Source organism: Lissotriton vulgaris, chromosome 1_1 (assembly GCF_964263255.1).
Source record: "Lissotriton vulgaris chromosome 1_1, aLisVul1.2, whole genome shotgun sequence".
NCBI classification, from domain to species: Eukaryota; Metazoa; Chordata; class Amphibia; order Caudata; family Salamandridae; genus Lissotriton; species Lissotriton vulgaris.
This window is the reverse complement of record NC_141685.1, coordinates 88093659-88165747: the sequence shown is the minus strand read 5'-3', so window position 1 is coordinate 88165747 and position 72089 is coordinate 88093659.

The window sequence follows — 72089 nt, the reverse complement described above, 5'->3', positions numbered from 1 at the left end:
TTTATTTTATTAAATTAATTACTATTTTTTAATTAAATTACATTTATTAAATAGATATTATTTAATAAATAGATATTTAATTAAATTAATTTAATGACAATTTTAAAATGTCTTTTAATTAAATTATTTTAAATAAATTAATTACAATAAACTAAATAACATTTTTAAAAAAAGGTATACTTACCTATACTTACGATGTAATGCCATGCGTTGTAATACCATTTGCGATGTAATGCCATGCATTGTAATGACATGCATTGTAATGGTATTTGCGATGTAATAGCTGCGTTGTAACGGAACGCGTTGTAATACAACGCGTTGTACTGACACCAATCCAAGGCTTGTGCGCCACATCATGTATTCCCCATTCAAGTTCAAGTTCAAATTCCCGTCAGAAAAAGGAAGAGCAAATGATGTTATATGAACAAATAGATGGATTAATGAAGATTGATATATCATGAAGGGTCCGTAGGGGACAAGGAGGGAATGAGGTAATATAAATTTTTATGGTCAATTGTGTCCCCTATCGTAGACCCCAACGGCTCCATGTACATGCTTCTAGTACATGTAAGTTCCCTCCACAACCAGCTATGAAGACGCAAATACATTTGCGTCCAACGTTAACATGTCCTCTTTCAGATGCACCATGAATGGGTCCGATATTCCGTTCCTAAGTGTGCCTTGCCAACGTCTTTATGTGGTGCACTTTCATGATTTCTAGCTCTGGCGAGTTAGGCCTTGTTTTCTGCCATTCAAGCTTTCTCTCCCTTCTGCCTCTGAAAGCCGCAGCCTGCTGCTTCCTGACCCCTGACTTACTCCCTGCGCGGCGAGCTGTGCCAGGCTCGGCCAGCCTTGCCTGCCAAGACTGTATTCAGCCTTCAAGTTATCTGCTCCGCTCCTCGAAAAATACATTCCTGTCTAGTAGTTTAGGTAAACATCCTTCCCAGCTGCAGAGCAAAGGGCCCGGCCTCACTGTCTCCATGCAAGTAATTCATAGCTTCCGTTACCATGGTAGGCCCATGGCCCCTCACATCTCATGTAGACACGTAGTCGCATATGCACGCATTAGCAGTCAGTATAGAATAGCCTCTGCCCGAGAGACCTTTCCTTCTAGATAATACAGTTCCTCAAACACAAGATATTAGATATGATTTGGGATTAGGTTGTTCTGACATCCCAGACTTCTGTCTCCTCATGAAGGGCTAAATGTCAAGTCCCCTTCACCCTCCAGTTGCACGTCAATCATACGTCATGCTGCTGCGCGCGCATCCCTGCCACATGTTTTTGCTGACTCTGCAGGATCCTTCTAGGGATCCACCCACCTATGACACCTTTATGTGACGTTTCTTGCACACACCTCCGTGTACGCCCTAGTGCACGCCTCTTGTTACGTATTTCTGTTCTTATCTCGTTTCTCTCAGCTGTTACGCCTTCTGCATTCAATGCTACTGTATGAAATGACTATATATACGACTTCATGTTAATAAATCATTGTACATGTCCATGATTCCCTTCCTGAACCCTCGTGGTGATGGATCATGCTACCTGGTTAACCAATTCCATTTTATGGAATAAACCCCCTTAAACCTCAGATGCCACGGACTCTGTGTCTCTTATTTTGATTGAGCTATTTTATTGAACTTTACCACATAGAAATTAAGTACCAGGTAATTTTATTTACCACACCACATGCATACATTTCAAACAGACACCATCCCACATGCATACATTTGACACAGCAGACACCATCCCAATGATACATTTAAAACAGCAGACACCATCCCACATGCATACATTTAACACAGCAGACACCATCCTGATGCATACATTTGACAGAGCGGACACCATCCCACATGCATACATTTGACACAGCAGACACCATCCCACATGCATACATTTAACGCAGCAGACACCATCCCACGTGCATACATTTCACACAACATACACCATCCCACATGCATACATTTCACACAACAGACACCATCCCACATGCATACAATTGACAGAGCAGACACCATCCCACATGCATACATTTGACACAGCAGACACCATCCCACATGCATACATTTAACACAGCAGACACCATCCCGATGCATACATTTGACAGAGCAGACACCATCCCACATGCATACATTTCACACAACAGACACCATCCCACATGCATACATTAGACACAGCAGACACCATCCCACATGCATACTTTTGACACAGCAGACACCATCCCACATGCATACATTTAACCCAGCAGACACCATCCCACATGCATACATTTGACACAGCAGACACCATTCCACATGCATACATTTAATGCAGCAGACACCATTCCACATGCATACATTTAACGCAGCAGACACCATCCCACATGCATACATTTGACACAGCAGACACCATCCCACATGCATACATTTAACACAGCAGACACCATCCCGATGCATACATTTGACAGAGCAGACACCATCCCACATGCATACATTTGACACAGCAGACACCATCCCACATGCATACATTTAACACAGCAGACACCATCCCGATGCATACATTTGACAGAGCAGACACCATCCCACATGCATACATTTCACACAACAGACACCATCCCACATGCATACATTTGACAGAGCAGACACCATCCCACATGCATACTTTTGACCCAGCAGACACCACCCCACATGCATACATTTGCACAGCAGACACCACCCCACATGCATACATTTAACCCAGCAGACACTATCTCACATGCATACATTTGACACAGAAGACACCATTCCACATGCATACATTTAACACAGCAGACACCATCCCACATGCATACATTTAACACAGCAGACACCATCCCACATGCATACATTTGACACAGCAGACACCACCCCACATGCATACATTTAAAACAGCAGACACCATCCCACATGCATACATTTAACACAGCAGACACCATCCCGATGCATACATTTGACAGAGCAGACACCATCCCACATGCATACATTTGACACAGCAGACACCATCCCACATGCATACATTTAACGCAGCAGACACCATCCCACATGCATACATTTCACACAACATACACATCCAAAATGCATACATTTCACACAACAGACACCATCCCACATGCATACACTTGACACAGCAGACACCATCCCACATGCATACATTTAACACAGCAGACACCATTCCACATGCATACATTTAACGCAGCAGACACCATCCCACATGCATACATTTGACACAGCAGACACTATCCCACATGCATACATTTAACACAGCAGACACCATCCCCATGCATACATTTGACAGAGCAGACACCATCCCACATGCATACATTTCACACAACAGACACCATCCCACATGCATACATTTGACACAGCAGACACCATCCCAATGCATATATTTAAAACAGCAGACACCATCCCACATGCATACATTTGACAGAGCAGACACCATCCCACATGCATACATTTGACACAGCAGACACCATCCTACATGCATACATTTAACACAGCAGACACCATCCCGATGCATACATTTGACAGAGCAGACACCATCCCACATGCATACATTTCACACAACAGACACCATCCCACATGCATACATTAGACACAGCAGACACCATCCCACATGCACTTTTGACACAGCAGACACCATCCCACATGCATACATTTAACCCAGCAGACACCATCCCACATGCATACATTTGACACAGCAGACACCATTCCACATGCATACATTTAATGCAGCAGACACCATCCCACATGCATACATTTGACAGAGCAGACACCATCCCACATACATACATTTAACACAGCAGACACCATCCCGATGCATACATTTGACAGAGCAGACACCATCCCACATGCATACATTCCAAACAGACACCATCCCAAATGCATACATTTGACACAGCAGACACCATCCCAATGCATACATTTAAAACAGCAGACACCATCCCACATGCATACATTTAACACAGCAGACACCATCCGGATGCATACATTTGACAGAGCAGACACCATCCCACATGCATACATTTGACACAGCAGACACCATCCCACATGCATACATTTAACGCAGCAGACACCATCCCACGTGCATACATTTCACACAACATACACCATCCCACATGCATACATTTCACACAACAGACACCATCCCACATGCATACATTTGACACAGCAGACACCATCCCACATGCATACATTTAACACAGCAGACACCATTCCACATGCATACATTTAACGCAGCAGACACCATCCCACATGCATACATTTGACACAGCAGACACCATCCCACATGCATACATTTAACACAGCAGACACCATCCCGATGCATACATTTGACAGAGCAGACACCATCCCACATGCATACATTTGACACAGCAGACACCATCCCACATGCATACATTTAACACAGCAGACAGCATCCCGATGCATACATTTGACAGAGCAGACACCATCCCACATGCATACATTTCACACAACAGACACCATCCCACATGCATACATTTGACAGAGCAGACACCATCCCACATGCATACTTTTGACCCAGCAGACACCACCCCACATGCATACATTTGCACAGCAGACACCACCCCACATGCATACATTTAACCCAGCAGACACTATCCCACATGCATACATTTGACACAGAAGACACCATTCCACATGCATACATTTAACACAGCAGACACCATCCCACATGCATACATTTAACACAGCAGACACCATCCCACATGCATACATTTGACACAGCAGACACCACCCCACATGCATACATTTAAAACAGAAGACACCATCCCAATGCATACATTTGACAGAGCAGACACCATCCCACATGCATACATTTCAAACAGACACCATCCCACATGCATACATTTGACACAGCAGACACCATCCCAATGCATACATTTAAAACAGCAGACACCATCCCACATGCATACATTTAACACAGCAGACACCATCCTGATGCATACATTTGACAGAGCGGACACCATCCCACATGCATACATTTGACACAGCAGACACCATCCCACATGCATACATTTAACGCAGCAGACACCATCCCACGTGCATACATTTCACACAACATACACCATCCCACATGCATACATTTCACACAACAGACACCATCCCACATGCATACAATTGACAGAGCAGACACCATCCCACATGCATACATTTAACACAGCAGACACCATTCCACATGCATACATTTATGCAGCAGACACCATCCCACATGCATACATTTGACACAGCAGACACCATCCCACATGCATACATTTAACACAGCAGACACCATCCCGATGCATACATTTGACAGAGCAGACACCATCCCACATGCATACATTTCACACAACAGACACCATCCCACATGCATACATTTGACACAGCAGACACCATCCCAATGCATACATTTAAAACAGCAGACACCATCCCACATGCATACATTTAACACAGCAGACACCATCCCGATACATACATTTGACAGAGCAGACACCATCCCACATGCATACTTTTGACCCAGCAGACACCACCCCACATGCATACATTTGCCCAGCAGACACCACCCCACATGCATACATTTAACCCAGCAGACACTATCCCACATGCATACATTTGACACAGAAGACACCATTCCACATGCATACATTTAACGCAGCAGACACCATCCCACATGCATACATTTGACACAGCAGACACCATCCCACATGCATACATTTAAAATAGCAGACACCATCCCGATGCATACATTTGACAGAGCAGACACCATCCCACATGCATACATTTCAAACAGACACCATCCCACATGCATACATTTGACACAGCAGACACCATCCCAATGCATACATTTAAAACAGCAGACACCATCCCACATGCATACATTTAACACAGCAGACACCATCCTGATGCATACATTTGACAGAGCAGACACCATCCCACATGCATACATTTGACACAGCAGACACCATCCCACATGCATACATTTAACGCAGCAGACACCATCCCACGTGCATACATTTCACACAACATACACCATCCCACATGCATACATTTCACACAACAGACACCATCCCACATGCATACAATTGACAGAGCAGACACCATCCCACATGCATACATTTAACACAGCAGACACCATTCGACATGCATACATTTAACGCAGCAGACACCATCCCACATGCATACATTTGACACAGCAGACACCATCCCACATGCATACATTTAACACAGCAGACACTATCCCGATGCATACATTTCACAGAGCAGACACCATCCCACATGCATACATTTCACACAACAGACACCATCCCACATGCATACATTTGACACAGCAGACACCAGCCCAATGCATACATTTAAAACAGCAGACACCATCCCACATGCATACATTTAACACAGCAGACACCATCCCGATACATACATTTGACAGAGCAGACACCATCCCACATGCATACATTTGACACAGCAGACACCATCCCACATGCATACATTTAACACAGCAGAAACCATCCCGATGCATACATTTGACAGAGCAGACACCATCCCACATGCATACATTTCACACAACAGACACCATCCCACATGCATACATTTGACACAGCAGACACCATCCCACATGCATACTTTTGACCCAGCAGAAACCACCCCACATGCATACATTTGCACAGCAGACACCACCCCGCATGCATACATTTCACACAACAGACACCATCCCACATGCATACATTTGACACAGCAGACACCATCCCACATGCATACATTTAACACAGCAGACACCATCCCACATGCATACATTTGACACAGCAGACACCATCCCACATGCATACATTTAACACAGCAGACACCATCCCACATGCATACATTTGACACAGCAGACACTATCCCGCATGCATACATTTGACACAGCAGACACCATCCCACATGCATACATTTCACACAACAGACACCATCCCACATGCATACATTTGACACAGCAGACACCATCCCAATGCATACATTTAAAACAGCAGACACCATCCCACATGCATACATTTAACACAGCAGACACCATCCCGATACATACATTTGACAGAGCAGACACCATCCCACATGCATACATTTGACACAGCAGACACCATCCCACATGCATACATTTAACACAGCAGAAACCATCCCGATGCATACATTTGACAGAGCAGACACCATCCCACATGCATACATTTCACACAACAGACACCATCCCACATGCATACATTTGACACAGCAGACACCATCCCACATGCATACTTTTGACCCAGCAGACACCACCCCACATGCATACATTTGCACAGCAGACACCACCCCGCATGCATACATTTCACACAACAGACACCATCCCACATGCATACATTTGACACAGCAGACACCATCCCACATGCATACATTTAACACAGCAGACACCATCCCACATGCATACATTTGACACAGCAGACACCATCCCACATGCATACATTTGACAGAGCAGACACCATCCCACATGCATCCATTTAACACAGCAGACACCATCCCACATGCATACATTTGACACAGCAGACACTATTCCGCATGCATACATTTGACACAGCAGACACCATCCCACATGCATACATTTCACACAACAGACACCACCCCACATGCATACATTTCACACAGCACTTTGTGTTATTTTCTTTGATAATAATGTCATGCATGCCCATAGTGCTGCAGAGGCCAGGGCTTCACAGCGCTTCCATCCATGCTCTTTATCTCCAGTGCATCCTCCAGGTCACACACAGACCCTGCAGGGATCCCTTCAGCTTCCACCGCCCCCAGTGCAGCGCCCCCTGCTGGTGCAGCTGCATTGATGCTCTTTATCTCCAATGCATCCTCCAGGTCACACACAGACCCTACAGGGAATCCCCCTCAGCTTCCACCTCCCCCAGTGCAGCCCCCTCTGCTGGTGCAGCTGTATTGATGCTCTTCATTATATGCAGTGCGCGGGGTCAGAGGCCTCGCCTGATCCTTATATGGAATTGTTTGACTATGGCGATGTCAGTGTCTCTTTTTTTGTTCATAAATAACAAAAAAATATTTAAAAAATAAACATAAAATCCCCCAAAAATATATTTTTTTAAAACACACACACATGGCTGGGCGCTTTGAGGACATCTCACCTCTCCTCGTGCACCGGTCAGTGGGGGCTGCAGGGCCTGGGGGGCACCGGGGGCCCGGTGTGTTATTACCCCTCCCGAGTGACACGAGGCACCATCGAGCGCGAGCAAAACATGGCGTCTCCCGGCTGCGCACGCGTAGGACCGTGCGTCTCAGCTGCGCCTGTGCGGGGCGAAGACACAATTCCTTCTATCGCAGACCAATCACAAGGTGTTGGGACCTCGCACGGAGCGCAGCCTGTGAGCAGCCCTGGACAGAGGACGCGGAGTCTCACTGCGCCTGCGCAGAGGAGAGACACTCCCCTCCGTAAGAGGAGCCGAACCGAGCTTTGCTCTTCAATACGTCTCCGCGCGTGCTGTGGCGCGAGGCGCCTCGTGCTCCTAGGCGGTTGTTGTCTCTCATTCATTGTGCCCCCGCGCGGACAGTGGATTTCATTCTTGTGCTTCTTTGTGTCCCTGCGCGGACCCCGTCCCATCGGTGCTGCGCGCCGTGCTGTCGGGGAAAGGGGGGAATAACCGAAGTCAGTCAGTGGGTCATTATTACGTTTATTTCTACAGCCCCACATGTGAGGCAGAGATCATAATCCTGACAGTTGGGAGTAGATGAGGGATGGAAGGAAGGGCGTAATGTTGGGGGACCAATGAGAGGGGAGAGGAGACAATGGGCACTCTCGCGCACGAGAGCAAGGGGTCACCGTCTCGCGCACAAAGCACGAGAGGGTGAAGTAACACAACAAGGGGCTGAAGTAAATAAAGAGATCTTTCCGTCAATGACTTCAGGAGTTGGATTGTAGTAACAGCGGTGTCTGTCCCCGGCGCATGCGCAGTTCAAAATCCAAAGCTGAACTCGCACGGTTCATCTAAGGCTCCTTTAGCCCGCGCTGTGGGAAGTGTAGCGTTCTAGTGGTCCGAGGGTCTCGGCTGAGCCCCGGAACCACCTGCACACATTGTATCACCTTCAGGTCAGGCATGGCCTGAAGGCTATAAATAAACGGAAGGAAGTCGCTCGGGACTTCCTGTCTAACCGTCCCAGCAATTGTGTCAGTGTCCCTTATTTCCATTGCCCCACAGAGATAACAGGCCCCTACATTTTGGACGACGAGGGTGGGATCGCACATATCCCTACCTGCAGGCGACGCCTATCTGTGGCGAGTCCGGATCCGGAGTGACGCGGGGCCCGTGAAGTTGTCCCTGAGGGCGTCGAAGCTGTTCCCCACCCAAGGCTGTGTGGCGCTCCTCAGCCCACGATAGGAAGAAGACACCCGGAAAAGACACCCCGGTAAGCAGCGTGAGCGAGGGCTGCGTCAGGCACCGGGCGGAGAAAGAAAAAGTGAGATTGAGGCCCAGAAACGCCTCAGGAGCCGCGCAGAACACGCGCATGCGCAGAAGCGGGGTCCGGCGCCCGATTAGGCCTCACACGCTGAAGCTGACAGAAACTGACAGTAACACGAGCGCGGAGCAGCGCTCTCAACAACAAGTAGGGGAAGGCATCGGCGAAGCCGATTTTAAGTGCGAAGAAGGCCCAGCTGCCGAGGGCACACAACAGAAAGGAAAAATTTACAAACAAATATAACAATAAAGCATTGGCAAAACCAACGCAAGAAAAAAAAACAGATAATCGAAGTTGGCAGCTATATCGTGACAAGATAACACAACAGAGAGACACTACGGGGACACCTTAGTGCCAACAAGCATTGGCAAAACCAACGAACAAACCAACAAGCTTCTGGCAAAACCTCGCCAGATCACCTAAGAGGACCATCAGCACCCATAATGTCTGAATTACCAGAGGCAAACGGGGGAGAAGGCCCTTCAGGTACTGCAGCAGTACAGCCTCCACCACAACAACCCGTACCAATCCAACATTCATCACACGCACAGGTGCAAGCACTACCGCCATTCAGTGGACTGGCAGACCCGTCGACGGCGGCACCTAGGTGGGCTACATGGCTTGGGAGGCTAAATAATTATTTCATAGCCACCAGGGAAAAAGATGAAGAAGTAAAACGTTCACTACTGCTTCACTTTGGTGGTGAAGAGATATACAAAGTGTTCGCACACCTCCCGAACACAGGAGAATCAAACAACTACGATGCCGCAGTGCAGGCACTCAATGCGCACTTTGATCCTCAACTGAATCCACACTATGAGAGATTCAAATTTAGGCAGTCAAGGCAAAGGGAAGGTGAAAGCATGGATGCATTCCACGCACGCCTGCGTGAACTTGTCAGCACGTGCACAGAGGATGATTCAAACAAAGAAGTCACAGCCCAGCTTATACAAGGGTGCAGAAACAAACCCCTAAGGACGCTGATTCTCCGCCAACCAAAAATTACTCTAGAAGAAATCCTCTTACTGGCAAGATCGTATGAGTTGTCGGATGTACGCTCATCAGCAATGGAAGCAGTCTTGAACGCCAGCGCGAACAACGGAGTGACAATTAAAACAGAGAGGGTTGATGCAATCAGCAAACCCAGCCGAGGTGGAAGAGGCAGATGGCCAACCAGAACACCGAGACAACCACAATGTGGCTACTGTGGGCGTGAAGCACATGAGGCAGGGAGTTGCCCAGCACGTGGGAAGACCTGCTCGAACTGCGGAATCCCGAATCATTTCTCCAGTGTATGCCGAGGAAGAGGCAGAGGAAGGGGATCGTTCAGGAAGAAGTCAATATCTGGAGCGATCCGCCAGCTAGAAATTGAAGGAGAACAACTACCACGAAGTGGGAAATCAACATACCAAAGGTGTGACAGACTCGATGACTCATCGGAAGATGAAGATGGTGAGTGCTACTTTGTCTCGTTCACCAACGAGCTGAAGCAAAGACGACGACCACAACCCAAGTGCAACATACTAATAGATGGATCCCCGACAACCGGGGTGATTGACACAGGCGCCACAGTGAATGTCATGGGCATCCAGCATTATAAAGCTTTGAATCCTAAACCAAAACTAATTCCATCCAAGGTTCGAATATTCACATACGGCGGGAAAGAGCCACTCCCGCTGCGAGGCAAGATGGTAGTCCAAGTAAAAGCGGAAGAGCATGAAGTCACTGCAACTTTCCACGTGGTGGATAAAGAAGCCGACCTTCTTGTTGGAAGCCACACGGCTGAAGACCTACACCTAATTGCATTCGCAAATGCCGTCAAAAGTATCCAAGTGGAGGAGTTACTGCAGCAGTTTCCATCGCTGTTCGAAGGATTGGGCATGATCAAAAGACCACCAATTAAGTTGCATATCGACAAAACGATACAACCCATCGCTCTCAGACACAGAAGAATACCCTTCCATCTCAGAGCAGCAGTAGAAAAGGAGCTAGAAAACCTAGAAAAACAAGATGTGATAGAAAAAGTCACTGGCCCAACTCCATGGGTTTCACCAATGGTGATCGCCGAAAAACCCCGTCAGCCTGGGAAAATACGCATCTGCATAGACATGCGCATGCCAAACAAGGCAATAAAACGAGAGAGACATATTACACCAACAGTCGATGACATTCTAGCTGACCTCAACGGAGCTAAATGGTTTTCTAAGCTCGATCTCAATGCCGGATATCATCAACTCCGACTAGCGGAGGAAAGCCGCTATATCACAACATTTTCCACGCACTTGGGCCTGCGGCGTTACAAACGCCTGAATTTCGGCATCTCGTCAGCTGCCGAGATTTTCCAGAACACTGTTAAAGAGATCCTATCAGGTTTGCAAGGCGTAATGAACGTGAGCGATGATATCCTCATCCACTCAAAAACAAGTGGGGAACACCACCAGCGACTACGTGCAACACTCAAACGACTATCGGAACATGGAGTCACACTCCATCAAGAAAAGTGCAAGTTTTTCCAGAAATCAGTGGAGTTCTTTGGATACATATTTGACAGCAACGGAGTAAAGGTGGATCCCCGCAAATCACACGCCATAAAAAATGCACCAGCCCCATCTACAGCATCGGAGGTGAGGAGTTTTCTCGGTATGGCGCAATATTGTGCACGATTTATCCCGGGCCTAGCCACCATAGCTGAGCCGCTTCGCAACCTGACAAAGAAAGATGCACCGTGGAAATGGAGTGAGGAAGAGGAGAAAGCATTTACAAAGATCAAAGCAGCTCTGTTAGACACGACAACGCTTGCATATTTTGACACCTCCAGAAAAACAGAGATCCTAGTCGACGCTAGCCCGGTGGGGCTCGGAGCATTATTAACGCAGGAAGCAGAACCAGGTGTGTGGACCCCATTGGCGTTCGCCAGCAAAGCACTAACAGCCACAGAGTCCCGGTACTCACAAATTGAAAGAGAAGCACTGGCAGTAAAATGGGCCTGTAACCATTTCCATTTATACGTAGCAGGATGCCCGTTTCGAATGGTCACTGACCACCAGCCACTGATACCACTGTTCAGAGGAACTGCTCCACATCCACCCCCGAGGATAGAGAGGTGGGCAATTCAAGTACAACAGTACCAAATGGACCTCATTTATAGACCTGGTGAAAAGAACCCAGCTGATTTTCTGTCCCGTCATCCGGCCACGGATGGAATGGTACCTGAGGAACAAGAAACCCTATTTGAAGAAGAAATCAATCTTCTGGCTCAGAGCGCATGCCCGCAGGCTATGTCCATTAAAGCAATAATCGAACATTACCTACAAGACAAGGTGTTACAAAAAGTAGCGAACACCATCCGAACAGGAACATGGAATGGATTCCTAAAGGACAATAATGACTGGTCAGAGGATGACCGTTCTAGGATAGGCCAAATATGGAAAGTTCACAACGAACTAAGCATGGCAGAGAATGGACAGATCCTCAGGGGACGTCGCATAGTATTGCCCCTCAGCTTGCAAGAACAAGCCACCATGTTGGCGCATGCAGGACACCAAGGAACGCGGCGGATGAAGAGCCGAATGAGAGAGAAGGTGTGGTTCCCAGAGATGGAGAGCAGCATCGACACCCTAGTAAAGAATTGCAGACTGTGCCAACTCACCAGCACTCCTGAAAACCCAGCGCCTGTCATCACAGAAGAACATGCCCCTACACCCTGGTCTTGGGTAAGCATGGACTTTGGGAGTTTCCCAGATGGGAGAACAACGGTTGTTCTCATAGACTCATTTTCCAAGTATCCCATCGTGGAGGTAGCTGAATCCACCAGTTTTAGAAATGTTCAGCCGATATTGAGCAAAATATTCGCCATGTTTGGTCGCCCCCAAATCATCAAGACGGACAATGGGCCTCCTTTTCAGGGGAGTGATTTCCGTGATTTTATGAGTACGCTAGGGATCAAACATCACCGCATCACACCACAGTGGCCGCAAGCCAATGGTGAGGCCGAAAGATTTATGCGAACCATCAACAAAGCACTAAGGATAGCAAGTATTGAGGAAGTTGACCCTGAGTCAGCATTGCAACAATTCCTGGGAGAGTATCGGAGCACGCCACACAGCACAACACAGAGAACACCATGGTCGTTAATGTTCGCAGGAACTCGGCAAGACAGTCTCCCGATGACCGAAGGCTGGACACCAGAACATTACATGCCCAGCGAGACCCAGCAGAGGAGAAGAATGAACAATGAACAGATCAACATAAAGAGGAGAGTACAGAGTAGAGAACTGGCACCGGGAGATACAGTGCTACTGCAGACACGAAGACCAGGAGGCAAGTTCAGAACACCATATGAGCCTGAACCATGGATCATCAAAGACACCAAAGGCACGGCAGTCACTGCGCACAGGAATGGAGAAGAGGTGACCCGCAATGTATCCTGGTTTAAACGCATCCCAGCGGGAGTAACAGAAGCTGATGAAAACCTTGAAAACCACAATATCGAACAACCAGCGGGTCAATGTGAAGAAGAACCCAGGGAAACACCACATGAAAGGGAACCGACTCCACCGGCACCAATATCACCAGTGCAATCACCTGTGCGAACAGCAACACCAGCGAGGGGAAGGCAGATGTACCATCTCCGGCCTAACCTAAGCCCAGTCAGAGACTAGCAGAATATATGTGTTACTCATGAACAACATATGAATACGACAAGAAAACAAACAAAGAACTAACTTGGGAAGGGATGCAGCGTTCTAGTGGTCCGAGGGTCTCGGCTGAGCCCCGGAACCACCTGCACACATTGTATCACCTTCAGGTCAGGCATGGCCTGAAGGCTATAAATAAACGGAAGGAAGTCGCTTGGGACTTCCTGTCCAACCGTCCCAGCAATTGTGTCAGTGTCCCTTATTTCCATTGCCCCACAGAGATAACAGGCCCCTACAGGAAGCACTATCTGTCCCCAGCGCATGCGCAGTTCAAAATCCAAAGCTGAACTCGCACAGTTCATCTAAGGCTCCTTTAGCCCGCGCTGTGGGAAGAAGTGTCTGTCCCCAGCGCATGCGCAGTTCAAAATCCAAAGCTGAACTCGCACGGTTCATCTAAGGCTCCTTTAGCCCGCGCTGTGGGAAGCACTATCTGTCCCCAGCGCATGCGCAGTTCAAAATCCAAAGCTGAACTCGCACAGTTCATCTAAGGCTCCTTTAGCCCACGCTGTGGGAAGAAGTGTCTGTCCCCAGCGCATGCGCAGTTCAAAATCCAAAGCTGAACTCGCACAGTTCATCTAAGGCTCCATTAGCCCGCGCTGTGGGAAGCTGTGTCTGTCCCCAGCGCATGCGCATTTCAAAATCCAAAGCTGAACTCGCACAGTTCATCTAAGGCTCCTTTAGCCCGCGCTGTGGGAAGCAGTGTCTGTCCCCAGCGCATGCGCAGTTGAAAATCCACAGGCCCAGCTTTAAACCGACCCCAGCAGGACCCACATGAAACCCCAGGTGAGGCCAAGAGATACAAAGACTGTCTGCTGCTGGAGGGTCTCCAGCCTGCTGTACGGGATTCTTCTGTTGTTGTTGTTGTTTTTGTTGCATCGAACGATGATTATTTTGTTTCAGCAATGCTCATTGCCCCTCACTGCTGGAGTTGGGTAACTCTTTTCAAGGCCTCAGCAAAAGGTGACATTTGTTTCACCAGAAAAGTCTGTGATGAGAAGATCGACTTGAATCCCGTTTGTGGCTTTCACCAGAGTGAAGGGGGGCAGCCCCCTCAATTGAAAGTGAAAGAACGCACTCCCAGGCAGCAGCGACTGCGCCTCATTGTACCTGGGCCTGGGCCTGCACAGCATCATCTGATGAGGATAAAACTCCCCCAAATATGACTCAACCTCACTAGGGCCTCAGTGACCAGCAGCGGTCAGCCAATGCCCATCAGGTAAACAAGCCTTGGCATCGCCAGTAGGTCTCGCCTCTGGGACCTTATGAGTGTTTAGTTATCCAGCACAATATCCTTGGGGCAACAACATCAACTGCTGCATGGCTAAACACTTATAAGGTCCCAAAGGCAAGACCTATTGGCTATGCCAATGCTTGTTTTAATTGGTTCCTGTTTGTGCCTTTTAGAGATGCATGCTTCTGTTTCGTCCTCGTGTCTAACTACTCCCGCATTTTGTTGATCTAGGAGGTCATGGGTACTCACAAACATTTTCTCGGGGCCTCAAAGTTTTGTCTGTGGTGTGACCGAGGGCCGCCCTGATGCCAGCAGGGTGTAAAGTCGGGGTAGGGAAACAAAGCATGTATATCTAGTGGCTGCCTTTAAGAATGAAGGTGGTCCTAAAGTTAAAGGCCTAGTTACTTCATTTTCCTAACTGCAATTAACCTTTAAATAAGTGTTTGCTGTATATGTACGTTTCTTTTTCATGTTAGTTCTGAGTCGAGTAAACAGCAGCCCAATGCTGCTGCTGCCCGGGGGTCCGCATGTAAAGACCTGAAGGGCCTTATGCGGCCCCCGGGCCGTACTTTGAGTATCACTGATCTAGATCCTCCCGGCGACCACCCCAGCTACATGTGTATTTCCATGTTCTTCAAAAAGGGGTCGCAGTTGAGCAGACAGCCTTGTCACGTCTTCAAGGAAATGTGAGTGTGACGAGGCTGGTGTATTTTATTCACCACTTAACTAATCAGTACCCTGTCCCTCCGTCCTCACGTAAGCCACAATTTGTGACACATTTGCTATTTTAAGGATTGTAATAACATCACTTTTGTATATTTAAGTCCATACAGATACTGAAAACAGCAAACCGCAAGTAAAAAATGAAAAGTACAGGGGGCACGAGCCCTAAACAAAACAAAAAATAGGTTTTAGAGGGGCAGGGTTTGCAAATTAGCATAGGCAGTGTGCAGTAATGTCACAGAGAGGGACATTGCATTCTATTATGCCTCTCTTTAATGGTAATGAACCGTCATTCACGTAATATAAGCACACACATGAGCAGCGTATACCCTCATGTACATGAATAAAGAAGTCTTAAATGTATTTTGGTACAACAATGTGGGAGAGTTTTAATGAAACGTGGGGAAACATGTTAACATTGACTTTTATTGGGCAGAGCAAGTTTCCAGTGGGAGAAAGCTAAAATATTGTAATGCATGATATAGAATGAATATAGTGCTCTCTGAATCTGACTTTCATATCTATGTACTTTTTTTTACTGCATTGCACAGATATTCTATGCAGTAGTCTATTATTATTTTCCTTTTGCATGATAGCGTGCATTACAGTTAGCTTATAGATGCCACTTCTTCAGCTATTCACTAATGGTGAGCATTTTTATTTTGGTGCCCGTAAACATTCTCTATCTCAGTGCGACCATGACAGTTGGCAGCCCACTAGCGATTCATTTGATTATTTTTTTTTTTAAACAGTTTTTATTGCAGACTTATGATATACAGAGTACATGTATTTAGGTATCGTTCTCCTGCTGTCAGCGCCCCTCAGCATTTGTTGACTGTTGTACACGGCCTTCAAGCCCACAACCCAGAGGTCGGGCGGCGTCATGCAACGTAACTCTAATCTCAGTGGTGCAGTGACAGTTGCAGCCATTTCGCAGGGAATTCCCTTGTCCGCATTTACTTTTCTCCCCTCTCAAACCCCCCCACATCAATTTAACATTCCAACTCCCCTCCCACCCCTCCCATCCCCCTATTAGTCCCTCCACCTACGCCTGAGCTCGTGGTTAGCCTGCGTTCATGAATGTAGTCGGGAGTCGATATATGTCTAAGTGATAGATGTATCCTGTGTGTTGTCGGGTGCTGTAGTATGTAAGTTGGGAGTGCCCTCTCTGTCTAGGGATGTGCTGTCACGTAAGGCTTGCACAAGCGTTTCCCATGCAGCTGCTGCCTCTAGCGCTTTGTCATCTGCTTTGCGGCGAGCTTGTTGATATCGGAGCGTGCTCTCACAAGCTGCCCATTTCAGGAACTCATTAACCCATCGCCTGTATAAAGGGCCCGTTCTCGATTTCCAGTTTCTCGTTATTTCTCATTTGGCCAAGAGAAGGCCCATATCTATAAATTTACCTGTGATCTTATTTTTTGGCGTGTGAGTAAACCAGTGCAATATACTAATGGCCTTATCATAATGTAACCCTCTGTCTGTTATTTCGTTAAGCGTCTCGCCAATCTCCTGCCAGTATTCTCGCAGGTGAGGACAATCCCATAGCATGTGGCCCAGTTCCACTCGCCCCGCAGTGCATCTGGGGCATGCCGCGTCAGCCACCCCGAAATATTTCCCAATTTTACCAGGTGTTAATTAAGCTCTATGGAGAACATAAAAGTGTATTAGCTGGAAGCGTGCATTTCTTGTGCTCTTTCGCGCTCGCCTCACTATTTGTGTCCAAGTTGTGTCGGGGATCTCCGTGTCGAGGTCCGATTCCCATTTAGCTTTCAATACCATCAGTGGCTGTAAAGTCTCCCGGAGCATCCTAGAGTAGAGGCATGTCACCGCTTTATAAGTGCCTGCTGCCATCATGGTATATTGGCAGGCCATGGATGTCGTGGGTTCCAAGAGCCCTTCCCTCCAGTGTGCCTGCATGGCCCTGGTCACCGCGGCGTGCAGTAAGTATCCCCCCCTCGGCAGGTCGTAACAGTCTTGTAAAGACTGATACGGTAGTAGCACACCATCTTCGTACAGTTCGCCAATCATTTGTAACCCTGCGTCCTCCCAGATATGAAACCGTGACCACTCTCCGCCGTGGTGGAGCGCCGTCACCATTCCCAGCGGTATCTCAGGCGCGTACGGATGACTCACGCCCGCTCGGCGCTGTGAACGGTTCCAGCAAAGCCTGAACGTTTGCTCTTCCAGGGACAAGTCTCTGAGGGAGAGCTTCTGCTGCAGTGTGATATAAGCCAAGATATGGCGTGGGTTGCCTATGTCCCTCTCTTGTTCCGGGCCTCGGAACACCCTCGCTACCTCCTGCGTAAAAATCTGCAATTGTGCAGCTATATAATAAAGCTCGAAGTCAGGGACCGCCAGTCCCCCTTCGTCCTTCGGGCACTAGCGATTCATTTGATGTTTACTAAATACCAGGCAGTTGGGGTATACCTGTTACTTGCTACCAAATGAGTGTTTGGACACACAACAAACTGGAACAAGCATTTGCAATGCAATTGGTCTCACATTTACGCAAGTTTGAGCTATTGGCTTTGTAAATGATAATGCCTTTTATTTATGTTTTGGGTTTCAAAACATAAATAAAATGCTTTGTTATTTACAATCTCAATAGCTTAAACTCGTGTAAATGCGCTACCTGTTGCATTGCAAATGCTTGTTATCTTCAGTCTCATGGTCTTTTTAGTAACATTAGAAAACTTAAATTTGAAGCTTTTGTGTGGGCTCTTATGGCCTAGGGCGCTGTACACACAACCATACATTTCTAATTCGTTGTCAACAAAGTTTGAATTTGAATGATTCTGCCCAGGTTTAACCAAAAGCTGTCAGTTACTGAAACATTTCGCATAGTGTATTTTCCTGTCAACAAATAAACATGTGTGTGGCATAAATTGCCTCAGTGGCCGCTTACTTCCTTGAAGTACTATTTTCCTTACAGTAAAGTCCCCAATTTAATTATATTCAAATGGCATTATATTTATGGAATTCCCCTTTCCCACCCCACAACAGAAGCAATCCTATCGATTACCTAGATACTTGTGTGTGTGGTTTGATTGCCACAGTTGTCCTTGTTCTGGTGTGCATTACTGGGTCAATGGTGAAGATGGACATATACTGTTTGAAGAAGTTATGTCCAGTGGTCCTTTTGGCAGCGGCTATAAACCACTCGCGCCTCTTTGTCCCATGCTCCACTGGCATCCCACTGATTTTTCATGGAAGATTAAATCTGCCCCTGTAAGTGTATCCCGCCCCTGGGAAGCCCGTGGGATCTATTCAAAGCCAATGGCCTGTTACATTAAACCACGCGAGCTACCGGGGCAGAACCCACAGGTGGCCGCCGCGGTGCTTGCATCTGCGGCGCGGCGGCCGTGCTCTCAGGGCTTCTACGCGCTTGGTTTCTTGGCCGCCAGGTGTAAAATTACTGTAGCACCAAGGCCGCAGGCCACAGCTCTCATTCAGTCCATTTTTTCGTAAATGTATTGTTTGGGTGAGGGATTAAGTTTCTCTTAATTTCCAACAGGAAGTGGACTTTTCTGCAGATGCGCCACTGAAAAATCTGTTAACGTTATTCATTGCATAGGAAATCAAGGTGGTGGACCTGGTGGTGGTGGATGCGGTGGTGGTGTACATGGTGGTGATGGTGGATGTGGTGGTGGACATAGTGGTGGTGGTAAACTTGGTGGTGGTGGATATGCTGGTGGTGGGGGTGGTGGTGGACATTGTGGTGGACATGGTGGTGGTAGACGTGGTGGTGGTGGACGTGGTGGTGATTGACGAGGTGGTGATGGACGTGGTGGTGTTGGACACAGTGGTGGTGGACGCGGTGGTGGACGTGGTGGTGGCGTGGTGGTGGTGGATGTGGTGGTGGACATGGTGGTGGACAAGGTGGACGTGGATGTGGTGTTGATGGACGTGGTGGTGGTGGACGTGGTGGTGGTAGACGTGGTGGTGGCCTCGTGGTGAACGTGGTGGTGGACATGGTGGTGGTGGTGGTGGAGGTGGTGGTTGTGGACGTGGTGGTGGTGGGGGTGGATGTGGTGGTGGTGGATGTGGTTGTTGTGGATGTGGTGGTGGTGGATGTTATGGTGGTGGACGTGATGGTGGTGGATGTAGTGGTGGACGTGGTGGTGGACATGGTGTTGTTAGTGGTTGTGGTGGTGGATGTGGTGGACATGGTGGTGGTGGACGTGGTGGTGGTAGATGTGGTGGTGGTGGTGGACGCAGTGGTGGTGGACGCGGTGGTGGTGGACGTAGTGGTGGTGGACATAGTGGTGGTGGACGTAGTGGTGATGGACGTGGTGGTGGACGTGGTGGTGGACGTGGTGGTGGACGTGGTGGTGGTGGACTTGATGGTGGTGGACGTGGTGGTGGTGGACGTGGTGTTAGTGGACATGGTGGTGGTGGACGTGGTAGTGGTGGACGTGGTGGTGGACGTGGTGGTTGTAGTGGATGTGGTGGAGTGAATGTGATGGTGGTGGTGGTGGATGTGGTGGTGGTGGTAGTGGTGGTGGACATGGTGGTGGTGGGTGTGGTGCTGGTTGACGTGGTGGTGGTGGAGGTGGGTGTCGTGGTGGTGGTGGTGGTGGACATGGTGGTGGGGAACGTGGTGGATGTGGTGGTGGTGCACGAGGTGGTGGTGGTGGAAATGGTGGTGGTGGATGTGGTGGTGTTGATGGAGGTGGTGGTGAATGCAGTGGTGGTGGACATGGTGGTGGTGGTGGACGGGGTGGTGGATGTGGTGGTGGTGGATATGGTGGTGGACGTGGCGGTGGTGAACGTGGTGGTGGTCGACATGGTGATGGTGGTAGACATGGTGGTGGTGGACGTGGTGGACATGGTGGTGGTGGACGTGGTGGTGGTGGTAGATGTGGTGGACGTGGTGATGGTGGTGGACATGGTGGTGGTGGACGTGGTGGACATGGTGGTGGTGGTAGTGGTGGTGGTGGACATGGTGGAGGTGGTGGTGATGGACGTGGTGGTGGTGGACATGGTGGGGGCGGATGATGTGGTGGTGATGGATGTGGTGGTGATGGACATGGTGGTGGTTGTGGTGGTTGTGGTGGAGTTGGTGGTGGTGGATGTGGTGGTGGTGGACGTGGTGGTGATGGATGCAGTGGTGTTGAACACGGTGGTGGTGGATGCGGTGGTGGATGTGGGGGTGGACGTGGTGGTGGATGTGGATGTGGTGGTGGTGGATGTGGTGGTGGCCTCGTGGTGGCCATGGTGGTGGTGATGGACATGGTGGTGGTGGACATGGTGGTATTGATGGATGTGGTGGACATTGTGGTGGTGGATGTAGTGGTGGTGGATGTGGTGGTGGACGTGGATGTGGTGGTGGTCTCATGGTGGATGTGGTGCCGTGTTGGTGGTGGTGGACATGGTGGTGGTGGATGTGGTGGACCTGGTGGTAGTGGACGTAGTAGTGGTGGATATGGTGGTGGAGGAGGTGGTGGTTGTGGACGTGGTGGTGGTGGTGGTGGATGTGGTGGATGTGGTGCTGGTCGACATGGTGGTGATGCACGCAGTGGTGGTGGGCGCGGTGGTAGTGGATGTGGGGGTGGACGTCGTGGTGGATGTGGTGGTGGTGGACGTGGTGGTGGTAAATGTGGTGATGGACTCGTGATGGCCGTGGTGGTGGTGGTGGACATGGTGGTGGTGTGATGCACATGGTGGTGGTGGGCGCGGTGGTGGATGTGGTGGACATGGTGGTGATGGACGTAGTGGTGATGGATGTGGTGGTGGTGGTGGAGGTGTTGGTGGTAGTGGATGTGGTGGTGGTGGACGTGGTGGTGGAGGATGTGGTGGTGGACGTGGTGGTGGAGGTGATGTTGTTAGTGGATGTGGTTGTGGTGGACGTGGTGGTGGGCATGGTGGTGGTGGTCATGGTGGTGGTGGATGTGGTGGACCTGGTGGAGGTGGTGGTTGTGAACGTGGTGGTGGTGGTGGGGTTGGTGTTGGATGTGGTGGTGGATGTGGTGGTGGACGTGGTGGTGGAGGTGATGTTGTTAGTGGATGTGGATGTGGTGGTGGTAGTGGACGTGGTGGACACGGTGGTGGTAGACGTGGTGATAGTGGACATGGTGGTGGTGGACGTGGTGGTGGACCTGGTGGTGGTGGATGTGGTGGTGGTATATGTGGTGGTGGTTGACACGGTGGTGGTGGACGTGGTGGACGCGGTGGTGGTGGACGTGGTGGTAATGGACGTGGTGGTGGTGGAGGTGGACATGGTGGTGGACATGATAGTGGTGGACGTGGTGGTGGACGTGGTTGGTGGTAGTAGTGGACGTGGTGGATGTAGTGATGGACGTGGTGGTGGACGTGTTGGTGGTAGTGGACATGGTGATGGTGGACGTGGTGGTGGATGTTGTGGTGGTGGTAGTGGTGTTGGACGTGGTGGTAGTGGGTGTGGGGGTGGTGTACGTGGTGGTGGTGTAGGTGGGTGTTGTGGTGGTGGTGGTGGACATGGTGGTGGTGAATGTGGTGGATGTGGTGGTGGTGGACGTGTTGGTGGTGGTTGTGGATGTGGTGGTGGTGTTGGACATGGTGGTGGTGGTGGACCCGGTGGTGGTGGACATGGTGGTGGTGGACGGGTTGGTGGTGGTGGTGGATGTGGTGGTGGTGGTGGACGTGATGGTGGTGGACGTATTGGACGTGGTGATGGTGGTGGACGTGGTGGTGGTGGATGTGGTGATGGTAGTGGACATGGTGGTGGATGTGGTGGACATGGTGGTGGTGGACGTGGTGGTGGTGGATGTGGTGCTGGTGGTAGATGTGGTGGAGGTGGGTGTGGTGGTGGTGGATGTACGTGGTGGTGGTGGACATGGTGGTGGTGGACATAGTAGTGGTGAATGTGGTGGTGGTGGATCTGGTGGTCACGTGGTGGTGGTGGTAGGTGTGGTGGTGATGGACGTGGTGGTGGTGGACGTGGTGGTTGTGGACATGGTGGTGATGGACGTGGTGGTGATGGACGTGGTGGTGGTAGACGTGATGGTGGACATGGTGGTGGTGGACGTGGTGGTGTATGTGGTAGACATGGTTGTAGTGGATGTGGTGGTGGTGGATATGGTGGTGGAGGTGGGTGTGGTGGTGGACGTGGTGGTGGTGGTGGACGTGGTGGTGGTGGACATGGTGGTGGTGGACGTAGTGGTGGTGGATGTGGTATGATGGACGTGGTGGTGGTGGTGGTGGACATGGTGGTGGGGGATGTGGTGGATGTGGTGGTGGTGGATGTGGTGGTGGTGTTGGATGTGGTGGTGGTAGTGGATGTGGTGGTGTTGGACATGGTAGTGGTGGATGTGGTGGTGGTGGACATGGTAGTGGTGGATGTGGACATGGTGGTGGTGGTGGACGTGGTGATGGTGGTGGACATGGTGGTGGTGGACATGATGGTGGTGGATGTGATTGTGGTGGATGTGGTGGTGGTGATGGACGTGGTGGACATGGTGGGGGTGGACATGTAGCACAGAATTCCCAGGAGCTATAAATACACGCTGAAGTCAAAATCCTTGCTTTATATTGATTTTACGCGTGGACGATCCCGTCCCACGCAGTGCAAACCCTGTGCGCAGCCAGTATTTTGTGTGGGACAGGCCGTTCAGCGTTACTTGCATCTCGGAGTGTGCCAGATGTTTACTACCAGATATAAGTTTTATGGACATCACGAATATTGGCCTTTTCATAGATCAGGTTTTTCCCCAATGTACAACTTGAACACAGCAATCCGCCACAAACAAACAATATTTCCTCGAAAAAGAGCTACTTTCTCGCAAGTTCCCATTAAAAATGCTTTCCTTCCCATTATCAAACCCTGTGCGGGTTAATGATCTTTTCATATCGGAACAAATTAAAAGGTGCAGCATTTAAAATGTTAACATAATAACCCACAAGCAGATATCTTCGCAGACTAGGGTCCTTAAGCGCAGTATTGGCGAAAATTACAGAAAATCTGTGAGGGAACACAGACATTGACATTTTACTCTAGGGCAATCCCCACACACACATGTAAGCACGTACACACGCACCATTCTCTGTTCTTGATCACAGAGCTATCTATGGGACATGTCAAATTAAAGTGGTATTCATCGTGTGCGGCCTGCTGTGTTTTTCTGAGTGATTACACCCCTGTGCGTGTGGATTACCCATACTTTAGAATACTCATGAGCGGCAGGAGTAAACAGCTGCGGAATAACTGCCCCCTGCTGACTCATGGCATGCAATCCTACTCGGAGCCTCGTATACCACACATGTAATAATACAGAACAGTGCACCCTTTCGAGTGGATGACAGGGTAGGCCACATAACTTCCTATCTGGTGACCCCCATGCATGCCTTCACCCTGCACACACTTTTGTTGCAATAACTTCCTAGCCAGTGACCCCCCCATGCATGCACTCATCCTGCACACACTTTCCTTAAAGCGACTTCCTAGCTGGTGACCCGCATGCATGCACTCACCCTGCAAACACTTTCCTTAAAGCGACTTCCTAGCTGGTGACCCCCATGCATGCCTTCACCCTGCACACACTTTTGTTGCAATAACTTCCTAGCCAGTGACCCCCCCATGCACGCACTTACCTTGCACACACTTTCCTTGCGGTGACTTCCTAGCTGGTATTCACCATGCACGCACTCACCCTGCACACACTCTCCCTGCAGTGGCTAGTGGCTACCTAGCTGGTGACCCCCTTTGCACACACTTTTCTTGCAGTGACTTCCTAATCGGCTGTGGTGACTTCCTAGCTGGTGACCCTCATACACGCACTCCCCCTGCACACACTTTGTTGTAATGACTTTCTGCAAGAAGCCTCTCTATGCACAATCTCACTGACACACTCCCTCTGATATAACGTCTGCACAATGGTTCCCGGTGCACACATTTCTTGGAAGACACACGCCTTGCACGCACTTTCCATGAGGGGTGTCACAGCGATATATATACCGCCAGCGCGTTTTCAGGGCATCGGTGATGTATCACGCACTGCTGGCAGACAGTTGTTCTCAGACACTACTTGCACTCACAGTCCTCTCACAATCACGCTGCACACACCTTCAACGAGCAGCCCTTCATCGCTGCACACATTCCTCCAGCAGACAGTCATTACACACACTGTTCACCCTCTCCTTGCTTCCTCACCACCTGCACGGATGCAACTTTCACACTATGATTCCATACACTCACTATCACCCGTACACACATCCACTCTCCCCACAGTGACTTCTTGCAGTGTGCGCCCTATTCACACCTCAACCACACGCGTGCACACACAGTCCCGGTAGACAGGGACTTCCCCTCCCATACAAACTCACTCCTTTCAAGATCTCCCTGTGACGGCTCACTACCAGACGCGCACCTCTGATCACTCCCCGAGTTACACCTTCAACTAGTGACGCGCTGATCGGCCTCCCTCTTTGGGGCATCCAATCTCACACCAGAGGAGCACCCGTTTACACTCTTATCACACTATCTGCTCCATCCTTTTGTTGTTGTTAGCCACTGCCATGGCACTCCTCACTGTAGTAGTGCCCCCAGCCTCCCCTCTTCAATGCCCTCGATGAAGTCTGCAGCGATCCCCTCTCGTACACAGCTCCCAGGCACACGTCAGTGCCCTTCTCCCACCAGCAATGTCCCCTCTCCCCCCTTGCAAGGCATCCCTTGCCCCCTGCAGCCCCCGTCCCTGAACCCTATGTTACCCTTCTAACCCCCGAATTACTGCTTGTCTACTACTGCCCTTTCGCTCCCTCTTCAGCATATCTGTTACCCCCACCAGGCCCTCTCTCGCTCAAGCAGTGCAGCTTTCACACCACCTGGAGTTCTTTCTCACCTCTAGCAGAGCCCCTCTCAACCCCAGCAGCACCCCTCACAGCGTCCTCTCACCACCCCACAGCGCCTCTCACACCCTCGCAGCACCCATCACACCCTCGCAGCGCCCATCACACCCTCGCAGCGCCCATCACACCCTCGCAGCGCCCATCACACCCTCGCAGCACCCATTACACCCTCGCAGCGCCCATCACACCCTCGCAGCGCCCATCACACCCTCGCAGCGCCCATCACACCCTCGCAGCACCCATTACATACTTGCAGCGCCGCTCTCACACCAGCTACAGTTCTCTCACCACTCGCAGCCCCCTCTCACCCTTAGCAGCCCCCCTCAAGCTTTGAAGCCATCGCTGTTGCATATTTATCTTATGCAACTAACAACCATTGACAAAGCCAATAGTCCTGGCTTGTAGTAGATGTAATGTTACTTGTTATATATGGATGGAATGGCGAAGCAGCAAAATACCAGAGGGGGCGACACACTATGCCGAGCATGTATTTTCAGTTTGAGTTTGAGTTTTTAAGCCACGCCCTCATTACATCGACCACATCCCTCTGGGAGCCATCACAAGGTTTTTTATTCCACTTAAAGTCCTTTCTCCGGTATAGTGACTTCCTACTGAACTGGGAGAACAAGTTCACTCAGACTTGGCAGTCACCTCCAGAGAGACTAATCCATGCCCGGGCCCCTCATCCATTGGCACCTTGTGATTCTTACAGCGTTACAGCTCATATCTCATTCCCCCTATTGGATTTTGTCATTTTAGTGTGATTTTATTCAATACATTTTACCTTTTTTTTTCTATTTTGGTTTGGGTTTTTTATTGTTTTGCATTTTGACTTTTACTTTTTTGGTTTCTGCATAAATATTTGACATATTACCTTAAGTTAAGCCTGCCTGTTCCGTGCTTAGGTACCAGGGGGTTGGTCCTAGGTAAATTGAATGGCTTTGAAAGTTCATTCTGACAACGGTTGTGTATGTAGCAGAGGTGAGTCTGTTCACCCAATGTGAGTGGTGAGATCCGCTTTGCTGGTCTGCCTGAAGTTATGATGCTGCTGACAGTGGCCTGTCTGCTAATAGCGATGGCGTGACTGGAGGATCTATGAAGCCAAATAAGAGAAAGTTATCTTCCGACACCACAGTCTTCGTGACTGAGACCAGTAATACTGAAGACTCTGAGACTCACAGCAGTAATTTCTCCTTTCAGAGCGTTATTGCTGCAGATGGAGTGAAGCCCAGAAGTAAGCACATTACTAAGGTAACAACAAAGTTTAATATTGTTCATTTGTATTAACAGTTTCCCTTTTGCAGCTTTTGGAAATGCATTTTCTAGTTTTGTTGCTTTTTGGTTAGTTTTTTATTGTAGGCTGTTATCTTCGGTTTAAAGGGAAAGATGTTGTAGTGTGTGACTGTGGCGTGGGATCAAGAAGAGACCTAAGACCAGTTCGGGGTAGGTAAGGTTTTATTTTGGAAAATGTCTTTTTATGTCAGGTTGTCAAGATGTCTCTCTGAAAAGCTCTGGGGTCTGTGATGGCGTCTGGTTATGGTCTTGTTTCCAGATGGTTAAGAAGCAGGCTTCAGGGGATTTTCCGTTCTTCCTACCTCCTCGTTGGACTCCGCCAGGGAAAAGAAAAAGGTACAGATTGTCAGGATATGTACTCTATCAGGACTCTCCCACAGGGAACCGGGCAAGTGCAGGGGACACCCGTGCTAAGGTGCTAACCACTTTATTAAACGTGCAAAGGTGCAGAGGCGTTATTACTGGTGAGAAGGGGTATATTTACACAGTGAGGACAAAGAAAGGTTGGGCATATATTGTGGCAGACACGCGGCTACGATTTACAAGAACCCCGTCTTCCACGGATCCGGTGGCCTGCTGGCTTACTCCTGTCGTCCTCGGGGTTGCCTCCAAAAGCTCCGTTCTCTGCTCCTCTCTGGCGCTCTCCCACTCTCGATCCTCGGTTAGTGGCATCACACGCCAGGACATCTTCTTCCACGTTTTTACCCATTAGGAATCCCGCGTCATCATCAGGGGCCGGAGCTGCATACTCGTGTGTCTTCCAGTTAAAGGGGCCGTCATCCAATTCGTCGGCTAGTTCCCAGGAACAGGCTTCTCCCCTGTTCCAGTCATGCTGATAATGAAGCAGAGAGGGGAGGACGTCAGTTCACTACGCCACCACTCAACATTATCCGGTTCTTTTCCTCCCGTCCCCTGCCCAGTGTTACATTCCTCCCCCCCTGGTTTCTGCCGATTGGGAAGAATGAATTGTCTGGATAGGAAATCAGCGTTTCCATTCTCAGTGCCCTTTCGATGTTGTATTGAAAAAGAAAAAGGTTGTAGAAAAAGGAACCACCTGAGTACTCTAGGGTTATGGGCTTTGGTCCTGTTCATCCATTGTAGCGGGGCGTGATCTGTATAAAGTACAAAAGGCTTGCCTTCTAGGTAGTACTTTCCCCGCATCTGATTTTCCCATTCCCCCTTGCCTTGTCCGTTTTCCTGTGTTCTTTCCTCTTAGCTTCTTGCGGTTTTCAGCGCGGGGACACTCTGTTCCTGAGTAACCAGGCGCTTTATAAATGGCTTCTATTCTATTCTATATATACTTTAATTTCTCCACCGCCCACCTTATCGCCAGGCATTCTCTTTCGATCGTGGGATATTTGCACTCCCTAGGATTTAGTGTCCGGCTAATGTAGAGGATCTGATGTTCTAATCCGTCCTCTCCTATTTGGGACAATACAGCTCCTAAGCCCATGTCCGAAGCATCCGTGGCTAAAGAGAAAGGTTTACTGAAGCTGGGAGGTATCAAAATTGGGCTTGTAGTGATGGCCACTGTAAGGGTCTTAAAGGCTTGTTTAGCCTCCTCCGAAGTATTTAGAATGGAGGAGGGTTTAATATCCCTTCTTAAAAGGTCTGTGAGCGGAGCTGCTGTCACCGCAAAGTTGTCTATAAATCTCCTGCGAATGGCCTACAAGGCCTAGAAAGGCTTGTATCTCTCTCTTTGTTTTGGGGAAGGGAGTATTCCTGATGGCTTTTACTTTTTCCTCTTGAGGGGCTACAACACCTTCCCCCAACATGTACCCAAGGTATTTAACCTTGGAGTATGCCTGTCTAGATTTTTTTGGGTTAATGTGTAACCCTGCCTTGTGTAGGGCTTCCAGAATAGCTGTTAAGTGTGTTAAGTGGTCTGACCAGGTATTGCTGAAAATTACAATGTCGTCAAGATAGACGGAACAGAAGGAGGAATAGGGGTGTAGGATGGTATTCATCAACCTCTGGGAGGTCGCAGGTGCCCCATGCAGCCCAAAGGGCAAGACGTTGAACTCATATAGGCCCTCCTCTGTTGCAAAGGCTGTCTTTTGTTTATTTTCTTCCCTAAGGGGTACCTGGCAGTACCCCTTAGTGAAGTCTAGCATGGTAATAAACTTGGCTTCGACTATCCTTTCTATTAAATCACCCACCCGGGGAATGGGATAGGCATCAAAGGAGGAGATGTTATTTAAAGCTCTAATGTCCATACAGAACCGGGTCGTCCCGTCCGGTTTAGGAATCATTACAATAGGGGACGACCAGATACTTCTTGATGGACGGATAACTCCCAACTTGAGCATGTCCTGTACTTCCCTTTTTATATCCAGTCGTCATGCTGCCGGCACCCTGTAGGGTTTTTGTTTAACACATTTCCATGGTTCTGTTTCTATTTTGTTCTCTATCAAATGTGTTCATCCTGGCAGGTCCGAAAACATTGGAGAGAAGGGATGTAAGGTGTTTTGGAGCTCAGTTTGTTTTCTGAGCGTATGTAAGTTCTTCATTAACAGGCAGTTGTTCTAAGGTGCTCTGCTCTGACCCAGTAGGGATTCCGAATTGAGCTACCTTGGGTATCGGACCTATCCATTTTTTCAATAGCTTGATGTGAAAGGTCTGCCTCCTCGAAGGGGAGATCTGGACCCTGTAAGTGGTTCTCCCTATGGTGTCTACTATGGGATAGGGACCCAGCCATTCACTCCTGAATTTATTAGTGGAGGAGGGTAACAACACTAAAACCCAGTCTCCCTTTTCTAGGGTTCTCCATTTCTTGCCTTTGTCATAATATTTCTTTTGCCTGTTCTGGCTATTTTCTAAGGAAGAGTATGCCAAATCTCTCAGTTTGCTGAGCTAGTACTACAGCTGTTGAGTATACTCTAGTAGGGTTTTCTGTTTGTGGTGTTTCTCTTGTTCCCAAGTGTCCTTCGTTATTTCCAAGATGGACCGAGGTTGTCGGCCGTACAGCAGTTCAAAGGCTGAGCAACCTAAACTACTTTGTACCTGGGCCCTCAGTACATATAGTGCTAACGGTAGGACTTGGTCCCGGTCTGTGTGTTCAATGGAGAGCATTTTTTTAGGGTTGTTTTCAAGGTCCTGTTGTACCTTTCTACCAACCCATCTATTTGGGGATGGTAGGCTGAGGTTTTTATGTGAGACAAATCTAGCAATTTACAGACTTCCTTCATCAGTCTGGAGACGAACGGGGTCCCCTGGTCTGTTAAGATTTCCTTTGGAAATCCCACCCTCGAGAATAATTCTATCAGTTCAGTTCAACTTTATTTCGGCTAAAATAGCCATAAAATCAAGAGTACAGAGACAAGAAAAAAACATTTACAGACATAAAAAACATTTACAGACAATTATTTGCAGCGCCCTCATCAACAATTTATCACATACACAGATGGCAGTTGGTAAAAATGGGACTAGGTAACAATTAATTCAAAACGGGTAAATTCACAATACTACGTTAAAAATCTAAATAATTTAAGTAAAAAAGGTTTTCTCCACGATTAAAAAGCCAGACTAAAAACCAAAATTTAAAACCTTTAAAACCACTAGAACCACACGTCTTGCAAGGGATGAACTCAGTGCATTCTGCATTGGCTAATACTGGGTGGCTATGTACGCCATTGTTACATTACAGCTTGTATCCAAGCCGTTTCCTGATGAGATACACATTAAACAGAAACCTACTTATGCAAAAGACAACCAGTTGTGAGGTATTAGACTTAATGATGCGCTCTGCCTCTTTGTATGATCTGACACCCATGTTTTTACAAAGGGGTCTAATCCAGCGGTACCTAGGTGATTTATATGCTGGACAAAAAAGCAGTAAATGGACATCATCTTCATTCGCCTTTAATGAGCAAAGGGAACAGAGGCCATTATCGTTGTTACCTCCCCAATTGCATGTTTTAGCATTTATCTGTAATACCCCATATCTAAATTGCAAATATAAGGTTTTTGCTATTGGTGGTCCTATTTCATCTATAAATGGTTCGAATGCAGCATTATCTTTTATAATCATAAATTCCTGGGTCAATATGCCAGTAGATGGGCTATGAAATAGCTCATCATTGACGTTGGACCAGTAAGTTGACTTAAGGAGCTTTTTACACACCGGTGTCATATTCTGGGGTTCGTTCCAAAAATGGGACAGCCCTAACCTGGTACACCAAAGGGAAACATGTTTTAGCCAGGCGATTTTCCTGTATTCATCAATCTGAATAATTTCTATCAGACTTTCTATCACTTTTATAGTTACACAACTCCGGGGTTGTCCACAATCTTATCCAGTACAGCAAAGGTCTAAGAGCTGCTTGATAATCCGTCCTTTTAAGATCCAAATCTAAAAGCATTGGAACTAAGGGAGTTCTAGTTGGTAGTTTAAGTAATCTACGCAAAAAATGGTTCTCTTCCTTTTCAAAATTGCGTTTACAATGATGTCCCCAAACCTCGGCACCGTAAAGTGCTGCTGATTGGGCCTTTGCCTTAAATACTTCAAGTGCCGGTGTAAAGGCTTTAGAATAACTAGCTCCGTGCACTTTTAGGATGGGCATCGAATTCTGCTTAAAAGATAGCTCCCTCTTTGCTAGATGTCCCTTCCATGAGAGATTACTATCCAACATAATGCCTAAGTAATTAAAGCTCCCCACATATTCCAATTTTTGGTTATTTAGAACCAAATTCTTTCTAAAGGACTTTTGCGGATTTATGGACATATATTTTGTTTTAGATGAGTTTATTTCTAACCCCTTCTTTACACAGTAACCATAAAATGAATTCTCCAGGTTTTGAAGACCCCTCGGAGTCTGTGGATGAGGATTGTATCATCGGCAAAAAGTAATGCCGTAATCACCTCATCTCCTAGCTTCGGGGAGTCATGATCACAGTCCCTTAGGTAAACAGGTATATCATTAACATATAGTGAGAAGAGCGTGGGCGCCAGCACACAGCCTTGACGCACGCCACGACTCACCGGAATGGGCTTTGAAAGTTCACCTCCCGTCCCCCATCTATCTTTGGCATAATTCCCTGTCCCGGGCTTCTCCCGGCGCTCCGCGACGCGGGAAGGCTCTCGGTCTTTTCAGCGCGTTGTGGGCGTGTCCTCGGTCGGCTTCCTGGAGCCGAGGATCCTGGGTATTGTGGTTCTCCCCCTGCTCGACGGTCGCGCTGAGGTTTTGAAGACTGCGGCGGCGAGGGGAACCCAAGAAGAAAGCTATGGGGCGAAGTGGCAGCAAGAGTTCCAGGTAGGTGCCCCTGTATCACTTGAAACGCTCCCCTTATCAATTTCTCGGCTATGTTCTTAGCATTGGGGATTCTTAATGGAAAGGCCTCCGGAAACCTAGTTGTGTAGTCCACTAGGACCAGGGCATAGGAATGTCCTTTTGCAGTGAGCTGTTGGGGTAGCACTAGTTTCTTTTAGATCACGGACTGCCTGCATCCTGAATCCAACAGTGCCCTTATTTGTCGTTGATTGACCGTTACCCTTACATAGATGGTCCCATCTCAGCGGTGTCCATCACGGCCTTAGGTATGTACCCCACCTCCATTGGTTCTTCAGGGGCCTTTCTTCTGGGACACAGTCTAGCGATTTGGCCCCATTCGCCGCACTCGAAGCACTGGGGGACCTTTGAAAACTGGTTCCTTTCTTATGGGTTTCACTTTTGGCTGCTCTGGGCCGACTTTGAACTTCCTCTCGGGTTTTGGTACTGCGGACATCTTTGTAGTTTTTTCTTGGTCCCAAGGGAGAGACCTAGGCTGCGCTCTGGAACAATTGGTGGCCATCTCTATGGCTTGTTGGGCAGTAAGGCCAGAATGTTGCTTAAGACAACGTTGGCTTCCGTATGGTAACGCTTCCAGAAACTGTTCCAAGTATATACTAGTCATTATCTCTTCTTTGGACCTGCTCTCGGGTTTCAGCCACTTATCGGCTGTCATTTTTAACCAGAGATATAGAGTATTGGGGTTTTCACCAGGAATTCCTTTTTCTTTCCTGAACCATACACGATAGGCCTCTGAATCTAATCCTAAGTGGTCCAGGATTATTTCTTTGATCTCTTGATATGGCGTATTCCCTCTGGCATTGGCCACCTGGTATGCAGCCTGAGCTTCCCCGGTTAACAATGGGGCCAGAAAGAAGGGCCATTTTTCTTCTGCCCAACCACAGGCCCGGGCTGCTCTTTCAAAGTTAGTCAGAAAGGCATCTGGATCCTCCCCTGCGTTTTATTTTTGTATTGATACTCCCGAGGGATGCATCGGGGTGGCTCTTCGTTTCCCACCGGGTAAAGCACTGCGTTGTTGGACCGCCTTATTTAAGCCTTCGATTTGGGCCGTAATGGTGTTCTTGAAAACTTCCCTGTCTGCTTGAGCCGACGTCATTTGTCTTTCTACCGCCCATACTAACTTTTCTTGTCCCTTTATAAGGCGTTGTATGATTTGGTCCATCTTCTGATGCGGGATGGAAGGGGGATATCCCACTTCTGACACCAGTTGTGACGTGGGATCAAGAAGAGACCTAAGACCAGTTCGGGGTAGGTAAGGTTTTATTTTGGAAAACGTCTTTTTATGTCGGGTTGTCAAGGTGTCTCTCGGAAAAGCTCTGGGGTCCGTGATGGCGTCTGGTTATGGTCTTGTTTCCAGATGGTTAAGAAGCAGACTTCAGGGGATTTTCCGTTCTTCCTAACTCCTAGTTGGACTCTGCCAGGGAAAAGAAACCGGTACAGATCGTCAGGATATGTACTCTATCTGGACTCTCCCACAGGGAACCGGACAAGTGCAGGGGACACCCGTGCTAAGGTGCTAAACACTTTATTAAATGTGCGAGGGTGCAGAGGCGTGATTACTGGTGAGAAGGGGTATATTTACACGGTGAGGACAAAGAAATGTTGGGCAGATATTCTGGCACACACGCGGCTACGGTTTAGAAGAACCCCGTCTTCCTACCCAGCCCGCCAAACGCTGCCGTACCTGTTGTAGCCACACTCCTCCCTCGGGATTGTGGCACAGCGATTCATGGATCCAGTGGCCTCCTGGCTTACTCCTGTCGTCCTCTGGTTCGCCTCCAAAAGCTCCGTTCTCTGCTGCTCCGGGCCGCTCTCCCACTCTCGATCCTCGGTCGGTGACGTCACACGCCAGGACATCTTCTTCTGCGTTTTTACCCACTACGAATCCCGCTCCGTCGTCAGAGGGCGGAGCTGCGTACTCGTGTGTCTTCCAGTTAAAGGGCCGTCATCCAATTTGTCGGCTAGTTCCCAGGAACAGGCTTCTCCCCTGTTCCAGTCATGCTGATAATGAGGCAGAGAGGGGGAGGACGTCAGTTCACTACGCCACCACTCAACATTATCCGGTTCTTTTCCTCCCGTCCCCTGCCCAGTGTTACAGTGACCTTAATGGTGCAATTTGCATTTCATTACCATCATTTGCTTACTCTGGAGAATCTCCAGGGTGTAGGAGGTTTGCTGTTCCAGAGTTCTTTCTTCAGCTTCTGGGCAGTTATCACTCTGTGGCGATCTGTGGTCCTGTTTCTCTGCTCTTCTTTTAGTAGCTCTTATCAGAGCTTCATCCATCCGCCAACGATAATAAGATGCCAGGCATCACCCAGCACACAACACAGACTATGTTGGGCTACGTCGGCGCAGTTAGAGCGAGGATAAAGTTCTCCGGACCCATCAGGCTGTGAGTGTAACCTAAGGGCTTAAGATGAAATGAAGAGCTTACCTCCTTCCTGAGTGGCTCCAGACTGCTGTGTGCAGACCCGATAGCTGGCAGCACCCTGGAGGTTGTCTGTATAAATCAGATTATGTTGGAAGTAACCTGCAATATAGTGTCAGGCAGCACCCTGCCATAGAGTAGGATTTCTCATAGTACTTTATTTCCTGGAACATTAATGGTGATAGTCTTTTAACTGGCAGAAGAACAACACTGACCATACATTTTCCTGTGTTTGTCTTTAAAATGATGTACACATTAGGAATTTGCAAACAAAACAGGTGATGGACCGAATGTGGATCAATGTCACACATTCACCCCAGTCCGAAGATCTGGGCCCAAATCCATCGTTTTTTTGCACTCCACACCACCCTGGGTTAGACAATGGCGATATGCAAATCAGCTCTGACCCTGTGCCCATTGGGACCAGTCCAGTCCGAACTACAAAAGCCATGTCCTTCCCAGAACGGAATCAAGCATCCGAGGACCGGACCGGTTTCGAGGTAACACCTCTCATCAGCCCGGCTAGCTTGACTCCAGTGGTGTGGAGTGCCTGGGACCCACGTCTGAGCATCCCCAGCGCACTTAGGGCGGAATTTGCAAACAAAACAGGTGATGGACCGAATGTGGATCAATGTCACACATTCACCCCAGTCCGAAGATCTGGGCCCAAATCCATCGTTTTTTTGCACTCCACACCACCCTGGGTTAGACAATGGCGATATGCAAATCAGCTCTGACCCTGTGCCCATTGGGAACAGTCCAGTCCGAACTACAAAAGCCATGTCCTTCCCAGAACGGAATCAAGCATCCGAGGACCGGACCGGTTTCGAGGTAACACCTCTCATCAGCCCGGCTAGCTTGACTCCAGTGGTGTGGAGTGCCTGGGACCCACATCTGAGCATCCCCAGCGCACTTAGGGCGGAATTTGCAAACAAAACAGGTGATGGACCGAATGTGGATCAATGTCACACATTCACCCCAGTCCGAAGATATTCCGCCCTAAGTGCGCTGGGGATGCCCAGACGTGGGTCCCAGGCACTCCACACCACTGGAGTCAAGCTAGCCGGGCTGATGAGAGGTGTTACCTCGAAACCGGTCCGGTCCTCGGATGCTTGATTCCGTTCTGGGAAGGACATGGCTTTTGTAGTTCGGACTGGACTGTTCCCATGGGGCACAGGGTCAGAGCTGATTTGCATATTGCCATTGTCTAACCCAGGGTGGTGTGGAGTGCAAAAAAACGATGGATTTGGGCCCAGATCTTTGGACTGGGGTGAGTGTGTGACATTGATCCACATTCGGTCCATCACCTGTTGTTTTTGCATATTCCGCCCTAAGTGCGCTGGGGATGCCCAGACGTGGGTCCCAGGCACTCCACACCACTGGAGTCAAGCTAGCCGGGCTGATGAGAGGTGTTACCTCGAAACCGGTCCGGTCCTCGGATGCTTGATTCCGTTCTGGGAAGGACATGGCTTTTGTAGTTCGGACTGGACTGTTCCCATGGGGCACAGGGTCAGAGCTGATTTGCATATCGCCATTGTCTAACCCAGGGTGGTGTGTAGTGCAAAAAAACGATGGATTTGGGCCCAGATCTTTGGACTGGGGTGAGTGTGTGACATTGATCCACATTCGGTCCATCACCTGTTGTTGTGTTTGTACACATTAGGAATGGCATTTCGTTCTGCTGGAATAATAACCCAAGTTATCTTGCACTCTGCTATGATGTTGCATAGATTGTTGGCTGCAATGCATTCCATGTTTCATTCAAACGTGCTTTCTACAGGGCACATACATGATTTGCTGCTGTAGAGAAATAATGCTCCTGTGTATTGTGGCAGACTCAGAAATATTGAAAAACGTCATGATTTCTCTTTCAGCACTTCATAGTAAAATCTTTCAATTTTTGACTCAATCATTTGGCAGAAACATAACTTAGTACCATTAAAATAGTTGTGATGGGAACATTCATGTGGAGTTAGGACTGGCTCGACCAGAGTGCTTGCTGACTCGGACGAGTATGGAGTTGACCACCTTGCCTGGTCCGGTGTGGAACCAAGCCAGCAATGCTTTGCTGCAGGCTCATTTGCCCTGATAGCTGGTCAACAGTTTGAGGAGGAGGTGAAGAGCTGGCTAAGTGTGCCATGACGCTGGCAGTTGAGTACATCCCTGAGAAGTGAGCTTTAAGTCAAGTAGTGTTCCTCTTATACCACGTGCAATTCACTCTCTTCAAAGCCTCAAGAATTCCTGGGTGTGAGGGGCGGCTGATTCTGATTGAGTGCTGGATAGTTTTCCAGAAACTCATGTTCTTGATTGTTCATGTTTGTCAGTAGTTAATGAAACACGCCCAGGGGTTTTATCTCTTCAGTTGACACAAGCTGCAATAAAAGTTTCTTTCTCGTTACAAGAAAATATGAACGTCTGACGAGCCTCTGTCTGTCAAAGAATGGAAGGGCCGAGGAACTGTCATTCATCTCACTGCTAAGCAGAGCAGTGTCATGCTTCACCCTCACTCAGGCCTCTGATTTTAAATAACATCGCTTAGAACACTGGGACTTTAGAACCCATCCTTTTAATGAGAAAAACAAAACTACAAGTCCCATAAGCAATAGTGGTGGAAGGTGTCACGCATGACCTGGGGCAACATCGATTCAGCACATCCAGTTCCATTTTTTAAGTATTTGACATAATATTGAATTTATAACCTTTGTTTTTATGGTCATGAGTCACCAGAATACTAAAAACGTCTTTTATTTTCAGGGTCAATTAAGTAATGGTCACCAGCTTGGAGGCTCTGTTAATTCTTCAGTACTTGTCATTGATCTCCACGTGTGGCTGGTTTGCGCCTGCCCCCTGCATCGTTCCCGATAACTCGCACAGGTAAGGTGCTTGTAGCAGCAACATGATAACCCCATACTCGTCTGTAAGAAGTGCGCTCCGAGGCAGTTATCCGATCATGTTTGTGAAACAAGGAAGGGCCAATATCTGCTATGTACATTTGTTAAAATAAAACAGTCAAATCACAATATACTGTTCCGAAGGTTCAGTCCCAGAGGCATCTGTAACTGAACGCAGACACCCTAGGAAGCATGTGCTTTTAAGACAAGTTGCGTTCACTCACCTGAAGGTGACATGCTTCATCATTGGGCTATACTCCTCTCCAGGCCGACGCTACAATGCCTGGCGGGCACCACAAGAGGGCACTTTGTCGTAGATCTTTTATTAAGTACGCCGGATGAGCAAAGCAGGACAGAGGATGTTGTGTCATAAGATGTGAGATTGGTGAAAGTCTAAATATAAGATCAACTATCGACCAGTTGCCACAATATAGTTAATGTGATCTTTCTGGTCCATGTTGAGATTAAAAACAGTGGCAGAGAAATTGAGGAACTAATGGCCCCTATCACTTTGTGAAAGTGTTGATCACCTATGGACCTGCTGGTAAGCTGGGGTCTATACTTCAGGTCAACCTTTTTCAGGCCTTGTGTAGTCATGGAGCAATCTGTTGGCATTTCATCAGGACCATATGGGAAAATGGGTAAATGTGACCTAATCTTCTCCACAGTGTGAGGAGCTCTGTAACTCAAAGCCCTGCACCGTGCATTGGTGATAAGGTGCCTATTAACATCTTACTACCACAGGTGAGCACTGCCTAACAGGGTGCACTAGATACGGTAACCCTCCTAAAATTTAGGGCATATTGACTTATCCAATAGCGAGGACTCCGCATCAGAGGGCAACTGGTTTGAGGGTGCCTGCGTTCAGTTAGAGATAATGTCTGTGGGACTGAACCTCCAGAACAGTATACTGTGAGTTGATTTATATGAAGAATGTGTATACTGGACTGTCATTTTCCTCGTCATCTCTTGTCCTATGTAAAATAAAACACAACACACCGGGAAGCCAACAAATCTATCATAAATGTAATGCAAAAATAGCAAAAGGCCAAGCAAACTAACAAGTGACAATTGTCTTTGCAATGGACGAGAGCATCCACCCTAAAGGAAGTTGGGGTATATAATGCTAATGCTACACAATGTATTTTATACACTTTTCTCCTAATACAAGTCAATGAAACATGAACACGTGATAGAAACAGTTACTGAAACGACACTAATGAGTAGGAGGCAGGATCTTCTCTCGAGAGGAATGTGAGGAGTCCGTGAGGTACAGATAAAAGATACACAGACAAGCTGCAGAATTCACTGTTTCTTAAAATAACACTTGTTTGTCAATATTCAATTTACTACAAGATGCAGGAAAGTGTGCAGATGGACATCAGTAAATAAAATGGTTCTGGGATCTAATAGATTCATGTAACTTTGCAGGCATATTAAGGTGAACAGTCACATCAAATTAATATAAGAATATTGTAATTTGGTAATGTAATATATCAATGTACGTTGTGGCATTCATGTGTAACCAATTATCGGTATTAAAGAAACCAGTATATCCAGTTATGCTTTCTCAATTCCTTCTTCCTAGAGGCCACCACTGCTGCTAGCCAGCTGTATTCAGAAGTACCTCCTGTGACCTGGAATCCTGCATTTAATCAATACCAAAGGTTGTCAATTCTTCTAGCCAACTCCGGTCACTGGTGCCCCTCGCACCACTACCACCCTAGGGCCTGTTATTCTTTTAGCCACCTCCAGTCAGTAGTGGCCCCTTGGACCTGTATGTAAGCCTACTAGCCAGCTCCTGTTAGTACTGGCCCCTGGGACCTGTTATCATTCTAGCCAACTTGAGTCATTAGTAGCACCTTGGGACTAGTGATCATACTAACCAGCTTCAGTCAGTATTGGCTCCCTGAGACCTATTATCCTGCTAGGTAACTCCAGTCAGTAGTGACCCCTGTACCTTAAATCCTGCTAATATTCAAAACCAGAGGTCAACTCTACTGCCAACCAGTTCCAGTCAATATTGACATGTATTGTTACCCTGCTTGTCATGAATACCAGAGGCTAGCGTTGTGGCTAGCTAGCTCCAGTCACCAGTGGCCCGTCACATATTATCCTCAATAGGATCAATGCCCAAGACCTGTGCAGCTGCTAACCTGCTCTAGTCAGTAGTGACCTCCCAGACCTGTTATTCTGCATATAATCAGCAAGGCTTCGGCCCTAATAGCACTCACCCCACATCCTTATGGTATATTAGCAATGTAATTAATTACATCATACGGTAGGTGCTGCACTATATCACACGATCCCAAAAACAAAGAAAATCAAAATTTGCCTAACTATTCAGCACTCCACCTTGTCAAAAATGACCAAATCACACCAAGCACTATAGCCTGCCACATCACATGGCACACTCAGCCACAACATGACAAGATACAACGGCAGGGATTTGGGGCCATTAATCCTCAGGCATGTATGCTGTAGATGCACATGCTTTGCATACTCCTGCCATCTTGTGTTGGGTCCGGATGTTTGCAAGTTGTTTCATTATTACCCCTAGATTTATATTCCATCGCAAAAATTACCTGCACCACTCCTTCTTTTTGATCTGAGTTATTTAATTTAATTTGTTACAGGCTATTTTCACCTTGAGCATGCTCAATTAACCTTCCATTATGATTACTAACAGTTTGAGACCATGATTGTCGATGTTTATGTAACTGCTTCTTTTCGGTTCCCAGATCTTGTGGTAATTTAATATCCTTCCAGGTTTTTAACAAATCTCTATTCGTTTCATCCCCTCTGATACTCTCACTCTTTGCTCTATTTGTTTCCAATTGTGATGGCTTATTCTCCACCTGTTCATTACATTCCTCCACTTGCAGCTTTTCTAAGGACTCAATGTTCCCATTCTCTATCATTTTTATACTATCAGCTTGCTTGTTTAGGCATTTATTTTTCATAACTGCTTGTACCTCCGATAGATCCTTATTAAATAGAGGGCAAAAGGGTTTTGTTGGAGGCATGTGTTTACCCTCACCTTCACAATATGATATTTAGTCATGGTTGTTTCCAGTGTTCAATCTCACTATATCTGATGCATTTTTTTTAATACTTTTAGAAGCTTTATTTCTTGCTTTCTGTTGTTTTTTCCTCAGTCTTTTTGATAAATGAACTTCCGGAGCTGCGTCTGTCATTGCTGATTGTGTCGCGCATAGGTTTATCACTTCTTGATCTTTTGTTTTATCACCTACAACAGTATTGTCTTTACATTTTATTGTATCTTTAGAGGGGCAGTCGGTCTTGATGGGTTGAATTCCCGCATTAGGAAAATTCCCTTTTACATCGTCAATTATTGTTTTTAAAATATCCGGAATGGTAGCCCGTTTAATTAGTGGGGCATAACTACACTCTGCATACGTAGATATTGGCTGAGTTTGTGCCCTTACTATTAGATTATTTTGTGTTGTTATCTTCTGCCCAGTTCCGGCAACAGAGGATGCCGTAGCGCTCAAGAGATCTATTTGGACCTCCTTTTTGTTGGACTGATATGTTAAAGCTTCCAGAGTTAATTGCGAGGTTTTGAAGAATAAATCCCAAATTGCTCCCGCGTTCCCACTTCCTGGTACCTAAGTACCTAGGCTATGGTGTTGCCCATTTACGAATGAAAGGTCCTTATACTCCTCTTTTTGTGGTCCTTGAAAATCATGTCCCTCGTCACAAGAATTAATGAATTGTGGACTACTATTCAAAACGTCTTTTTGATACGGAGTACTCCAACGCTGCAGAGTTTCTGGGTTGCTGTTGTATTCATCCTTATTAATTTAAGTTCCGTTATTTTGATTACATTTCCGCTGGTCCTGTTTTTGAGCTGAATTTATTTTAGACAGAGTAAGATCCGATTTCAGTGAGGTATTGGCTTCCCTTATGATCTTCACCCCACCATTTAGTTCATTTGGAGCTTCTTGTTCTGGTTGATTTATTTGGCCCAAATTAGATGGTTCCCCTATACCGTTAGCTTTTCTGATTTTTACTTGCTCTTCTATTGGCATTGGCTGCCTAAGTTGGTAGTAATTGCTGAGTATCTCCCATTGTTAGATTTGTGCATTTTGGGTCCTTTTGTTGTGAACGACCAGTAAGTGGAATAGTTAACATCTCTAGGTCCGTTATTTGACCCCAATGGTTTTTTATTTTTTTTATTTTATGGAGCTTATAGAGCGCGCAGCTACCTCCGATGGAGGTGTCCCGGCGCTAAGATTACATAACTGTCCCCATGAGGAGTAACCAAGATCATATCTTACAGAGAAAAAGGGAAATGGAGAAGAGTTGGCAGTTCCAAGTCCTACCGCCTAGTGAACAGCCAGGTCTTGAGTTTGCGTCGGAAGGCTGGCTCAGATTCGCAGAACCTGAGGTCAAGGGGGAGGCTATTCCAGAGCTTGGCGGCAGTAACGGTGAAAGATCTGCCGCCAGTCCGAGAAAGCCTGAATCTAGGGACCGACAGAAGACGAAGGTTGTTGGATCTGAGATGTCTGGCTGAGACAGAGATCCTGAGACGCTTTTTCAGATAAAGTGGGCCAGTACCATGGATAGCCCGAAATGTCAGGATCAGGATTTTAAAGTCTATGCGTCGTGAAATGGGAAGCCAATGGAGTTCTTCTCGGTAGGCTCTGACTGAAGTACGGGCAGGGATGTTACCGATAAGCCGGGCTGCCGCATTTTGGACCATTTGCAGGCGGTCAATAAGATAGTGCGGGGCACCTGCATATAGACTATTAGCATAGTCCAGATGGGTGATGATAAGGGTCTGGACTACGGTTTTGCGTGAGGATAGAGGGAGGAAGGGGAAGATTTTTCTGATCATGCGGAGTTTAGAGAAACAGGCCCCTACCACTTTGTTAACTTGGGCATTTCCGGACAAAGAGTTGTCAAAAATGAAGCCCAGGTTACGAGCTGCCTTCACGGGAGAGGGTGGGGGATTCAGAATGGTAGGCCACCAGAGAGTTGCAGGGGGGGGGGATTTTTTACTGAAAAAAAGAACCTCAGTTTTGTCGGTGTTAAGGGCAAGGTGATTGGCTGACATCCAGGAGCATATGTTACCAAGGCAGTTTCTAAAGTTGGAGAAGAGGGAGTCAGAATGGTCTCGGAAGGAAAAGATAAGCTGAGTATCGTCAGCGTAGGAGACCACCCTGACACCCCAGGATTCAACTACCTTGGCCAGAGGAGCCACATAAGCATTAAACAGTAGAGGGCTCAGGGCAGAGCCCTGGGGCACTCCACACAGGAGGGGTTTGTCTTCAGATTCAAAAGGGTGCATCATAACCCTTTGGGAACGGCTAGACAGGAAGGAAATAATCCAGGCCAGCACTGTCCCACCGACCCCTAGCTGCTGTAGGCGGGAGGTAAGTATTTTGTGGGAGACAGTATCAAAAGCAGCGGATAGGTCGAGGAGGACCAGCATGGCCTCCTCGCCCCTATCCACTGATTCCCTGATAATTTCAGAAACTTCGAGCAGCGCAGTCTCGGTGCTATAGCCGGATCTAAAACCGGACTGAGTGTCGTGTAGCAGCTGATTTGACTCTAAGTACAGTGCTACTTGTTTCTGAACCACCTTCTCCAGTATCTTGGCGGGTTTAGGCAGGAGAGAAATAGGTCGATAGTTGCTAAAAAGCAGAGGGTCTGCACCAGGTTTTTTCAGTATGGGGACCAGCCTGGCCTGTTTCCAAACTGAGGGGAATAGACCTTGCGACAAAGAGACATTCCAGATGGAAAGAAAAGGATTCACAAGGATAGGGGCGAGATTACCCATGATTTTAGCAGGAACAGGGTCCAGGGGGGAACCAGACTTAACGTTGCGTAATAAAGCTAACGCGAGATCAGGAGTTAGCTCGCTAAAAGAGTTGAAAGAACAAGAGGGGAGGCCAGGGCAATCATCAGAGAAATCCGGAGCCATTTCTGCAAAGGAGGAAGAGAGTTTAACTATCTTCTCTTGAAAAAAATCAGACAATCCATTGCAGAGATCTTGAGTGGGAGTAAAGAGGGATTTCAAAGCAGGAGGATTTACGAAGTCATTCACTATGGAAAAAAGAGTTTTGGAGGAATTCTGCGCCTGTTGAATTAAATTAGAAAAGTAAGCTCTCATGGACGAGCGTGTAAGTTTGCGGAACTTACTCAGGGCAGATTTGTAGGCCAATTTGGCTACAAGATCATAGTTCAATCTCCATTTACGTTCCAGCTGCTTACACTTGCTCTTTTCCTCACGCAACAGAGGGGAGAACCAGGGGGCAGAAGGACGGGATCTGGAAGAAGTGACGGGAACCAGAGGGGAAACCGAGTCAAGTGCATTCGAGAGGGCCGAATTGAATCTCAATGTTTCTGAATTGAGGTTATTTAGCTGGTTAAAATGAAAATGTAAATGAGCTTCCAGGGAGTTACATGTAACTTTGGTCCATTTACGACCTTTAACTCGATTAAGGGGGATAGGGGGAGGAGAGGAGGGGGCCATGAAGGAAAAAGGAATAAGATAATGATCGGTCCAAGTCAAAGGAGTGGGGGGAAGGGTGGAGAGAGAAGGAAGATTGGAAAAAATGAGGTCAAGAGTATGGCCTGCTATATGAGTAGGACCTGTCACTAGTTGAGGCAAGGTGAGTCCTTGTAAGGTTTCTAACAGAGAGGAGGCTAATGTACAGGAAGGATTGTCAATATGAATATTAAAATCTCCTAAAACAGTAAAATGGGGGTGTTTGAGAGAAAAATCGGCGATGGAGTGAATCAGAGTGATGAGGGAGGAAGAGGTGACGGCCGGGGGATTATAGACCAGTATGCCTGCACAGATGGAACAAGCAGGGTCCATAATTGAAAAGTGAGCGGCTTCGATGATGCCAAGGTTGGGAATTTTCGTGAGGTTTAATTTGAGATGGGATTTAGCAATGATCGCAAGACCTCCTCCGGTCTTAGAGTTGTCTCGATTAATGCCAGTGAAATGATAACCAGGGGGAGTAGCAAGAGTGATGTCCGGTTTGGAGGAGTCTTTTAACCAAGTTTCAGTAAGAAACAATAGGTCCCAATTGTGGGTTTCAAGAGATAGCCATATGTCATGAGCATGGGCTGGGAGAGATCTGCAATTGACTAATGCGGCCTTTAAGATGGTGGATGGCTGATCATTGATTTTAGAGGGTGGACGCCGAGGTCTAGGTACTATGGAAAGAGAAAAGTTACAGTGAGGGCAGGAATAGACAGTAGTATCTAGGCTAGCGATGTTACAACAAGAAAAGGGGGCACAGGTATCAGGACGGAGGTGAAGAAGTTGATCAAAGGACCAACGAATTTTTGGGGCAAGTGGAGCAGGGGTTCCGGCGTTGGGCGCGGGTCCGGCGCGGACGGGCGCAGACGGGCTTGCCTCTGGCGCGCCTCCAGCGCGCCGCCGGCGCGCCCGCTGCGCCCGCCCGCTGCGCGGACGGCCGGTGATGTTGTTTTTATGCATACTTTGGGCGGGGCGGTAGGAGGGTGGGAGGGGCGTCGAGCTCTCCGGCGAGCCTGCCCAATCCAAGATGGCCGCCAAAATTGTCAAGAGGTGTTCCCTGCACCTCAATGGATCGAGGCTAAGGAAATGGGGTGCCCAGCGAAGTAATCTCGCTGATGGGGGGTCAGGGAAGTGTTAAAACGCTCCTGTTAAAATATAATACAGTTTTTAAAACGATTTTCGAGTCGATCGTTTTTTTAACAAAAACAGGTGCAAGAGAGCACAATAGACCTCCGGCTTTCCGCCTCAGAGGGAGCAGCAAGAATAACCTCGTGGAGGCGAGTTATGCCCTGTTAAATACCCAGGGAGGGCGGGAGGGGCCTCGAGCTCTCCGGCGAGCCTGCCCAATCCAAGATGGCCGCCAAAATTGTCAAGAGGTGTTCCCTGCACCTCAATGGATCGAGGCTAAGGAAATGGGGTGCCCAGCGAAGTAATCTCGCTGATGGGGGGTCAGGGAAGTGTTAAAACGCTCCTGTTAAAATATAATACAGTTTTTAAAACGATTTTCGAGTCGATCGTTTTTTTAACAAAAACAGGTGCAAGAGAGCACAATAGACCTCCGGCTTTCCGCCTCAGAGGGAGCAGCAAGAATAACCTCGTGGAGGCGAGTTATGCCCTGTTAAATACCCAGGGAGGGCGGGAGGGGCCTCGAGCTCTCCGGCGAGCCTGCCCAATCCAAGATGGCCGCCAAAATTGTCAAGAGGTGTTCCCTGCACCTCAATGGATCGAGGCTAAGGAAATGGGGTGCCCAGCGAAGTAATCTCGCTGATGGGGGGTCAGGGAAGTGTTAAAACGCTCCTGTTAAAATATAATACAGTTTTTAAAACGATTTTCGAGTCGATCGTTTTTTTAACAAAAACAGGTGCAAGAGAGCACAATAGACCTCCGGCTTTCCGCCTCAGAGGGAGCAGCAAGAATAACATGGTTGTCTTGGTTCTTAGTTCAATTTGACATTCGTTCGACTTCAGCTTCAGACTCAGGGTGGCCTGGTTCACTTACTCCTTGCTTAGGGGATATAATATTTTTTCTACTCAGTGGTTTAATCGGAGTTTGAAGATCACATGGGTTAGTTAGCAATGTTAGCATTGCACCAGTTGGATCTTTCATAAAATCAAACTTTGACGGCGACTTTCCCAGTTTCCCAAATATATGGACCGTAGATGATTTAAAGGACTATATGTCACCTGCCTGTTTTATTTTAAATGTATCTAGTATTAGTGTGTGTTGTATTTTTCTTTTCCTTTTGATAGGAGGGAAAGGTGGCCGCTCCTTTCCTGACCTCACAATACACCCTCTACGGTGAAGAAGTCTTGCTTCTTTCAGAGAATCAAACGGGCCAGTGACAAGACCAAAGGGTGCTTTGATTGGACAAAAACACCACCAAACACCTCCAAGGGAAAACACCCACAAAGCACACCTCTGTACAGAATCCGCCGGTACTGCTGGTTACTTAATTAATTAATTAATTAACCGATTAATTAACATCCGGGCACCGGGTAGGGCTGTAGTCTAGGCATGCAGAATAATTCAGGGGTCGAGGGGTGCTTCAAGAGGGTCTAGGTCTATTGTCACTTTCCTCTTTCCATAATTTCTCAGATTTTGTATTACAGACTTATTACAGACTCCAATGGTTCAGCGACTTAGGGACCGATCAATCTTAGCTACTCGCCACACGCCACACACCTCTTGCCACTTGTCACTCACCACTCACTGTTCATTGCGCGTTTCTTGCTATTCATCGTTGTCAAGAGTACAAGGGAGAATGCTGGCAATCGTTCAGGAGCAAGAGCGGGATCCTGAACCAGTCCCACTACAGACGGCAGATGTAGGCACTTCCCTCCACTCCTCCACTCAGCTCTGCTCAATGCTTGGTATGCACGTAAAATCAGGCGGCAGGCCAAGGCTCCTCTGTGCCCTCTGTGCTCCTCTGTGCCCTGCAGCAGCCGCCGCACCAGCAGCACCGCAGGTCAAGGCTCCTTTGACCCCTGCAGCAGCCGCCGCATGAGCAGCACCAGCAGCGCCTTAGCCCTGCGGTGCTGGCAGCGGCTGTTCCTGCCCCCACAGCAGATCTGTAGAACTTAAAGCGCTTGTTTGACAGGACGCGGGTGAAGCAGGAAAAACCTTCGGGAGCGGGAACCGCTCACAAAACAAACCCTGGCAGTCGTCCCAGGCTCCGCTCCGCTTGATCATCAACCCTTCCCTGGCTCGGCTCAGCCCCTCGGTTCTACTCGATACGCTCTGCACTCAGGGCCGAATCACAGGCCGACAATGACTGTGAACACCAACTGAAGGAAGAATTGTGTGTTCCCCCAGTTAGTAGAAAAAACTGCATAAGTCTTGGCTCCTTCTGCTGCACCCAGAGTCTTATGTGTCTTTTCAGTCTAATGTTTCTATCTGGAAAATAATGGTGTCCTGGTTTTCTTCACCCATTAAATCCAGGTGCAGAAAAACCTAACAACTGATAATCAGGTGGAATAAAATGAACACATGAAAGTACGCCTTAATTTCATTGCCCTTGATTCACACTCTGGACCATAGTTGAGGGCTAGGTTTAGGCATAGTCCTCGCAGCACACAATAGATTTGCTTGAGGCAGAGGCCAAGACTCAAAAGTCAGGATACCCGATACAAGTAGGTGGTAACTCAGGGCAGGGGAAAACGCCTTTTGTCCATGGCGGAGTCATTCCCGTCCCAGAAATCTGCATTACAAATTAATTATTAGTATACATTTTTTTAATATCAGTTTGGTGCCAGTCCATATGACTTTAATATCTGTCTTTGGGATTCTATCCGGTACAAAAGGGGGTGGTGATGGACGGAGCATCTGAACCAATCAAACACTCACACCCAGTCAACAGATCTGGGTTTAATCCATCACCGTTCTTTAGCCCACTCTGCCACCCCAGTTCAGACATGGCTATATGCAAATCAGTCTGACCCTGTGCCTCATGGGAACAGTCCAGTCCGAACTGCCAAGCCATGCCTTCCCTGGACCGGAAACAAGCTTCCGAGGACCGATTTCTGGCATTTCAGCCGTCTTCAGCCAGGCTTGCTTGAATCCAGTGGCAAAGTGAGCTATGTTACAACTACATTAGGTTACATGTATCCTTTGTGAGCTTAACAAAATGCTGAAAATTCTACAAAACCTCACTCCTACATCCAAGTACTCTCATGCTACCATTCTATAGTCTGCTCTGTCTGAAAAAGAGCTCAACATTTTCAAAATTCTGCATTGATTTGGCTTGTAAATTATATTTTTGGAAATGTACATGTATTAACTATTTAATTCTAATACTCTAGGTGATTGAAATTAAGGACGAAGAAAGCAAGATTTAGCACTAAGCAACTGAATGTCAGTGCCATAATAAGGATTATTTTGAAAAACTGAAGGACATCAAGCATTCTACGTTTAAACAATTTCCAAAAATCTAAGTGTGGCGAGGAAAGTACTATACCTGTAAGTGAAGTCTCTAATTTTGCATTTCATTAACCCAGAGCAAAGCCATACCTGTGCACACAGCATCAGAAATAATGTAGAAACACCACTTCAGCATCCTCATCTGAAATATTATCAGAAAGACAAATTGCCTCAGCATGACAGAATAACGTTCATCTAAAGCATCATGTAATTCCAGAGAGGAAGCACACACTGCATAAAAGAAAGTTACAATAAAAGGTTTCTTCTGAATACCATCAAAGAAAAGACACTGAAAGAAGACTCCGAATCTGACACGTTAACAACCAAAAGATTGGAAAAGCACCTTTGTTCAACAACCGTTTTTAACCAGTTACTTAAGTTTGAGACTATCTGCCTCGGGATATAACACCTCGACCTACTCTGCTCACTCTTGCGAAAACCTTAAAAATTCACCACTTTATTTTGTTCATGACCATCTCAGATTGTTTCCTTTTTATTGTGTACTGTTCTGTAATTCTATGTAAATCGCCTCAAAATTATCTGTTGTGCAGGAGTGATATGTAAAATTGTTAAATATAAAAGTGGATTAAAGGAGCACCGTTGCGCTATAGCTAATGTAAATAAATCCTCGTCTTCAGAACTACAAACCTTAACCTTACACCAAACATAGAAAGGGTAAAAGGAACTGATGTTCTGCGACTAATGATCCACAATAGTACTGTGCCTTCTAACGCCCTCAGTTACTGCCATTACATCAGTGCAAAAAGCTACTTATCAGTTTAATCATTAAATATCAGACTAACACCTTATTACTGCATTGCTAAGAACCTATACAAATAGATTTGAGAAAAACTTCAGCCACAAAATAAGTTGCTGCGGGAGAGGCTATTACCTAAAGACTATTATCTACTAGAAAAATTACAACAGGCGTCACAGGGCTGCTCCCAGACATATTTTGCTCAATTCAAGTGTTAAGAAGATTACACACAATTTCCTTTAGGGATAAATGCTGAACATTATCTAAACAAGCCCAACTCTAAAATCAGGTTCACTCTTACCGTGGCATATAAGCAAGAGAAAACTAAACGTAGAGATAATAACTCTAGGAATACCCCTTATAAAAACACGGAGTGTGAAAACAAATTCTGTGTGTGTGCCAAATAAGATACACCCATAAATCTTATCTCACAGGGTTTGGCAGAATGCACACTGGGGGAAACCACTCTCAGTGCAATGTATGCCAAAAACGTTTCAGGCGTAAATCTTATCTCACTGAGCATATGAGAATCCACACTGGGGGAAACCACTCTCCGTGCAAAGTATGCCAAAAAAGTTTCAGACGTAAATCTTATCTCACTGAGCATATGAGAATCCACACTGGGGAAAAACCTTATCAGTGCTCTGAATGCCAGAAAAGGTTTAGTATCAAACCGAGTCTATATCGACATGCATTAACCCACTCTGTGGAAAAACTTTACCAGTGCGCTGAATGCCAAAAAAGTTTCAACCGTAAATATTATTTCACTGAACATATGAGAATCCACTCTGGGGAAAACCCTTATCAGTGCTCTGATTGCCAGGAAAGGTTTTGTAACAAACAAAGTCTTTCTCGACATGTAATAATCCACACTGGTGAAAAACCTTACCAGTGTTCTGAATGCCAGAAATGTTTCAGTGACAAAAACAATCTCAGTCGGCATAGAAGAACCCACACTGGGGATAAACCTTATCAGTGCATGGATTGCCAGAAATGTTTCATTGACAAAAACAGTCTCACTTGTCATAGAAGAACCCACACTGGGGATAAACCTTTTCAGTGCTCTGAATGCCAGAAATGTTTCATTGAAAAAAGCAAACTCACTGAACATACAAGAATCCACTCTGGGGAAAACCCTTATCAGTGCTCTGAATGCCCAAAGCATTTCAATCGTAAATCACTTCTAACTGCACATTTGAGATTCCACACTGGGGAAAAACCTTATCAGTGCTCTGAATGCCAGGAAAGGTTTTGTAACAAACAAAGTCTTTCTCGACATGCAATAACCCATTCTGTGGAACACCCTTATCAGTGCTCTGAATGCCAGAAATGTTTCAGTATAAAAAGTAGTCTCACACGGCACATAAGAATCCACACTGGGGAAAAGCGTTATGAGTGCACTGAATGCCACAAATGTTTCAGTGAAAGAAGCTGGCTCACTCGGCATACAAGAACCCACACTGGGGAAAAACCTTATCAGTGCTCTGAATGCCCAAAAGATTTCAAACTTAAATCACTTCTAACTGCACATGTGAGATTCCACACTGGGGAAAAACCTTATCAGTGCTCTGAATGCCAGAAATGTTTCAGTGAAAAAAGCCATCTCACGCAGCATATAAAAACCCACACCGGGGAAAAACCTTATCAGTGCTCTGAATGCCAGAAATGTTTCAGTGAAAAAAGCCATCTCACGCTGCATATAATAACCCACACTGGGGAAAAACCCTATCAGTGCTCTGAATGCCAGAAATATTTCCAAGACAAAACAAGTCTTTCTCAACATACAATAACCCACACTGGGCAAAAACCTTATCAGTGCTCTGAATGCCCAAAATATTTCAAACTTAAATCACTTCTAACTGCACATGTGAGATTCCACACTGGGGAAAAATCTTATCAGTGCACTGAATGCCAGAAATGTTTCAGTGACAAAAAAAGACTAACTAAACATACAAGGACCCACACTTGGATAAAACGTTATCAGTGCACTGAATGCGACAAATGTTTCAGTGAAAAAAGCAGTCTCACTCAGCATATAAGAACCCACACTGGGGAAAAACCTTATCAGTGCTCCGAATGCCAAAAATGTTTCAGCCAAAAATCTCATCTCACTGAACATGTGAGAATCCACACTGGTAAATAAAATTATCAGTGCTCTAAATGTCAGAAAAGATTCAGAGGTAGAGATGGTTACAAGCGCCATAAGAAAACACACTGTTAAAATAAATCAGTGCTCCGAATTCCAGAAAAGCTTCAATTTTAAACTCAATCTCACTCTACATGAGCAGACGGACACACGGGAAAAAACATCATCAATGTTGTGAAAGCCAGAAATTCCTATTTGAAAGGCACAGCCTCACTAAGCATAAGCGACTCCATACTGATGAAAAACCTTATGAGTGCTCTGAATGCCAGAAAATCTGCAGAGAAAAACGCTATCTCACCATGAGAAGCTCCACACTGGAGAAAATCCTTATGCCATAAAAGCTTGAATCTGAAAGACAGTGTTATGCTTCATGAGAGATCCCACTCTGGGGAAAAACCTTATGAGTGCTCGAAATGCAAGTTTTGGTTACAAATTACTTCTCACTTGACATGAGCAAACTCACACGGGGAAAAAAGCCTTATGTGTGTCTGAATGTCAGATAAGGTTTAATTACGAATACAGTGTCACTTCACATGAGAGAATTCACACTGGACTAAAGCCTTATACAGGAAGGGAAAGACAGAAACGTTATACTCAGAAAGGAGACCTCACTAAACATGAGAAATGCATCCACACCAGGTGAAAAGTAAGGCGTATCTTGAGTTGCAGAAAAGCTTCTAACAACCTGACTTTACATGAGAGAGCACATATTGTAGTTGCAATAGGATTCATCAAGAAACTCTGGCAGGATAACTTAGGCTGCCTGCATGCTACCTCCAAAGAAATTTCAGGCCTGGAATTTTTTTTAATTGCAACAGAATCCACAATTTGAGTATCTGAAAGTTAAAAGCTCTCAAGGTCTTTACTTTACACAGAGAAGTTTTAGTACTTGCAAAAATCAACTAATTGCCAAAAAATCACAATAATAATGTCTTACATTTTACTCCACCCAAAAGGTTTCTACTCACCCTTGTTTCTTAACATATGACTGATATCTATATTTTCATGATAAGATTAAGCCTAGGCGGAGTTCCTCAGTGAAGAACTCCGCGAAGTGAGAAGAAAACTCTGGCGGTCTACGCGGAGTTCCACAAGCAGCGGAGTGCATAAGGGTCATACTGTTCGTGGTGATTTTGATCCCCTGGTGTTTGTCCCATCCTGTAAAAATAATCGTAAATAGCACCTTGTGCCGTACAAGAGGGTGCAGCGGCTTCTAGCCGAGCGCAGCTTTGTCAATGCGAAGGAAGGTTTCTCAACGCGAGTTGTTGTGACCTGCCGCGACCACTCGCATTGGGAAATCCGATGACCCGCTTAGAGAAATCGCTCCAGGAGGTTGATTTTGCTCACCAACTAGACCTTGGCGAACGCGAGCAAGGAAAAATCTCATCAGGAGGTGGATTTTCCCCGCTCCGGCACATGACGTTGAAGAGCGCGAGCGTAGAAAATAAACTTGCTTTTTAGGAACTATGCGAGCTCCGCGGAGTACAGAAAACTTCACGAGCAAAGTTCACCACCCAGAATGAGATAATATACAACAGCAGGAAAACATAACAAACCAGTTACTTGCCTTCTATAAAGGTCTTTCTGGTGGCTACTCCTTTACCTGCAGATTCCTTACCTTGTGAACATTCCCCACACGCCAGACTGGATCCTCAAACTTTAGTATTACATATGTTTATTGAGGGTACAATAGGTGATAATACATAGTGGCATTTCCCAAATGACGAAACAGTTCGAGCACAGACCAGCCATACAGTGTTGCGGTGGGACCTGAAACCGGACCACCTGAAAAAAATGCGAATTAATACACAGCAAGCTGCCTACAACCCTAACCGGGCCGGCCGCGTCATAAATCTAAGGTGGTCGGTGCGGTGACCTGCTGCGTATCTGTCTCCCCTTACATTGATAGGCCAGAGTTCTAGCTGACCTGAGTCACTGCCGTTGGCGGAATGGTGCTCCATCTGCAAACGCTGATAATTGTCATTATTACATGTTCAACACCTGAGGCCCCTCGTCCTAAAGAGTTCCGGAAAGAAATAACACAAAACCCAAACTGGGAGGCAAAGGTAGGGCGGGCCTGTCGTAAACATTCGGAACGTCTTATGAACCCCTAGCCATCCCCCTTCCCCCAACTCCCCCCTCCCCCCCTAAACACCCTCTCCCCCCCACCCCCCTGGTCCATGGTTCCTATGTGTGCTGGTCCGGGGACTACAAAGCCAGAGATGGCAAATCATCGAGAGTGAGGCTCCGTGTCGGTGTCTGTCAACCTCAAAAGCCAGAGGTACTTGGGACAGGTGACCTCCGTGAATTCAGACGCCAAAAGGGACAAGAATGGTCTCCACAGCTCCACATAGCGTGCTCCCTCCCCGGCCCTTGCTAGAGACAGTTTCTCCATCCCCAGAACCATCCATAAGCGATGTAGCCATCCCAAGTGTGTGGGGATATGTTTGGATCGCCAATGCGCCACAATATTTTGCACGGCCGAACCCAATGCAATCGCAATCAGTCGACCTCTCCGTGACTTCAGAGGATATGTCAGCGCGTTAGGTAATCCTAAGAGCACGTATGCAGGGAAGCGTGGGATATCTGTCTCAAAGTGTGTATCTATTTCCTGCAGAATCTGAGTCCAGTAGTCCTGTAGGAGTCGACATTCCCAAAGTATATGTGTCAGCGTGCCGATCTGGCCACAACTGCGCCAGCACAGGGGGTCTTGCTTGCTGTCCATCTCATACAGCCTTTCGGGGGTGTAATACCAGTAGGAAGCAATTTTCGTGAGGGTGTCCGTGAGTCCCATGTGGTAGGCCGAGTGTGTTGCCCTGTGATAGACTCCCTCCCACTCTTTGTGTGACAGTGTTCTCCCCATCTCTCTCTCCCAGCACGCTCTGTCCGCATTATAGGTGTGTCGGTATTTCTGCATAAGCATCCAGTAGAGGTCTGTGATCAATTGTTTGTCAGTGTGGCGGGAAATTAACCAATATTCAAAGTTGGTCAGGCGTCTATCCTCCATCGGTCGAACTGTGGAGCCTAATGCCCAATGCCGCACCTGTAAATAGCGGAGCCTTTCCGTCTCCGGCAAGCCAAAGTCTTGTCGAAGTTGCTGGAAGGGAATCACCCCTTCTGAGTCATAGATGTGGGAGAGGGCCCGGCACCCGGCCTGTTTCCAACGCGCAAATGCCTTCTCATCCAGCCCTGGGTGGAACTCTGGATTCCCTATGATGGGTGTAAGAGGAGATGGGTGGGTGGTAAACTCCTGGCTAATCCCCACCCTATCCCAGATTTCTAGGGGAACCCGTGTAATGTAGGATGCATAAAGGTTGGGCGGTCTATGTTCCAGTCTCATGAAGGGAATTTCCTGCAAAGTCCGTGTCTTGAAACAGCCTATGCTTCCCTGACTCCCACCTGACCCATTCCACCAGGAAGCGGAGTTGTGCTGCCTGGAAATATGTCTCGAGGTCTGGTATTCCAATTCCGCCCCGCTCTGGCTCCAGCATGGCGATTTGGCGTTTTAGACGGGGTTTTCGCCCGCTCCAAATTAACTGGGACAGGTCGGATTGCGTTTGTTTGATCCAGCCTCGGGACGGTGCCAGCGGGATCGTTCAGAAAAGGTACAGTACCTGGGGAAGGATCGTCATCTTTACAGCAGCTACTCTGCCTAGCCAGGGCAGATGATAGTATTTCCATCTGCCCAGCTCGCTTCTGATCTTCTGCCGCAGCTTGACGTAATTAACGTCCACTGTTCCCTGAAGGGAGGGTGCCAAGTGAATACCCAGATAAGGGACCGTGTCTGACGTCCACGGTATGGGGAACAGTGCCTGTAGCTGAGTGCGAGTGGATGGTTCCAGCAAAAGATCAAGGGCCACCGATTTTGTCAGATTGACCTTAAAGCCAGAGACACTGCCGAACCTCTCTAGCACTGCAATGCACGCCGGCAGGGAGCTTCGGGGTTTAGCGAGGGAAATCAACACATCGTCGGAATATAGGCTAACGGTGTGTACGTCGCCTCCAAACTTGATACCCTGTATATCCGACTCGGAGCGCAGGAGGTGTGCAAGAGGCTCCATGTACAGGGCGAACAGCAGGGGGGATAGCGGACACCCCTGTCTGGTGCCGCGTTCGATGTCGAATCGGGGGGAGGTGCACCCATTGACACGGACCGCCGCTGTAGGGAATTTGTAGCAATTAAACACTCTGGTACGGAATTTAGGCCCTATCCCTGCTTTGAGTAATACCTTTTCTAAGTATGGCCAATGTACCCTATCAAACGCCTTTTCGGCGTCTATGGTGAGCATCATGTATTCTCCCTCTGTTCTTGCGGCTTTCTCTAGGAGGTGAAAGGCCCGTTTCGTATTATCCGTGGTCTGGCGTTCCGGAATAAATCCGGATTGGTCCGGATCAATCAATCCCCCCATGTATTGCCCCAGTCTGGAGGCGAGTATCCCCGTGTACAGCTTGAGGTCTACGTTTAAGAGGGAGATAGGTCTATATGCTCCGCAGTCAACTGGATCTTTACCTGGCTTAGGTATCACTGCGATGGATGCCTCCAACAGGTCCCTTTGGATTGCTCCCGGATCCTTAAACTTTAAAGCAGTCCTGCTGCATGCAGTAGGAGACATCATGTATCTCAGTGTTGACATCATCCTGCTCTAGAAGTGACAAGCGTAGACGCATAGAAGCACTTCCCATGCGCACTGTGAACAACTACAGAGGTCTATGAGTTCATTATCTCACAGGTCTGTATCACATATGCAGGCCCTGGGCAGATATTAATTCACAGTTTTTATCATGATTAGAATTCAGATGAGGCCTTTTCATTTCCCAAAATTGTAATTGTATTCTCAGCATCAAGTGTATATATACATCATTGAGTGATGACTGCGCAGGGCTCAGATGAAAGTGATATGATGATAAACCCTCCGATCCACATTTTGTACACAAAATCAGGTCTGTAATTACTTTCGTACAATACAAGTTAAGCAAAGGCTTTTCTTAAAAGACATAATTTATATGAAATAGCCCCTGTATAGTCAATGTTTCGACCGTTCCTGTTAATTACCGTGGTCTCATCAGGACGGTAGATCGCCGCCTCTCCAATATGCTTCTCAACTATATTCAATACAACCTAGTAAGGATTCTTCTGTATCTCGGGGCAGCGTACCTGGGAGGAACTCACGTTCAACTAAGCAGTTCCAGCGCCCGTTCGTCAGACCAAACAACTGCAGCCAGTGAATCCTCGGCTCGCTGTCAAAGACGTTTGTGTGACACTTCCTGATGAGACCACCGTCATTGACTGTCTTGTCTGTGAGAAGCTGCATCAGCCCTCCTGTGATGGTGGGCCAGAAGACCTTCATCGCCAAGTGAGATGCTCGCAACTCCAACAGCTTGATGTGGAGTTGGGTCTCTGCCAGTGACAAGGGTTCCCTAATCTATGTCTCCCATATGGCCTTCCCATCCCAGAAGTGATACATCCATCACCACTGTTAAGTCTGGGTAGAATAGGGAGAGGGGTCTGCCACTGGCACAATCTAATTCACCAGAGAAAATGTTGGATACTGCCTACAATAGGGTGAGTCAGTGTCTGGCAGCACACAAAGAGGTTTTGCAGCTGCACCAGTTGTAGAGGCAGGTTACGCAGTAGCATGATGTCCTGGACGTTGCCTTTGTGTGCCATGGCCATGAAAGAACTGGGAGACCTGCTGGGTTTGCAGCAGGGCCTGGCGCTGGCAGAGTTGAAAAACCCTACTGTAGCCAAAAGGGGACGAGATTTGTGATGAAATTGCGTGGCGGAGGCAGACAGACCCAGGGAATCTGTCTGGGGCCTAGTCCGCTTTCTTGCTTAGAGCCATCGAATAGCTTGTCCATTAACGCTGCTCGGGTATCTTTAGAGAAGCATATAGACCTAATCCAGGCAATGCACCGAAGTTCCACACTCATGTCAATCGCCGACCAAAGCAATTGGCTGTGTCCAAGTCACAACATAGTACAAACTTTACTGCAACACATCTATCCTGAATAGCTTGTGTTCACCGGCAGAGTTTAGGCCACGTTTTCCCACAGGGCATGATTATATTTGGGAGCATTGTCATTCTGACCCTCCAGGATATAGCGATGTGCAAAAAAAATCGCCAGTTTTGTAACAAGCCTGCACTTTTCATAAAAATGCCAGTGAATGCTACCTCGTCCTTGCATTGATCCAGTGCTCACCAATGGGCCAGTAAAAGGAGGAGTCTCAGCAGCAGGCAAGTGATGTGTTCTTTGTTTATTTACTCCTCACCGACCTGGCTGGGTTTTGCATTCATCTGAAGGGCTTCGGACTCCACCACCTGCCGTCTGACCGGAGGACCTTCCTGGCTGCAGCCTGGACTCTTCTGCAGCCAGAGGAGAGAACAGACTGCACATCGGAGAACGGGGCACCAAAAAGATCAGGTAGGTTATTCTGGCATGCTGCAGCAGTGTGCATCTGTCTCCTCCACTCCTACAGCTTGCTCGTTCTTCCTTATCCTCGCCCAGGGCTGTGGGTGCCCTAGGCAAGGAAATGGAAGGGGGCATGTGCAAACCAGCCTGGTTTCCCCTGAGAGGGGGCAGTATATTACAGCAGGGTTCCACCTCCCTTGGGGGATGTGGTGGGACCTGGGACAAGGCAAGATTTAAATGCAGTGGAACACCGGGCCCAGTGGGCCAATATTTTTCTAAAGGTGCCCACCAAACGCGCCAGGGCCCGTCCACTGCTTGAAAAAAAACAACTGGTGGAGCCCTCTGGTCTTTCTTTGGTGGCTCCCACTCACCCCTTCTCATCCAGTTTTCCCTCACTAGTGTTTTGATGCTGGGGGTCCAGTGTTTTCAGGATACAAAGGTGAATGTAGAGGGTAGTGTTTGGCAATAGGGACAATGGTAGGGTAGGGGTCAGTTTGGGTGGGGGTGGCAGGATAGAGGGAAGTGTTATGGCAGCAGCAGACAGTGTAGCCATGTAATGTCTTGAGGGTAGGTTGCAGTGTGGGGGAGTAGCTTTAGGGCAAGCAGAAAGGGCCAGTGTTTTGTGGGAACTTTTGGGGAAAGGGGCTGTGGTTTTCAAGGCTATTGTGGTGGGGTTGGTGGCAGCGCTGTGGGGTAGGGTGACATGGAAAAGGGCCAGGCTATTCTAACTTCTTTTTGTTCTTGTGTAGAGTCTTGGAGGGTAGATTCTGCTGGTTCTAGAGCTCTTGGGCTGTCTGGTAACTACAATATACTCTTGCTGCTTCAAGGCTCCGGTCGGTCTGGGGTTCAGTACACTTCTGGGAAACTCAGAACCTTGTGGGCTGGATCCATATTTTTGAACTCCCACTTGAAAAGGGTGTAAGTAACGTGTGCCCATCTCCCTTTCACAATTTGCATCATGCCTATCTTATCTATCCTAGACAATTGTTGCAAGTGTAAAAACGAGCCCCCTTTTACAGGACTGGCTCAACGGAAACTCTTTGTTTTGTAGCACATTTCTGTTTTATTTTTATTTTTGCATTTTTCAAATTATTTGATTTGGGGGATATTAGGGGCCTCATTTATGAAAAGTGACGCATCCTTGCGCAAACGCAAGGATGCGTCACTTTTCCGTACGGCACGCTGCGTCAGAAACTTGCGGCGCGGATGCGTCATATCTACGGAATGACGCACCATGCCGCAAGCGGAGGCGCAAGGCGGGGAAAAGTGACGCATACGCGGCCGTCCTGACGTAGCGAAAAGACACGCAAGTGCGGGAAAAATGCCGTAAGTCGCATTTGCGGAACGACGCAAGTGTACGCATCGCTGCGTCACTATTACGTTGCGTCAGAATCCGGAAAACGCCAAAAACACGCGCATCTATCACCTAATTCTCCCAGAAATGGAAAAAATTGCCACCATGGAGCCTGAAGGACAGAGCAGCAGCCAAGGAAACCTTCCACATGGCAGCCAGGATGCCCAGCCTGCAACACAGGGAGAAACTCTTGGAAAGAGGAAGCGCAAAACAAATTTCAGTGCTGAGGAGAACGATACACTGATAAGTGAGGTAACAGACCACCAGCACCAGCTGTTTGCTAGTTCAAAATTGCCACTAGCCAAAAAAGAGGCTATTTGGCAGGACATATTGACCAAGGTGAACAGTGTGGGCCAATCTAGGCGGACAGTTATTGACCTAAAAAAACGGTGGAATGATATAAAGCGCCGCACGAAAGAAAAAATGGCCAAAAACCGGAAAGACTCTGGGCTTACAGGAGGAGGCAGCCCATCACAACAAGAAGAGCTGGATGACCTTGAGGAGCGGGTTGCAGCGGTCATCCCAGAGAAGTTGGTTGTTGGAATCCCAGGGCAGGACAGTGCACTGCATGAGGAACTGGAAGAGACACAGGAAGACACACAGGGTAAGTCCCTACAAGGGGAAATGTGCAAATAAGGTAATGTTGTGCTGTGCATAAACTAAGGTGGCTGGCTCAATTACTGACGTGTTGTGGAAAGAGAAATCATGCAATGTCATGAACTGTGAAGGGTCTACAAAAAGTATTGTACCAGGGACATGCACATGTTACATTTGGGAAACAGCTACCCCTCTGTAAGTAAACATATATGTCCAAAGTGAAGTCCCAAACCACTGCTGCACCTGACAAGTGCCACACGCAGGTGCAAAGATATAACTACCCTCCTGAAAATAAAATCACACAACATCCTGCAACAGACCGAGTTTCACACTTGTATGACTTGGACTGCTACCACTGTGCTGGCAGGATGTTATTTTGTTCATGTAGTGGTGCCACAATGTGCCACACCCACAATAATAGGCTACAGACAGCCATGTAACATAGTACAACATATCATGTCATTGCATCATTCCCACATTAAAGTGTCAGAAAGCACACTTCCAGGGCTGTTGCTAAGGGTATACCCAGAAACATCTATGTCCAATTGACAATGTACAATAGGAACGTCAAAATGTAACTATCATGCTGCGCCACAAAGATATGCACACACAGGGTCTGTGTAAGGCATGCACAACCTGAATTAAAACTTAATCTACCCTCCATGATAAAACCAACATATCTCTTTTGCATTCAAGTGGACACATAGAAAGGTGAAAAATCATTTCATGACTGCATCATGCAGGAATGTGTCCCTTCCATGCACACAAACACTGATCCCCTGCACCGCTGGACCCCCTGCAACATGGTGCAAGTCTTCCTGGGTTGGCGCATGCCAAGCATTGTGTACCTGTGTTGTTGTGAAGGACAGGTGTGCTGCTGAGTATGGCCATGGGCCTGGTCACGATAATGTAGTTGTCGTAGTACATGGTCAACCATGGCACATTAGAGTGCCTGCTCATTCTGAGTGTAACAGTGTATGGGTTAACAATGCCTCTGTGACGATTGTCGTGCTGCCACATGCAGGTGACACAGAAGTTGTCAGTGACAGTGATGGTGATGTTTGTAGCAGAGTTATGTCCTGGCAGGTGAGGTGGCATACAGGGTTGAAGGTGAGGAGGTACCTGACATTGTATTCTTGCAGTGTTCAAGAGGAATAAACCTTTGTTCACAGTGTGTACCTGAGCCAGTCAAATGCAAACAGCGTACAGTATGGTAGCCGTTGTGTCATGCGATGACCATTTCAATGTGTGCTGCACAATGTCAACTATGCAATGCATGTGTTCCAAAATAATATATCAACATTCTTCTTCTTTGTGACCCCAATTATGTTGTGATATAAGTACTACATGTGGTAATGTGTGTCAGTATGTTAAAAAAAAATATTGACAAATGTTAAAGAGTAATAAAAATTTTGTGCATTTATGTGTCAAACAATAACAATTGGTTGTGTCATGGGGGACATATGTCGGAACTATTATTTGGATAGGTGTACATCATGAGAAATATGGGGTAACATCACAGATTATGAACTAATGCTGTGTACATAATTTGTGGCTATGAAAAATGGTGTGTGCATCACTCACTAATCTGACTCCATTGTGTGTGTTGTGGTTGTTCATAAAGGTATTTAATGCTTCAGGTCTGGGTGTGTGGTGACAAGGAAACTTAACCCATGTACTCACTGAACTTTGAACAGTGTATTTAAAGTCTCCGCTGTGGAACACCTACTCTACCGTTGCAACATGCCTAGTATGAACAATGAATGAAATGGAATGTCATGACAGGGCATGTTTTGTTATAATGTATGTGCCTTTTTGTACAAGAGTGTCACACCTGTTGTCCATGGGGGCACAGTGTCAAACATTGTCAATTGTGGAGGGAGAGCTGTGAGTTAACAAATGCAGGACAGAACAATCAATGTCTCATGGTTGCAGGGATGTGTGTGTGAGTGTGTGCAGCAAAAGATATAGAGGCCCATTCACAGAATGAACTCAAGACTCAATTCGAATCTTACTACTATATTGTAATTCACAGAATGCAGTTACTACTTTTTCACATTCACAGAATGAACTTAATACTTTTGGTATTCACAGAAGTTACGATTTTGCCTAAAGTGTCTCTGAAGACAGACTTAAGATAGAGTAAAGGCAAAATCCTAACTCCTGTGAATACCAAAAGTACTAAGTTCATTATGAGAATGCCCAAAGTAGTAAGTGTATTCTATCAACACCAAAAATGTATCAAGTTAACTATTGAGTTTCAAGTTTGTTTTGTAAATCTGGAACACATTGAGGGAAGTCACACCTCAAAGATGTGTCCCAGTTCTCTGCAGCCTATGCAACCCTGCCTTTGTGTCACGTTAAAGGAATCAGCCAGCCAGGCTCACTACTCTGAGTCAATCACAATGCTGTGAAGTGCTGGTGTGACTTGTAATAGTAAGTGGGACAATGCATGCTGGAATGTTGGACATGTTTGCCATGGAGGCTGAAATGCAGCCTGTATACCAAACATGGAAGTGGGTATTACTGCTCTGGTCATCATGGGTGGTACCTGAGTCATCTTGCCAATATGCACATGAGCCACATCATCTAAGATGCCCCCTACCCACCCTCCCATGCCATGATGACACATAGCATTATCACATCAGTCACTCATCCCTTGGGTATCCATAATAAGTCATTTCAGTTCTCTCATCTGAGCCCACATTCCACATATGGTCTATGAACTACCACTAAGGCCACCACCCCTGTGTTCATGTGTTCGGTCATCACTGAATATTGTAAGTCACAATTAGCCTACTCAATGTCAGCTGCTGTGCAAGCCCACAGCAGACGGATGTACATGGTGTGCTGAAGCCACGCCTATGGGAAGTCTGATTGTGCCCATCTGGGTCTCAAATGCAATCATTTGCAGCAGCAACTGATATACAGTCATTCACTGATGCAGCTCAGCCAGCCTCCATGCACTCATACATGGAAAACATTTGAGAATGACAACAGGCCTTTCAAAACATGACCCACAGACATTGCACATGCCTACACTGCTGACAAACCTCAACCACCACCCTGGTCTCAAACACAGCCTACACCAGCGTTACTGCAAGTGAAAGTCACACCTGGATACACAACTGTGCATACCACACCTCCACCCTCTGCAAGCCTAACAAACAGCACTACAGGGACACGGCATGGTAGAGCACTGATCTCTAAGAAGCAAGAGGCACCAGCAGATACCTTGGTAAGAACTGTATAAACACCAACACACCTGAAATGTAAAACACATACATGGACCCAATGAGGGAGAACCACAAATAAACAATCCTACATAATGGAAAGTCCTGCCAACTAGTCAAGGTCCTGCATTTATACAACAACCTATGCTGCAAAGCCACAGACATCACCCTGGCACTACAGACCTGTGATAAGTGTCCAACAAAGTTCACCATAAACAACAACAATTTCACTACAATAACTTTCCCGTACACATGAGATGCCACAGCCAGCACCACCCACACCTCTCACAACACAACAGCCATACTACCATACCCACCGGGACACCAGTCACAGCTCAATGCACACCCTCAAACATGAGATACAGCCACCTGTGGGATCACTACAGCCCTGTCCTCATCATATCAACAACAGCACCAAGATCACCATATTCACAGCCACAGGTGACATCTCCACCCTCCGGGACCAGGAGCTGTGAGTGTGCTCCAACACAGACTAACATCACACAGATTTGCTACACTACATGATGCAGGATTCTAAGGAACAATGCTTAACTGGGTCACTCACCCCAGCAAGAGGTTCAAGGATCAGACTGACAACCTTCGCCTTCAAATGCACGTTATTCCAATGCTGAATGCAAGAGGGACCATCTATGTGTCTGACCCTTGTCAACATCAACAGGGCTGCCTCAGCACCATTTCTAACCAAATACAGCCTCAAAATTGTATCCATTGCTGATGACAGACTATTCAAACTCTCTCACACCTAAGACTACACCAACTAAACACATGAAAAACAGTGAGGAATGCAGTACGTCCCAGTCTGCATCAACCACAGCTGCATGTAATCAAAATCAGAGAATACAGAATTCTGTGTCCTTGGAACAACTCCTTCAGCATGTGAAAACACATGTTGCATCTACCACTCTGATGGGAAGGGGCTGCCACTAACGCTCAAAGAGATACGTCTTGATGAGTCCTCTGAATGGGAGTAGGTCCTGGGTGTGCCGTAGATGGCCTGGGAGTGCAAGGTCTTGGCGGTGAGGTAGGACCGTGAACTGCTGCTGGAGGTTGGTCATACGATGCGGTGGACAGCGGTGAGGGGGAGGCTGGTGGAGCGGACGTGGCGTGTGGGGGTGTAGAAGCTGAGTCTGCTGCACATGTAGGGTGGTCTGGCCTAATGGAGTGCATTGTGTGTCTGGGTGTGGAGCTTCAAGCTGATCCACTTGCTGATGGGGAACCAGTGTAGGTCTCACATTTGGGGGATGATGTTGCTGCGGTGGGGGGCGTTGACAATCAATGAGCCGTAAGTGCATTGGTTGTGTTGCAGTAGTAGTAGGTCTTTGTCAGGGAATCCTGCCTACAGTGCGTTGCAGTAGTCCAGTCTGCTGGTGCTCAGGGCCTGCGTCAGTTATTTTTGTCTGGGGTGGGGATCCACTTGTGGATCCTGCATAGCATGTGGAGGCAGTTGTAGCATGAGGGGAAGATGGCGTTGACCTGCTCAGACATGGAGAGGGAGGAGTACTGGAAGCATTGTAAGTTGCGTGTATGGTCAGTGAGTGTTGTTGGTGTTCCCAGTGTGGTTGCCCGACAGGAGTTGTCCCAGGCTCAGGGTGTGGGTTCGAGGATGAGGACCTGTGTCATCTCCAAGTACAGTTTCACACTGCTGCTCCTCATCCAGTTGGTGAGGGACTTCATTTCCACGTGGAGGTTTGTTCATGGTGTGTGTGGGTCCCTGGTGATGGAGTGCAAAATGCCACATGCACTTCCTACTGTGCTGGAATGTGTCCCCAATACACACCAACTAAACGGACATCAGGACATGCACTCAAGTAGAATGTTGCAAGTGTGCAAGCACTGTCTGCCCATGTGCCATGTTTTTTTGTAAAAATTTGGTATCCATCAAATGATTAATGCCATGTCACTTTTTGTACACATGAGTGATGATGTGTCGCTTGAACTTTGACATGTTGAAACACAGCAAAGTCAAAAAGGGTACATGACTCTAAATTGTGCATTTGTACACCACATGTCAGACATGATCATAAACATATATCTATTTTTGATTTCAGGCCATGGTACACCTACTCTGGAGCTGGAAGCCATGTTTGAAACGGACAATGAGGGTGGTGAAAGTGTAACAAGTATGGGCCCAGGAATCATCCAGGACATAATACAATCACTACAAACTCCCTCTCCACCCACAAGAAGGCAAAGCAGCCCAGTGGGATCTCCGGTTGGCCAACAGGGAAGCACTCCTATGCCACCTCCCACAACATCTGTGCCTCACCAGTCGCCAAATACACTAAATTCATTTGAACAGCGTGTAGTGGATGTGCAGAGTCAGTTGGCACAGGAGGTGCGTAAGGGCATTGAGAGCATGGCAGGGACCCTAGAGGGAGTGCTCCGGTGCCTAACATCAAATACTGCCAGTGCGGAAACTGGTAGCACCACTGAAGCACCACCACGCACTTTGTTTGACGCCATGACTGAAATTTCCGAAGTCATGCAGCAGAGGCACAGACAAATGCCCACCACAAGTGCCAGCTTTGAAGTGGCCAACACTCTGAAGGAAATGCAGGACACCCTCAAACAAATGACAGCCAAACAGGATGAATACCTCACAAAATTGGCTGACTATCAACGAGATGTGAAAGCTGTGCTTGAGAACCAGCAAATAATGCTGAATGCATTTATGCGGTACCTGATGGGCATCGAACATGTTGCAGGTCTAACACCATCAACATCTGCAGGCCATGAAGTGGCTATGCCTACTGTGTCGACTGCCCCACTGGTCACACCATCAGCTGGGACAAACACATCAGATGAAGATGAATCTGAAGAATTCCCAGTCCTCCGCAGAACAATGCGTTAGAAGCACACATTGTCAGGAGTTGGATTTTCCTTCACGAGCAATTGTTGTCATCACAAACTACATGTTCCACAAACACTGTGATCTGTATATAAGGGTGGAACCTTCCGAGAAAGACGTTTGATTATTTTTGTACCTGACCCGGAGGTGTAGTAGGAGGTTCATCCTTGGGAATGCTTGTTCCTTGTGTTTCCTTGTCTTGGTCCTCTCTGTTCCTACCTGCCGATTTTGCTGGATTCCCCGTTGGCTGAGCCTTATTGCACCGGCTCGTGCGGGGAACATTTCTTTTGTTTCCGTGCTCGGCAAACCTCGGCGGGATTCCCAAGTCCTGGAGGTGTCCTCCGTTGGCTGAGCCTTCTTTCTTCGGCTTGTGCGGAGTAGCTCTGTTGTGGGTTCTCATGTCTTGTGGAACCCGTCCTTCGGACCCAGACCTGTGAGCTCTTCGACCAGGTACTGTACTTACATCTAATAGGGGTGACGTAACCCCAACCTTTTACTTTGGTTTGGTCCGTATGCAGAATGGTCCTTGTTAGGATATGGTGAAACCTGATTTCGGACATTCATCTGTTCGGTTATGGTATGTACTATTGAGTACTATTGTCATTTGTAAAGTAGGGAAAAGGTCTACCCTAGCTAAACTCACGGCTGATTGTGTATTTCAGGTGGAGAACCTACACGCTTCATACACATATCCAGGACCAGTTAGTAGGGGAAGAGAATTATCTTCAGGGCCTCTCTTATTTTCGTTACAGGTATAGGGAATTGATATCTAGAGTATTTCATGTGTACATCCTTTACTTTAAAGAGAGATACGATCATTATTGTTATTTTGTCGTTCCAGATCTCCCTCCCTGCCGTTCCCTTCCTTTCCTCCTTGTTCCCTTCCCCTTTGCCCTCACTTGATCCTTCCTCGACCCAGGCTATCATAGCTTTCTGGGTCCGGTTAGATCAGGAGGTGGCTCCAATTTCATCATCCCGCTGATCCCGAGGACTTGGAGGATAACACATATAGTAGCAGCACAATAAATGAACACTGTCTGGTGCTCAGCATACCCCAGTAATGTCGATAAACACATTACTGGTAGGCAAAGGATGAACAAAAAATTATCTGTGGCCTCCCTCCAAGAGGTGAACTCATGATGTTGACATTCCCTTAGCACACAATGAAAAACTACTCACTCATGTTTATGTGTGGACTGTGCATGTACATCCTCAACCCTACTGTATGTCTCCCTTCAGTATTAGAGTCCTCTCATACCTTGATACATGCTAAGTTGACACTTACATCAATTTGCTAACTCAACATGCAATGTCCAACTGGAAAGGTTCAGAAAGTGACTAGGAAAGTGTGTACTACAGCATTGCTAATGTGCTACATGACAAATGATGTGATAAGTTAGAATGACTAACACTACAAGTTTGTACAAGGAGGGGGTGAGTGTTAAAATCAGATCTGCTTGCACACTAACATTAATGTGGGTGTGTCCAAGGTGTATGTATGTGATGATGAAATATCTCACCTACCACATGTATATATGAAAGCAAAACATCAGTACGAGGCTGGCATCAAAGGCACATCCTATGGATTATGTATATAGGGACAATTGTTGTGCAGAGTTTAAGCACATCTGTGAACATACACAACATGCGCAAGACCAGCTGAAGGTAGCCTGGATGTGAAAACCACCCCCACTACAAATGCAGCACTCCATGTATGCAACCTTGTGAGATAATACAGCTGTCTGCTCAGGACACCGTGTAAATACCAACCAACAGTCTCATGTTGACACTGCTGAAGCACCTTACCCCGTCAGCTGACAATTACAGCTATGAACACCCAGCTGTATGCCAATGCACAGTGTTGCCTGAGCTGCATCCTCCTACACACATGTCCTGCCCACAGATATGGCATACAAATGTGTGATGCCAACTACAGCCGCTGGCACTAGTTACGTTGCCTGGGTCACATCTGCAACTGGCATTGCATACGCAATACACAACTTGTACAAGATCAGGCAGACATACGGCCACCAACACCATGGAGGGATGCCTTGCCATCATCTTCAGGAACTGCCTCCAACAGACTAATGCCATTATGACCAAGTGATAGCACAGTCCTGAACATGTCCACTCCTGTATCCAAGTCAACTACAGGACAACTCCATGTTGTACCCTTGCATACAGACATACTTGATGTGCCACAACATTTGGCAACTACAATGCAGATCACAGGCAGCACAACTACCTTCAATACGTGGACTATGTACAGCTCAGACACCAGTGTCACGCATTGACCAACTCAGCCTATTCAACCTCACCGCATTCCTACACAACATCACCCACATCAGATATACCCAGGTTGTCATCAACACAAGTCACAAGGTGGAACACACCCGGGCACACATTGTCATCCAAGGTAACTACTGTTTCCTTGGCCATCCCTCACATCCTCCCTGATCCAAGGCCCAATGCATTCTCTCATCATTCTGAAAACATACCATACACATGTCAAGGGCACAGTCCCTGTGCAGACACTGGTGCAACATCAACACAGATCCCCTTGCCTTAGCACTGATACACACCCCTCCATCCACCATGTGCCACACTAACTCAGATCATTCCCAATCAGAGATGTAGTAGTACATACGCAAATACATGGCTGCAGACTCACTTGACGCACAACATACAACACACCAACAATGTCACCTGTGTATCCACTGACATACAACAAACAATGCTCATGTGCAGGCTGCTGGATTTAGCTTTGAGGCTCAACCAGACCCCAGGAATTGCACTCTGCCTACAGGGATAACATCACAGATAAATGTACAACTCATCTGATCCACACAAATGCAACATCATGAAGGGCACAATCCTCTACACATCATGCCAATCCATGGCAAGCATAAACTCCATACCAAATTAAACAACATGACTGAGCTCAGCCCTCACTCACTTCACGGAAATATCATACACACTTGGTACAGTCTCCTACCACTACATAAGCAAATTGAATGTCAACTTAGATGAACATAAGCAAGCCATACCACAAAACACCTTAGCCCAAGTAAGCCACACTACACAACGTCCTCTGGAGGCCACATGTTTCACACCACAAACACCGTGATGGACATACATTAAGGAGCACCCGCACACACCTGCCCACATCACTTCTTCCACAGGGCTGCATCCCCCATTGCACACGAACAGTGACAGTACATGGCCTCCAACATTGGAACATGCACCTCCACAGTAATTGCAAATGTTAACAAGTAAATGACATTAGCAGTTACACCCCTGCTGAACAAACAGACGTCAAGACCCACAGGAACATCTTTCAGCACACATTAGCAGACAGTCATTAACCAGAGGGTCATCATCCACCCAGTGATGTTCATTGGAACATACAACATCCTCAATCCTGCTCCATGACAAACAGCATCAAGAGGTCCCTCCTACACGCCACAGCAAAATCCACACAATCCTCAAAGTCGGTCACACTGCCAATCCATAGACAATATACATTGCTTCATTTCCAGAAACAATGTTCCACAACACACTAGCTGCCACACTCCACTATGGCATGCGGCAAGGTAATACACCACACTGGATTGTCTCCTCCCTTGCAGACCAGAGCAGATGAATATGCATAACACATTTCACAGTACAACACACAGAGTACTGATGCTGAGTCCCTCAGTGACTGTCCATCAGTGCTTTTGTCTACTATGTGTACATGGCCCCACTTGCTGAGAACATCAGTGGACATGGACTCTGCATAGTACCCTACGCCTAATACACCCAGCTCTGCCTCTCCCTCACCAAGGTACACAACATCACAGGACACAACTAACCACAATGGATGCAAGATGTGCCAACAAGTATGTGCCTCAGCTGGACAAATCTCCATTTGTTGTCAAAAGAGGTAATCACCCTCACAACAACCACTACCACATGGGACTATACCTGGGGGTACCCTGGGCTGGATAAACAGTTCACCACTCATATGTCTAACACAAACTATACATTGTACAGAACACATTCCTCACCCTGTCAGTACGGATAATAGTAGTATCCTCACCATAGTTCTTCACCCTCTGCAAACTGTGCAAGAGCATCAAAATTATTGTCAACTGATGCATTGATTAGACCTGCCACACATCCATCATCATCATCCGGTTCAATGTTAATGCCCTCAATATCAGTATCAAAAATACCCTCCGGACAAAAATGATTAACGTCCAGACAACCGTAGGTAGACGTTCCCAGTGGCTCCCATGATTATACCACTACCGCCAGCACATACAGGATAACTACTGCATCCACACCCATACAGATATACTGACACTCAAGGAGTTCACACACACACACAGTCAGCCACAACCCTGGGCAACCAAACCTCTACCAATGAATCTGCTTCGAGTCCCACAAGACATACGTCTGGAATACAGACCTAGCCATGGTCACATTTCTCTGCATCTACATAGCCAGCTTGTGAACCAGCTTTCTTTTCCACTTTCAGGAAAGACGTGGGTCATAGTGGCCCTGAGCATTGTGAAACACTGCAAACATTGAGCTACAGTCTCAATACCAGGTGGCCCAATTGATGACGGCCATTGTGCCATCTGACCCTCACTTGTTGTGACGTTGTGTGACGCCTAACCCTGCCTAATAGTCATCATCCATCACCAAGGCACATGGTCATGCGATAATGCTGCATGCATCAAATCTGACCCTTACACGCCTTGTTCTGCGTTACAGGCACGTGCAATGGGTGTTGCTGGGTGCCTTGCCAACAACATCCATTTGCTTTTCACACTGGCCCAGATGTAATAGGAACATGAAAGGGTAAGCTCTGTCCAGAAATACACAGACCCAAGGCAGGCTTGAGGAAGGCTCAATGTTGAGAATTATGATGAAGTTTACTTGTCTCACCTTTTTCACACATTGCAGTACATATTGTAAGAGGAAGAGCCCGTTGTGATGATTGATTAACTGAGAGGTGTCCGTTCCTGTACAAGTCTGATGGTCCCCGCAAGGCAGACACACTTGCCCCATTGTGCAAAGGTGACTGCGTTAGCGAAGAACAGGACATTGTACAACAGTGATGGTGAGAACAACAGGACTGCGCTGTATCTTGCAGACATGGCACGGTCCTGCCCTCCCTCCTGCAAAAGGGTAGCGCAACTGGAAGGGCTGCTGTGCTCCACTATGGAGAAACTTATTGAAAGAGGTCCCACTATCTTTACACATGATTGTTGTTCACATGGGCTCACCTGAGACGCATTAGCTAAAGTCCCTCAAGGGTGAGTATTGGCCTGTATGAATTAGTGATAGTGTAAGAACAACTGGCTTACAATAGCTAACATGTAATGGTAATCTCAGATATGAGATCATTGTTGACATTCCTTGTCCAGCAAGGATAACGCTCACCCAGAGCTTATTTCACAACTTCATATGCCTACAAGTCAGAGTCATTGTGAAAGAAAAATATGATTTATTTGCAAAAAAAGTTCACACTAAATAAAATCTATGCTAAACTACACTACACTTATCAAAACTATAAATAAAATCCTACACTAAGCTAATCTAAGGCGCTAACATCTACACTTATCTTGTCTAACTGATCCTATACCTACCTCACACATACTACACAACACACAGATGACCCCCCACCCCCTATTCAACAATCACACATCAGGCACACATACACTTAATCTAAACACATACTAATTAACCTATCTAACTAAACAAGGATATATTTTTTTTGTTTTTTTAAATTTTTTAAAAACATTTAACATACACTATACATCAACCCCCCACCCACTCCTAATAACTTAACACTTATCCTAACACTATTCCTAAGTACTAAAACTATCCTAAAAACTATCTGACTACTTAAACATGTAAACAAGAACAAGGTCCGTTCCTTGACAGGTGCAACAC